The following is a 71,267-nucleotide window of genomic DNA, read 5'->3' as shown; positions in this document are numbered from 1 at the left end:
GTTAAGAGAGACCTAAAGGACTAGAGTATCATCAAAGAATTACATATAGACAAGGGTGCATGAAAATTTGCTATTCATGTGCCAGACCCATGAGTTGGTCGCGAGATCTTATGGGTTTCACCTCTGGCCTATTTCAATTTGTTTGAAATAAAGGCTTTGTTGTTATCGTCGTCATCGTCGTTGTCGTCATAGTCGTGGCCAAGAAGTCAGGAAGTGGCTAGGAGTTTGGCACGCGGTCGTGCATGTACGTTGGTGCCCTTAATGTCATCAGAACTAAACTTTGACGCTAGACCCTTCTGGATGTAGACTATCATACAATGTCGAAGAAAGTCATCTTCTAGTACGGATAAATAAGAAATTGATGCCCTTAATTAATTCCATCTATCTATCTCAAGAATTTCTGCAGCCTACCTCTAGTACGGATCAGTTCGCCGGTATATAATTACACGGCAGGCGGAACGAATTACACTGGAGATCCTTGCTCATTGCCGCGCAGGTTCGGCCGACCGTACCGGAGAGCCGACATTGTGCGATCTGCTGGCTGTTACCGAGCCCCTCGCCGAACTGCGTGCGTGCAGGGGTGCGTCGGCGCCGAAAGCGATGTGATGATGTTATGTACCTAGGGTAGGGTCATGGACCTATCTAGGATACCATACCCAAGGACATCCTTAGACGAAGCTACCTTCCAGTCAACCAAGAGAGACTCCACTCGACCGGCTAGAAGACACTCGACGAACCTAAAGACACTCGACCATGAAGACTCACTCGACCATCAGGAGTTCAGGATCTACTCTGTATCCAAACGGTCTGTAATTAAGTAGTCTTAATGGTCATGATGACACTTTATGTAGGGCGTTACCAGTAATGCCCAGCTTTAATGTACTTTAACCCTCTGCTACGTGGGTTGGCTGGGGTCCTGGCGTCCTCTATATAAGCCACCCCCCTCCACTGGTAGAAGGGTTCGCACCCTTGTAACTCATATACACATAAACCAGTCGACCGCCCCGGGGCTCCGAGACGTAGGGCTTTTACTTCTTCAGAGAAGGGCCTGAACTCGTTAAACACTCGTGTGTACAACTACTCCATAGCTAGGACCTTGCCTCTCCATACCTACCCCTCATTCGACTGTCAGACCTAGTACCACGACAGTTGGCGCCCACCTTGGGGCAGGTGTCTTAGCGACTTTTTTGGAGAAGTTGCAATTTGCCCGATCGCCTTCATCATGGTTTCCGGCGGAGCTCTGGTCGAGGGCCGCGAGATCCGTCTCGGTGCGCTCATTTTCATCGCCGATGACTCCGCTTGGCTCCAGGAGGCACCACTCAACATCGACGCGCTTCCCGTCCGCGGGGCGACGCACTTTCGGGCGTGCGTCCGCGGCGTCTTGCTGCGGCAGCCGTCGACCCCATACCGGTCGACTCCTGCGCCGTCCTCCCTCCCTGTCTCCCGCCAGCGCAAGCGCTCCGATTGGTCGAGGCTCCAGCGATGGGTGAGACACGCAGTGGCTCGCCAATCGGCCACCACCCAAGTCGCGGCAATTCAGCCCGACGAATCTCTCTACGGCCTGTTCGACCTGTCGACTGGCTCCGTAGAGACTGCATCTGAGTGCGATAGCAGTGATCCAGCGGCAGAGGTCCTGATGGTCAACGGGCCTCGTAGTCCTCCCGGTTTCCCCCGCGACGACGGGATGGACGACGGGGGCGACCCCGCTCAAGCCCACAAAGAGTATCAGCCCGAGCCACTCACTTCTCAACAGAGGGAAGAACTTCACCGCTGGAACATGGATGCCCTGCATACTCCCATTGCAGGAGAAACTCCTGAGGCTCGAGCCCTGGAAGAGGCACGTTTAGCCAACCTGGCTGAACGCACTCGACTGGAGAACCTCCAGCGAGCACTCGACGAGCGTGCGCGTCAACGAGTGACCAACTCCAACCGACGTCAGCTCTTTCCGCAACCGACTCAGGTATATCGAACCCCAATTCAGAATTTAGCAGCTGCAGCCCGTATAGCGGAGTCAATTCAGCCATCTCAGTCGGAGGCTGGAAGAGGCTTGATGCAGATCAGAGATTTTCTCCGGGCGGCAGGAGATCAGAATTCAGCTGTGTCACAGTCGCGCAACAGGATTCACAGTCGATCCGTCGCTGCGAATACTGTTCAATTGGCTCACAGTCCAAGGTCGCCTCCGAGGCGCGTGGGACGTGAAGGCCGGCGGGACCACTATGATGATCGATTTGATCGTGATGACAGGCGTCGAGTGCCCACTCCTCCCCCGAGAAGTGGGTCTAACGCCCATCGGCAGCAAGATGACAGACGCCAGCTCAGTGTTGGGCGGAGAGCTCCAGTGGACCCTAGAGAGCCAGGCTTTGACGCGAGATCCATCATCGTGCAAGGTTTGGTCGACCAGAACAGAGCTCATAGAGGTGGCCATGACAGAGATGTGCCCACAAGCAGCCGAGTCCATGTTTCAGGTCCAGAATGTTTTAGCAGAGCCATCAGAGCCGCAGTAATACCCCCCAACTTCAGGTTGGTGACTGGGGTGAGTAAGTTCATCGGAGAGTCTAAGCCTAAAACTTGGCTTGAAGACTACCGAGTGGCTGTTCAGATTGGTGGCGGTAATAATGAGGTGGCCATGAAGCATTTGCCACTTATGCTAGAGGGTTCGACCAGGGCATGGTTGAATCAGTTAGCCCCTAGCAGCATTTACACCTGGGAAGATCTTTCCCGAGTGTTCGTCAGGACGTTCGAGGGAACTTGCAAGCGACCGGCCGGATTGACTGAGCTGCAAGTTTGTGTACAAAAGTCGAGTGAGACACTGAGAGACTACATCCAGAGATGGATCACTCTGCATCATACCATAGAGAATGTGTCAGACCATCAAGCGGTCTGCGCCTTCAAGGATGGTGTCAAGAATAGAGAGTTGAGCTTGAAGTTTGGTCGAACTGGAGATATGACCCTGAGTCGGATGATGGAAATAGCCACCAAGTACGCCAATGGCGAAGAAGAGGACCGACTCCGGAGTGGCAAGTACATGCCGAGTCAGTCGGATAAAGGAAACTCCAGTCGGAAGCAAAAGCGGAAGGCCGAGCCAGCTGCTCCTGGAGAAGCTCTGGCCGTGACTCAGGGCAAATTCAAAGGGAAGCCCAAAGGATCTTGGAACCCATAGAAGGTAAAAGATAAGGAAGGTAATGACGTGATGGATCTACCGTGTCATATCCACACGAAGAAAGACGAAGAGGGTAACTTCATCTACCCAAAGCATACCACTCGCCAGTGCCGGCTCTTAATCCAGCAGTTTCAAGGGAAACAGCCGAAGGACAAAGAGAAGGAGTCAGACAAGGCTGAGGACAAGGAGGACAGTGATGGAGAGTACCCTCATGTCAACTCCACTCTGATGATTTTTGCTGATGTAGAGAGCAAAAGTCGACTGAAAGTGATCAACCGTGAGGTCAATATGGTCGCCCCGGCGACACCAAACTATCTGAGATGGTCGCAAACTCCCATTACTTTCGACCAGTCTGACCATCCTACTCACATTTCCACCCCTGGGAGGCAAGCGCTGGTGGTCGACCCAGTCGTCGAAGGCACTCGACTGACAAAGGTATTGATGGATGGCGGCAGTGGATTGAATATACTATACGCAGAGACGCTCAAGGGAATGGGCATTCCGATGTCCAGGCTTAGTTCCAGCAACATGAGTTTTCATGGAGTCATCCTAGGAAAGAAGGCCGAGTCACTCGGCCAAATAGCTCTCGATGTAGTGTTCGGCGACTCGAAGCATTTCTGCAAAGAGAAGCTGACATTTGAAGTCGTGGATTTCTGAAGCGCCTACCACGCTATTTTAGGAAGACCAGCCTATGCCCGCTTCATGGCTCGACCATGTTATGTGTACCTCAAGTTAAAGATGCCTGGCCCCAAAGGCGTGATCACCATCACTGGCAGCCGGAAGAAGGCGGAAGAGTGTTTCCAGAAAGGCTCAAAGATTGCGGATGGCCAGATAACAGTGGTAGAGCTGGAGGAATACAAGAAGAATGCAGATCCGAGTGATTTACTGCGGGCCAAGAAGCCCGCCATAGAGTCAGCATTTCAGTCGTCCGGTGAGACGAAGCCAATTCATATCCACCCGACTGACCCCAATGCAGCTCCGACCCATATTTCCACAACACCCGACTCTAAATAGGAAGAAGCGCTCATCCAGTTCCTCCGTGAGAACTGGGACATCTTTGCATGGAAGCCAGCTGACATGCCGGGTGTTCCCAGGGGGCTGGCTGAGCATCGCCTTAGAGTCGATTCAAAAGAAAAACATGTTAAAGAACATCTTCGACGGTCCGCCGTTCAGAAGAAAAAAGGCATTGGCAAGGAGGTGGCTCGACTCCTTGCAGCAGAGTTCATTCGAGAGATATAACACTCCGAGTGGCTCGCCAATGTCGTCATGGTCCCCAAGAAGGACAACTCACTTCGCATGTGCATTGATTTCAAACATATCAATCGGGCCTGCCCGAAAGATCATTTTCCTCTCCCTCGCATCGACCAAATTGTCGACTCGACCGCAGGGTGTGAGAGATTGTCTTTTCTAGACGCTTATTCCGGGTATCATCAGATCCGTCTGTATGGACCTGACGAAATCAAAACAGCTTTCATCACTCCATTCGGGTGCTTCTGCTATATCACCATGCCATTCGGCCTCAAGAATGCCGGAGCCACGTTCATGAGAATGATTCAAAAGTGTTTACTCACTCAAATCAGTCGGAATGTGGAAGCGTACATGGATAATATCATGGTCAAGTCGCGAAAGGGTTCCGACCTATTGACTGACCTAGCTGAAACATTTGCCAACCTCAGAAGGTATGATATCAAGCTCAATCCATCGAAGTGCACATTCGGAGTACCTGGCGGAAAGTTACTCGGTTTTCTCGTTTCAGAACGAGGAATCGATGCTAACCCAGAAAAAGTTGGCACCATACTCCGAATGAAACACCCTGTGCGTGTGCACGACGTCCAGAAGCTTACTGGATGCTTGGCCGCTTTAAGTCGAATCATCTCTCGCCTCGGTGAAAAGGCATTGCCCCTTTACCGACTGATGAAGAAGGCAAACAAGTTCGAGTGGACTCCAGAAGCTGATGCAGCGTTTGCCGAGTTAAAAACTCTGCTCTCCACCCAGCCGGTGCTTGCTGCTCCAATCAGCAAAGAGCCTCTGTTGCTTTATATTGCATCCACAGGACAAGTCGTCAGTACAGTACTTACGGTCGAGCGGGAAGAAGAAGGGAAAGCCTTCAAAGTTCAGCGCCCAGTGTATTATCTCTCTGAAGTTTTGACCCCATCGAAGCGAAGATACCCTCATTATCAGAAGCTCGTATATGGGATCTACATGACCATGAAGAAGGTTGCTCATTATTTCTCTGATCACGACATTACAGTCGTCAGCGATGCACCATTGTCAGAGATTCTGCATAACAGAGATGCAACTGGTCGAGTATCTAAATGGGCGATTGAACTCCTTCCCCTTGATGTCAAATTCGAGGCAAAGAAAGCCATTAAGTCCCAGGCTATAGCAGATTTCCTTGCCGAGTGGATTGAGCAACAGCAGCCGACTCAAGTTCACTCGGAGCATTGGACCATGTTCTTTGATGGCTCTAAGATGTTAAATGGTTCCGGTGCTGGGGTTGTTTTGATTTCCCCCCGAGGAGATAAACTCAGATATGTGCTCCAAGTCCACTTTGATTCCTCCAACAATGAAGCAGAATATGAAGCACTCATGTATGGGTTGCACATGGCCATTTCACTCGGCGTCCGTCGCCTTATGGTTTATGGCGACTCAGATTTGGTGGTCAATCAGGTGATGAAGGAGTGGGACGTTAGAAGCCCAGCCATGAACGGATACTGCAATGCAGTGAGGAAGCTCGAAAAGAAGTTCGAAGGGTTAGAGCTCCACCACATACCCCGACTGAAAAATCAAGCAGCTGACGATCTGGCGAAGATAGGATCCAAGAGAGAAGCCATCCCCAGTGATGTGTTCTTGGAGCATATCCACACTCCGTCAGTCGTAGAAGATCCTTTTACCGATGAAGCTCCGCAACCTAAGAGTGTTACGGACCCGACTGAGGTTGAAGTCCCAGCAGTGGTCGACCTGATCATGGAAGTTGTAGTGATCACTCCAGATTGGACAGTGCCATATATCGCGTATATCTTGAGGAAAGAACTCCCGGAGGACGAAGAAGAGGCTCGACAGATCGTCCGCCGATCTAAAGCCTTTACCGTGATAAGAGGACAGTTGTACAGAGAAAGCGCGACTGGAGTTGGTCAGAGATGCATAACACCGGAGGAAGGTCGAATAATCCTTGATGACATCCACTCGGGGACCTATGGCCATCATGCGTCCTCTCGGACCATCATGGCCAAAGCATACCGAGCCGGATTTTATTGGTCAAGAGCGAATGAAATGGCGAAGGAGATAGTCGACAAGTGCGAGGGATGCCATTTTACTCCAATATGTGGCGTAAGCCCGCGTCAACTTTGAAGACTATACCACTCGTCTGGCCCTTTGTGGTGTGGGGTTTGGATATGGTCGGTCCTTTGAGAACAGGCAGAAGCGGTTTTACCCATGTGCTGGTAGCAGTCAACAAGTTCACTAAGTGGATCGAAGCTAAACCCATCAAGAACCTCGATGCCGGTACTGCTGTCAGCTTCATCAGAGAATTGATATTCAGATATGGGGTCCCGCACAGCATCATCACTGACAACGGGTCAAACTTCGACTCCGAAGAGTTTAGAGCTTTCTGCACATCTCAAGGCACACGAGTCGACTATGCTTCAGTCGCTCATCCACAGTCGAATGGACAGGCAGAACGAGCCAACGGTTTGATTCTCAAAGGGTTGAAACCCAGTTTGATGCGTGATCTTAAGCATGCGGCTAGTGCATGGGTCGACGAACTTCCCTTGGTGCTTTGGGGGTTAAGGACCACGCCCAATCGGTCGACTGGAAGAACTCCATTCTTCTTGGTCTACGGAGCTGAAGCAGTCTTGCCAAGCGACCTTCTCCACAATGCTCCCCGGGTCGAGCTCTACACCGAAGCTGAAGCAGAACAAGCACGGCAGGATGTAGTCGACCTTTTAGAGGAAGAAAGGGAGATGGCTCTGATCATATCGACCATTTACCAACAAGACTTGCGTCGCTTCCATGCCAAAAACGTGAAGAGTCGAGCCTTCCAGGAAGGAGATTTAGTTCTCCGAGTGGATCAGCAGAAACCACACAAGCTTGCTCCTTCTTGGGAAGGTCCCTTCATCTTCACCAAGGTTCTTCACAATGGAGCATACCGTCTTTACAATGTCGAGCATCAGATCGACGAGCCCCGAGCTTGGAACACGGAGCTTCTCCGCCCCTTTTACACTTAAGTATTCACTCGGATGAGTTGTAATAAAAGTACTTCTGTAGTTTATTTATCAAAGACAAGAGCTTCATAATTTTCCCAGTAATCGTTATTTCTTTTGTCCACTCAAAACAATCCCCCAGTGGGTGGCTTGGCTGCGAATCCGATTCGCCCAAGTCTGTAAAAAAAATCCTAACCGAGTGGTGAGCCAGTCTCCCACACGAAGGCTTAGCTGCGAAATCCGTTTCGCCTAAGATAAACAAAATCCTACTGAGTGGTAAGCCAGCCTTTCACTCGGAGGCTTAGCTGTAGTCCAAGTACTCGCCTAAGATAAACAAAATCCTGTCGAGTGGTAAGCCAGCCTTCCACACGAAGGCTTAGCTGCGAAATCCGTTTCGCCTAAGATAAACAAAATCCTACCGAGTGGTAAGCCAGCCTTCCACTCGGAGGCTTAGCTGCAGTCCAAGTACTCGCCTAAGATAAACAAAATCCTGTCGAGTGGTAAGCCAGCCTTCCACTCGGAGGCTTAGCTGCAGTCCAAGTACTCGCCTAAGATAAACAAAATCCTACCGAGTGGTAAGCCAGCCTTCCACTCGGAGGCTTAGCTGCAGTCCAAGTACTCGCCTAAGATAAACAAAATCCTATCGAGTGGTAAGCCAGCCTTCCACTCGGAGGCTTAGCTGTAGACCAAGTACTCGCCTAAGATAAACAAAATCCTGTCGAGTGGTAAGCCAGCCTTCCACTCGGAGGCTTAGTTGCAGCATTGCGCTCGCCTAAGTACAAATACAACATGCGCTCTACAAGGAAGACGAGGTGCAGGTCGACTGCTACTCTCTCCTTCCGAGCTACGCCACAAATACAACGTGCGCTCTGCAAGGAAGACGAGGTGCAGGTCGACTGCTACCCTCTCCTTCCGAGCTACGCCACAAATACAATGTGCGCTCTGCAAGGAGGACAAGGTGCAGGTCGACTGCTACCCTCTCCTTCCGAGCTACGCCACCAATACAAAATCCTACCGAGTGGAGAGCTGACCTCCCACTCGGGGGCTTAGCTGCAGCCCAGTGCTCGCCTAAGTATCTGAAATCCTACCGAGTGGAGAGCAGACCTCCCACTCGGGGGCTTAGCTGCAGCCCAGTGCTCGCCTAAGTATCTGAAATCCTACCGAGTGGAGAGCAGACCTCCCACTCGGGGGCTTAGCTGCAGTCTAGCGCTCGCCTAAGTATGTGAAAATCCTACCGAGTGGAGAGCAGACCTCCCACTCGGGGGCTTAGCTGTAGTCTAGCGCTCGCCTAAGTATGTGAGAATCCTACCGAGTGGAGAGCAAGCCTACCACTTGAGGGCTTAGCTGCGGCCCAGTGCTCGCCTAAGTATCTAAAATCCTACCGAGTGGAGAGCAAACCTCTCACTCGGGGGCTTAGCTGCAGCCCAGTGCTCGCCTAAGTGTATTGGGGAACAAGTCGATTGCAATAAGTGCTTTGCTTTAACCTGCAAAAGACACCTCAAACCAAATGCAAACATATTCAACGACGAGTCCAAGTTCGGATAACACCTAACGAAACCGAAAGTGCTCAGGCGCTAGGCCTGTTAAGGTTTGTCGGTTACAAAACTCACTCGGCATACCGAGGCAAATTTAAAGTATCAAGCTCAGAAGTTTTTTACCCCTCCTGTGGAGGGCTGGAAGGTGCAACAAACTCGTCCAGATCAATTCCATCTACAATCCGAGTGGCAGCAGCAATGAAGGTCTCCATGAAAGATCTGAAATCATGCTTCTTGGTGTTAGCCACCCTAAGAGCCACCAGCTTGTCCTCTCGTGCATCCTTGCAGTGAACGCGGACCAGAGACAAAGCAACATCCGCACCGCACCTGGCCGAAGACTTCTTCCACTCCTGCACTCGACTTGGGACCTCGTTCAGTCGAGTCATCAGGGACTCGAGGTCGTTCTGGAGGGTCTCTCTCGGCCAGAGTGTTGTGTCGATGCGAGAAGTTGCGACCTTCAGCCTTGCGAGATAGTCGATGACGGCAGCAACACGAGATTCAAGCCGGAGCACATTCATGGTGACTTCATCTTTCACGGGAGAGTTGATGGGGTCCAGGTTTACTTCCAGTCGACCAGTCTCCTCTTCAAAGTTCTGACAAAATTCTGCAAGCACAACCACCGAGTCAAGACAAACAGTCGGAGGTTACAATTCAAATATTTGTTTGATACAAAGGATTACCTTCAAGCATGAGGAACAACTTCTTGGCGAGTCCACCCAGATAAGCCTCTAGATCGTTCTTCTTTCCCTTCAACTCACTGGCCTTGTCATTCAGGGTGGTCTTGTCACTTTTCAATCGACTGACCTCCTGGTTGGCAGCATCAAGAGCAGCTTTCAGATTGGTGTTTTCTTCTTCAAGCTTGGTCACTGAAGCCAGCTTCTCATCTGCAAGCCTGGTCTTTTCTAAAGCAGTTTTTTGCATCTCAGCCAAGTCAAGCTCTTGCTTCTTCAGGGAATCCCTCACTTTGTCTGCAAAGTTACAGTGAGATTAGATTCGGAAACAAGTAAGAGGCAAAGGCAGTCGTCAAAGGCCTCACCAAGCATACCTTTAGCTTCCTCCTTCGTCTTCGTTAAGTTCTCTTGGGCCAATTTCAGATCGAGCTCGAGCTGAATGTGTTTGTTCTCCAACTCAGTATAACGAGCCGCAAGGTCACAGGATTTCTACGAAGAACCAATCGACAGATGTCAAAGACAATTCACTTCTGAGTGAGTAAGGAAAAATCATAGTGTTTCTAAGACTACGGCCGAATACAAACATTCGACCATAGTCTCGGGGACTACACCCAGTGGGTGCACTCAGTGTGCCCCCACTAGTTTCATCAGTCAGAGTCGACCAGTCGACCAACACAAAAAAAGAGATTTTCTTCAGACTGTAGTCAACTGCCAGCAGTCGACCACAGTCTCGGGGACTACACCCAGTGGGTGCACTCAGCGTGCCCCCACCGGTTTATGAATCTATTCGACCTAGTCGAGTAAGGAAAAAACTAAAAGCCTATGGTCGACTGCCAGCAGTCGACCATAGCCTTGGAGACTACACCCAGTGGGTGCACTCAGCGTGCCCCCACTAATCCGGAATTTCAATCGACACACCCAATGGGTGTAGGGCAAACTCTAAGAATTTCAGAAAGAAGAGTTTCCAGATATCATATCCTAACAGAACAGGCGGTGACCGACTGACCTGAACATTACTCTGAAGAGCCGAACTGGCGTCATAGGCTGCCTGGCTGGCTTCCCGTATTGCCTTCACTTGCTCCATCATGACCCCTGCTTGGCGTATTGCTTCTTTAGCGTCACTAGCTTGGTCTTCTAGAACGGGGTAGGTGGAGAAAAGTGAGGGTTGAGCAGAACTCGACGACGAAGGACGAGCACTCGTCAATGGCACCGCAAAGGTTATGGTAGGCCGAGTGACGTTGTCTCCCTCCACGACCAACGTCTCGGGTGCTGGCACATCCTGAGTCGCCTTGCCAGCAGACGTTTTCTTGCTCCTCCTCTGCCTTGGTGGTTCATCGTCGTCGTTGTCAGGAAGGTCAATAACAATGTTAGATGAAGCTGCAGAAAGAATCAAAATTAGAGACAATAAGTCAGTCGACTGAAAACGGCATCACATGAGTCATACCAGGTTTTGAGGTAGCAGCATCCTCCATCTCGTGGTCTTCAGCCCTGGCCGAAGTATCAGAAGTAGCAGCACTGCAGTTCCAGAAGTCAGTCGATTGACCTATGAGTCGACCAAGAACAAGTTCATGAAACGGGGAAAACTCAAGACTACCATTACCCTGAGATAGTGGGGATCACCATCTTCATCTTCGGCAAGACCTTCGCAGGTTTCGACGGTGCCACTCGAGATTGCTTCAGAGCCTTCTCAGTCGGCGCCGGAGAAGTAGTCCGAGGGCGCTTGGTCGACTTGGTAGCGGTCGCGACCCCCTTACCACGCTCAGTCACGGGATCATGGACAAGCTTCGAGCGTCTTTCCGAGCGGGGAGGTGCAACTTCCTCCTCCTCCTCCTTCTCTTCCTCCTCATCAGAGTCTTCAGCCTCATCATCGTCGTCAGCATCCGAATCCCACTCCTCCGGGCTTTCGCCCCCACTTCCTTCCTCCTCTTTAGTCGGCGTCTGCGCTCCATTGGGCATCGAGTATAACTCCGTGGTGGCCTGTCAGACAACAAGGCAAAACAAAGATCACTCGACCAATTCACAGCGAAGCAGAATGAATAAAGCAAGATTGCGATTGGAAATAAATGGCCATACCGTGTCCGGTGTGTAGGTACAGTCGAGTGGTGGGATCCTCCTGGCCCCTCGAGGGTTGTCCTTGTTACCCGTGATCGCGGCCACCCACCTCTCCAGTGTGGCGTCGTCGACTGCCTCTGGATGGACCCGAGTGGTATCCTCGGTCCCACAATACAGCCACATCGGATGGCCTTGGTACTGAAGTGGTTGGATGCGCCGCCTAAGGAAGACCTCCAGAAGATCCATACCCGTCACTCCTTCTCTAACGAGTTGGACTACGCGCTCCATCAGCATTTTTACCTGAACTTTCTCCTCAGGAAGCACTTTCAGAGAAGAGGGTTTGTCCACTCGGTCCATGGAAAACGGAGGGAGACCAGTCGACTGCCCCGGCGTCGACTCGTCTTGGCAGTAGAACCAAGTCGACTGCCATCCTCTGACCGACTCAGGAAGAGTCATGGTCGGGAAGGTACTCTTATTCCTCATCTGGATCCCAAGACCACCACACATTTGGATAACCTTAGTCCTCTCATCGTCCGGACTCGCCTTTTTCACTGTCTGTGAGCGACAGGTGAATATGTGCTTAAAGAGACCCCAGTGTGGTCGACAACCCAGGAAGTTCTCGCACATGGACACAAAGGCAGCAAGATAGGCGATGGAATTGGGGGTGAAATGGTGGAGTTGCGCCCCAAAGAAATTCAGAAACCCCCGGAAGAAAACACTCGGCGGCAGAGAAAAACCACGGTCTACGTGAGTGGCTAAGAGAACGCACTCACCCTCCTGCGGCTGCGGTTGACACTCGGTCCCCGGAAGCCTCGCTGACCCATGGGGGATCAGTCCCTCATTGGCCAGGTGATTGAGATCTTTCTCAGTGATGGTCGAGCGGATCCAATCCCCTTGGACCCAACCCTTCGGCCGGCGGGACCTTGACGAAGATCTGCCCCGACTGGACGGTCTCCCCTTCGCTTTCCCCGTCGCTGTCGCCTTCTTCGCGTGCTCTAGGGCCGCCATCTTCTCCTTCACCATTGTCGCCGGCAAAGCACGCGAGGAGTGGATAGGCGGAGGCGAGAGCAGGCGCAGTGGGCGGAGGCAAAGAGGGAAGAGAGAAGAATGGGAAGGCACTGTTCAAAAAACCCTCCCCCGGCGCTTTATATAAGGGCACTTCCGAGTGGTTGACGAGTGGGTCCGGGCAATCCTGTCACATCCCGAAACAGTCGCGCATGCACGATACGTGGCGAAAAAGGCGGCACGGAAATCAAGGAGTCCACGCCTTATCCCATCTGATTGCCGCGGTCCGCCCCGCTTCGCGCGCTTCCCAAATTTCGGATCCCGCAAAATCCGCTAATAGCAGATCAATCTGTCAGACGATATCTTTCCTGGGATCCGTCGCTCGGAAGTTCACCAAAGTCCAAAAATTTCACTCGACAGAAGATAAGAATGGATCAAGGCGACTGAAGTAAAAGTTGACGCCAACGCCGAAAGAAAAGTCGCCGATTGTCACGACCGGGTTTTCCGGGTAATAAATTTCCAGAAAAGACCGTCGTGCTCATCAGCCCCAGGATTACTGTTAGCTGATGAGGCTCCAACTCGATACAGAAATTCCAAGCAAAATACAAAATATGTAGTACAAGACCATTCTGGCCTGTGAGTACAACAAATGGTTTCTAGTGGTTGATGGCGGAAGTGGGTTGTGAAACATCAGTGTCTATGGGACTCCATTTCCCACGGGAACAGCTGACCAGGTTAATTCCTATCTTTGCGAGGCTGCTATCTCCATTGAGTGGGTTCCGGGGCTGGCATCGCGTCGCTCCTCTCCGTGCAAGAAAATCTGGCCAAGACAATAGCCAGGGACAAGCCAGTGAGTACTTTGAATGTACTCGCAAACATTATGAATACAGGTATAATATAACAATGATGTGCTAAAAATATTTTATGCTCATGACGTCAGTCACAATAGATAAATAAATCTCGAATGCGTGCAAGCAAGTTATTTATAAAATTGCAATAACATAGTAGTATAAATTTTATGAAATAAATAACAAGTAATGCCACAGTCGGGCGTCTTAGCGACACCACATAAAGGGCTTTAAAAGAAATGCCACAGTCGGGCGTCTGAGCGACACCACATAAAGGGCTTTAAAAGAAATGCCACAGTCGGGCGTCTGAGCGACACCACATAAAGGGCTTTAAAGAAATGCCACAGTCGGGCGTCTGAGCGACACCACATAAAGGGCTTTAAAAGAAATGCCACAGTTGGGCGTCTGAGCGACACCACATAAAGGGCTTTAAAAGAAATGCCACAGTCGGGCGTCTGAGCGACACCACATAAAGGGCTTTAAAAGAAATGCCACAGTCGGGCGTCTGAGCGACACCACATAAAGGGCTTTAAAAGAAATGCCACAGTCGGGCGTCTGAGCGACACCACATAAAGGGCTTTAAAAGAAATAATCATAATGAATATCCCGGAGGTAGAACCATCCCAGAGATATTCGGTAATAACAATAATATCACGGGTTAGTCAACAATAATAATAATCATAGATATCACAAGTCACGAGTAGTAATTCCATTTCTGGTTAACGGTTTCACCTCCGAAGACCGACACTAAGACCGACACCTGACCCATCCCAGACTGTAATCCTTAACCATGGACACGGTTATTCGAATAGGTTTATTCTCTGCAGAGGGTGTACTCTTTACCCACGAGTAACGGATTTCTTTAGTCCAGCAGGACTAATTCCGTCTACGGTCTTTTTGTTGAAAACACACCTAACTTGCACACACCAGCTTATCTCACACGTGTCTGGAATCACCCACGACACCTGTTAAGCAAACTCTAAGTGGGGAGGCTACAACCTCGCGTAGCATGGGATCAAATTTATATCGCGCGCTCTAAGGGGTGGCCTCCCCTCTCGGTTCCAACCGGAAACACCCATGCCCCCGGACCAGGTGGCCTGCCTACCAGCTACAACCGGTATCTTCCACCATGGCCTCTCTGTACGGTGTGTGCTGGAAAGAGGTTGACAACTTACTGAACCGTACTCTACTTGCTGTAGAGACGAGTGGTAGTACGAAGCAAGTATGGGGGTTACTGGAACAAGACTCGATCTACGGTCGACTCAGGAGGTTCAAGTATTCCCTGCATGATTAGCATGACGAATATATTTCATCCAACAGAGTCACCTCTCATATCGCCTTACCATGCCATACCAGACATAACCGTCCCGACGGAGACCGGCGACAAACTCAAGCCTACCCAAGGCAGAGGTTTTCCCGGGTTCCTGCCGGTATGCATGCAAGGCATATGAGGGTGATTATCATCACAAGTGTGTCCATTTCCAACAGCATGGAAATCAACAACATGTACCCATGCATATGATCATATCACATGAAATAACAAGTCCTTCGAAATGCGGTGGTGTTATAAATGTATCAACGATCACACCAAAAATATTATGCCGGGGTTCAGAATGCTTGCCTTCAATGTGTGGAAAGGCAGGGTGCACTCCAAAACTTTTGAAAGTTTCTTCTCTCTCCCCAAAATCCTATTTAAAAATATATTTGAATTAACACACATTTCAAAAACAGAACCAAAAAGTTGTTTGAACAATTTTCAAATAAATCTTAAAATAAACTAGACCAAATTTGAGGAAGGTAGGAAAAAGAATCAACTCATTTGGAGTTATATTTAAAAAGTTATAGCCAGTCAAAGATGTGGTCAAAATCTGTTATTTAAAATAAAACAGAAAAGAAAACGGTTCAGATAGAAATACGCTTTCGGTGCAGAGGAGGCGTACTTGGGGCTTTACGCCTCCACTTAACCACGCGGACGGCGCGGGGTGTCACTGACAGTGGGCCTGCCTGGCCCACTGGTCAGGTTTGACCAGTCGCCGCGCGTCGTCTCCCTCCTTTGCCCGAGCGGAGCGGGGCTCCGGCGATCGTCGCCGGCGTTTGGCTGCCCCTCGCGGGCCCCCGAGGGTGGGGATGGATCCGTAAGGTTGGGACGGTCCTCCCGGTAGTCGTTGGGTCGGCGGGGACGAAGTGAGCGGCCGGCGGCGAGCTCCGCGGCGGAAGAAGGTTTCGGTGGCGAAGTGACTTTGTGGCGGCGTTGGCTCCCGATCAAAATCAAGTAGGGGAAAAGGCTCACGGGAGGATGTGGAAGCTCTTGGTGAAGAGAACGGAGAGAGCGAGGCCCTGGTGGTGCCGAATTGGCCGGGGCAGTGGCGGCGGCTGCAGTTGCCGGAGATGAGGAAGGAGCCCTCCCCCGGGTCGATTTGCTGCCATGGGAGGACTAGGGGAGCATTCTAAGGCTTCCTGTGTGCACGGGGAGGCTCGGGGGGCTCCTTTTATAGCTCGTCGAGGTCGGTTCCGCGGCGGCCGGATAAGCTCTCCGGCGAACCGCCTCTCTGTGGCTAGGGCGACGTGGCGGCGACGAGCGCTAGGGGACAAAGCTGTGGATGAGCACGCACTGCTCACAGGGGCAGGTGGCGAGTGGGAGTGGCTTGGGCGGCACCGACATGGCCAGAGGCTGTCGGGCGGCGGCGGCGGCTAGCGCTTGGCCTGTCGGGCGCGGCGGGGCTGCTTGGCGTGTTGCGGTGAGAAGGGGAGTGCGTGGCGAGGTGCTGCAGAGCGGGCCAAAGCCGTGGGGCCAGTGTGTCAGCTCGGGCGCGGGTCGTGCAATACGCGCGCTCTGCTCGCGCTCCGGGCGTGCACGAGACGTGTTCGACACTATGCCAGAGCACGCTAGAGGTCGCGGTCGAGGCTGGCAATTAACAGACCCAAGTTAGGAGCAACTGGAATCCTAGTGGACATGCTAGTATGATCCGAGGTGCAAGGTCACAATGCAAAGACAAAATCATGTCAAAACTGGCCATGCACACCAGGTGTTTGACAAAATGTCAAGGGCACTTAGGCATTTCTTGGAGTGGCCAAAATCTCCAGATCAGTGTCTCTGTGGATGACAGAGAGAGTGGTGATGTTAGTTGGTCAAAAGCAAAAACTTGTTAGTGCAAGTTTTACAAAACTTCAATTCTGGACAGGAAATAAGTGACATTATTTAATGAACCAAAAATGATCCAAAAGGTGCATGCTCCTGGACTTAAGGGTTTAACATGGGGGACTACAAGTAGAAGAAATAATCAAAGGTCAAAGAGCAAGTAAAAACATGGTTGCTGTACAAACCATCAAGTTGGTCCAGAATGAAGATGAGGTTGATTCACTCAAATTTTTCAAAGAACATAAATAGGTTTTTGCACAAAGTGAAATAATAGGCTCCTACTGACCTCCCCTAATTTTGATGGAAGTTTTAAAGAAATATTTAAATAGGTGGTAGTGCAAAATGCACTCTGGACCAGAGAAGAAAAATTGAGTGTAGGGCTCAAAATATTTCATGAATGAAATATATTTTTGCATAAAGGTGATTTAAAAACATCACAAATTTTTGTGGGAATTTTAAGTGAATTTATCAAATGGTTGTAGTTCAAATAAGGCCATTTAATCTTAAAAAAACCATTTTTCAAAAAAACAATGATCAAGCAACGAAATTAGTTAATTAGTTATATTGGATAAGGGAAAGTTTTACTTGAGAGGTTAATCAAGTCCAATAACACATTTGAAATGTTTTCTCTCTGGGAAAAACTCATAATAACAGGGAAGGAAATGATTTAAAAATCAAAAATGGAGCTCAAAAATTCAAAGTTTTAAATCCTGGCAAAATTTTATTCCATTAAAACAAGGCCAAATTTTTGGGGTGTCACACCGATCCAAGATACGACATAATTAAAGCATAGGAAATAAGTCGGAGAAAATCATCAACTCCTTTCTCACTCGAACCTCGATCCATTCGGGGGCTAATGATGATGTTATGTACCTAGGGTAGGGTCATGGACCTATCTAGGATACCATACCCAAGGACATCCTTAGACGAAGCTACCTTCCAGTCGACCAAAAGAGACTCCACTTGACCGGCTAGAAGACACTCGACGAACCTAAAGACACTCGACCATGAAGACTCACTCGACCATCTGGAGTTCAGGATCTACTCTATATCCAAACGGTCTGTAATTAAGTAGTCTTAATGGTCATGATGACACTTTATGTAGGACGTTACCAATAACGCCCAGCTTTAATGTACTTTAATCCTCTGCTACGTGGGTTGGCTGGGGTCTTGGCGTCCTCTATATAAGCCACCCCCCTCCACTGGTAGAAGGGTTCGCACCCTTGTAACTCATATACACATAAACCAGTCGACCGCCCCCGGACTCCGAGACGTAGGGCTTTTACTTCTTCAGAGAAGGGCTTGAACTCGTTAAACACTCGTGTGTACAACTACTCCATAGCTAGGACCTTGCCTCTCCATACCTACCCCCCATTCTACTGTCAGACTTAGTACCACGACACGACGGAGAGATCAGAGATCGATCTCCTGGTCAGCTTCCACGACCTGGCTCTTTCGTTTTTTCCATTTTCTTTTTTGAGGGATACCTGGCTCTTTCATGGTGGGCTTCCACGGACTATTCATGGGCTTCAATACTTGAGCATTACCGCAAGAGCTAATTATCGCATTACGCGAGACGGTAGAGACCCCTCGCTGAAGCTCTCCAAGGGAGCTCCTATGCGCCGCTCGTTGCGGCAAATTGTCGAGCGGACGCACAGGCGCGTCTCCAGCTGGGCCGGCCCATTCGCGCAACACAGTGAAAACACCCCAAAAAATTCTGCTCGAGAGAGGGATCGAACTAGGGACCTCCAACTTTGCACGCACAAGCATAGCCATCGCGATAGACAAGCTTCCATGGTTTGCTATGGCGTGCGGAGCTAAATGTAATGGAGACCCGAACATTTTTTTCAAATTCCTAACGCAAAAATTATTTTGAAAAGGTGTTTCTTAAAAAGCAAACACTTTCCAAATTTTAGAAGAAAAACTAAAAGGCTTGAATAAATTTTTGATAAACTGAACACTTTTTCAAATCCCGAACATTTTTTGAATTTAGAAAACAAAATTTGAACATGAACATTTTTTAAAGCACAAACATTTTTTTAATCTCGAGAACAAATTTGTAAGTGCGGAAATTTGAGAACAAAATTTGAACATGAACATTTTTAAAGCACGAACACTTTTTAATCTTGAGAACAAAATTTGAAACAGAGAACAAACTTGGAAGCACGGATTTTTTTTCAAAGCATGAACATTTTTTTGACAATTTTTGAAATGTAGAACAAATTTGGAAGCGCGAACAATTTCTTAAAGCACGAACATTTTTTGGATATTGAGAACAAATTTTTAAACAGAGAACAAATTTGAAAAATCCCGAATATATTTGGAAGTGCAAACATTTTCCGAAAACCTGAACAAAAAAGTTGAAGTCCGGTACATTATATTAATTTCGAAAGTTTTGCACTTTTTGTGTACCGAGAACAATTTTTTAATTTTGAGAACAATTTTTAAAAAACTGAACATTTTATGGAAAGGTAAATAAAATTTGAACATTTTGAAAAAAAGAGAAAAGAAAAAGAAAATGAAATAAGAAACCAAAGAAAGAAAACAAACAGAAAAAATCAAAAATAAGAAAAGAAAAAAGGAAACAGAAAGGAATTTGAAAATCTGAAGATCAATAAGGAAATAGAAAGAGAAGAAAAGGAATTGAAAAAATGAAATAAAGAAACAGAAAAACAAAGAAAGAAGAAAAAAAGAGAAATAAAAAAAGAAACGGAAAAAGAAAAAAACCAGTAAAAAAACGGTTCAAGAACCTTCTGGAAGGTTCCCAAAACCGACCAGGAACCTTCCAGAAAGTACCCAAAACCGGATACTGTAGCGCGCGTAGTTGGGCCGGCCCATCTGGATCGCTAGATCGGTCAGCTCTGTGCGTTCGCTCGACAATCTGCCGCAACGAGCGTCCGCTAGGATATTCCGCTCTCCAGTACTTGGGCAAGCCCATCTTCGCGCAGACTAAAAGAAAAATAAATTTTAAAGGGAGGTAAGGGAGGTCAAACCCTGGTCTCCAGGAGTTAGGCGAGGGTGGTAGCCACTCCACCCATTTCTAGTTAGCTTTTTTTTCAGGCAAACCCAGTTCTAGTTAGCTGGTAGTTGTAGGGACGCAACCTACTTGAGGCGACCCGAAACAGTCTTTTCCGATTTTCTTTTTTTTTCCCTTGTTTTTTATTCTTTCTTCTCTGATTTTTTTAATTTTTGCAATACATGGTCAACATTCTTTCTGTACACATTCAACATTTTTTAAATGCTCGGTTAACATTTTTAAATATTTGTTCAACAATTTTTCAAATGATCGATTAACATTTTTATATACATGATCAATAAAATTCATCATTTTTCAATACATGGTCAACATTTTTATATACACATTTAATATTTTTCAAATGCTTGATTATCATTTTTCAAATACATGTTCAACATTTTTTTTAATGGTTGATTAACATTTTTATATATATGGTCAACTTTTTTAAAATACTTGTGCAACATTTTTGAAATACTGGTTCAACATTTTTCCAATACTTGTTCAACAGGTTTCAAATGTTTTTTGTAGACTTTTTTATATACTTGATCAACATTTTTTGAAATAGATACTGGTTCAACATTTTTCAAATACTTCTTGAACTTTTTTTCAAATACTTGTTCTACATTTTTTTATTTTTGAATGCTTGATTAACATTTTTCTATACATGATCAACATTTTTCAAATACTTCTTCAACATTTTTAAAATACTTGTTCAACATGTTTCAAATGTTTCTTGTAGACTTTTCATATTATATATGTATATAATATTTGAAAGTATATATAATATTTGAAAGTATAAAGAAAGTGCAAAAATAAAGCAAAAAAAGAAATCAGAAAACCTAAAAAAGACGAAAATGAGGTTGTGGCCTCTCTCGCGCTTGGGCCGGCACAATCCGCCCTCCCCTTCAGCGAGCTCTCCCCTCGCTCTCGCAGAAAGCGATAAATAGGGGCGCCCGCTAATTAGTTCTAATCGTAAGAAAATTGTGCCACTTATTCCTGCGATACTTGGGTCTCGTGGCAAACGTGGACGTAACCAGAAAAGGATGGAGAACTTGGTTTCAGAGATCTTGAGCTCTTCAACCTTGCATTACTAGCACGACAGCCTTGGCGGTTGTTAATTATGCCTGACTCTCTTTGTGCAAAGTTACTCAAGGCAATTTATTTTCCGGAGGTAAGCATTATGGATGCTGATGTGGGCTCTCACCCTTCACGGGTACGGCGGTCGTTGATTGAAGGGAGGGACGTGCTAGCTCAAGGCCTGATCCGGAGGATAAGAGATGGAAGTTCCACGCAAATATGCAGAGACATGCCAATGAAACCGATTGCCCGCTTGGGGCTGAACCCACCAAGTTTAGTGTCGGAGTTGGTCAACACTACAAATGTAGTGTGGCGATCTGATCTTCTAGAACAATATTTTTTGCCAACTAGGCTATCGAGAATATACCCTTCCACACCATGCCTATGACAGATTGTTGGGCTTGGCAGTTTGAAAAGAAAGGTTCTTTCTCAGTGAAATCAACATATAGACTGCTAGCAGAAACAAAGAAGAGAGGAGAAGATCTGCTTGGAGGGCGGACATCAGTATCAGATGTGCCACAGGAGGAGAAGGGATGTACTACACTCTGGAATACTAAGATCCCTTCAAAAATCAGAACTTTTCTGTGGAGACTTGCTAGGCAGTCCTTGCCGACAGAGGATGTTAGAAAGCACAGACATATGAGTATCAGGCACGCTTTGTATGGGCACTGGTTGATGGGGAGGTAGTGGAAGTGATGACTGATACTAAAGAACCTAGTGCCAAACATTGGTTATTTCATGTCCAGGGATTATTATCGAGGTGGCAGTTACCTTGTGGGCGATTTGGATAGCCAGGCGCAAGGCTATTCACGGGAAAGTCTATCAAAGTCCATTGCCAACGCACAGGTTGGTGCAACACTTCATAGCGGAGGTGGAAACCATTAGCGCGTTGAACCGTACGACGGTGAGGAGGCCACCCGCTCGTTTGACAGTGCAACGGAGGTCGACATGGATACCCCCGCCGAGTGGGCTCATGAAAATCAGTGTAGATGCAGGACCGTCGGACAATGGATGTAGGAGCTGCAGCCCGCCGAGCTCGAGACAGTGCAGGCTTGTACTTGGGATCGTCATCTCTGGTGATTACAGAAGTTTCTGATCCAGCAGTGGTAGAAGCTATAACTTGCCATGAAGCACTTGTACTTGCACTTGCAGAGGATCTCACACTTCAGAAGCTATAGTTTTATTTTTGAAGGTAGAGCATCGAATATTGATGCACACAATCTTGCCAGACATTCATTAGTACCTCCCTGCGCAGCTGAATCCGACGTATAGCAAAATCTAGAGAAAAAATAGCCCTCGAACCGAGTGGAGTAAGTTTCTGTCCTGCCTGGGTAATTGTAAATTCAAAGGCATCCCATTACACAACTTAACATTAACAGTCTACACTCGCCGCAGCTTCGCACGGAACTGGTTCTGATCCGAGACACTGAGCACTGCTCCAAGTACAACATTGTTCTAAGTCAAAGCTCATGTCACCTTCCATGTTCGCCGCAAAATAACCAACATATGAATTCTACAGATTACCATCAGATGGTAGAGGCAAAATTATCTAAAGTACACCATCATCAACGCCGAGCATGTTACTGAAGCCGCGCCCGGTGAATCACATCCGCGTCCTTTGCCTGCTACCCCTGTCCTCGTCTTCTTCCACCTGTTGCGGAAAGGGGAGAAACAAATTATACTCCAGCAGGAAATTGTGCTAGTTCAGACACAACCTACCGGACAATGAAATCGTTTGAAAAGAAAACCTGATATTACGCCCCGAAATGCATGCTACGGGAAAAAGCTTCTCCCATGAAGAGATAATCCATAGAACTCTCGACAATGTAAATAAAGAGGAAGGCATAATACTGATTCCCCACTAGGCCACTACTACTTTATGTGTTGGGCAGCAAATAGTACTCCCTCCGTCCGAAAATACTTGTCATCAAAATGAATAAAAGGGGATGTATCTAGATGTATCTTAGTTATAGATACATCCCTTTTTGTCCATTTTGATGACAAGTATTTTCGGACGGAGGGAGTATGTGACAAGGCAATGAGATGTGCTTGATTTTATCTATGTTTTTAGGTGACACGGTCGTGTATCATCGTATCAAGAATATTCATACTGAAACAATCAATTTACCTCTGTGATAACCTTCGTGGACTTCCGCCCAATCTTTGACCTTGAATCAGAGCCTGGTAACTTGGGCTTCTTTGTTGCTGGCTCATCCAAATCATCATCTTCATCTCCATCATCTGCATTTATTTTATGTTTTTATGGAGGTTAGGTCCACAGTTGGCACTACTATACAGAGTAACCATTTTGTCCAAGAGAATATCTACATAGCAATCGTATTAAACAAATCAGTATGAATTTTCAAGGGCCATAATTCAGGAAAAGTAAAGCTTCTTTACATTATCCAATGAACACAGAAAAAGGAGAAGTATCTTCGCAAGTCAGAGCACTCTATAACAAGCCCAATTAAACTCAGCAGAAACAAGAGAAATGTTTACCATCTTCATCACCAAAGCCTTCAAAATCTTCCATATCGTCCATGTCACCCATCTCGATATCATCGCCTTCAACATACTCTATCTCACCTTCCTGTATTGGCAAGTAAATCCACAATATATAGTAAAGCTTGTGAGCAGCAAGAACATAACCAAGTTAGCTTAATTCTCATTCTCATACTCAGTACTGTGCTTACTTCTTCCTCTTCTATCTCAGGAGCCAACTCATCCTTTTCCATGTCAAGAATAGTATCAAACTGCTTGAAGGGGAAATTATATATTTCACCATAAACACCTTTCCTCAGACGTTCCTTTAGCTCACTTTCAATACTCTGACCGGTAGAAGGAAGATGTTAGAACATGGCAATGTATAATAGTAAAGTGATAGAGATTATCAGAAAAAATAACCTTATCTAGTTGAGCAGCCTTTTCAGCTTTCTCCAATCTTCGGAGATCGCGCTGAGTTTTCTTCCTGGGAACTGTCATTATCTTCTCTCTAAAGAGCAAAAGAATATGTTTAGCAACTTTTTCTGTGTCAAAAATCAACAGTAAAAGTATGGACATCAACAAGTTGAATCACCATGTGCCTTTTTTGCAAAAAGAAAAAGGAATCAGCATGTAACTAAACCTGGTTACATGTTAATGGCACAAATGTCATACCATCAAGCCAAGTCATCACTAGTCAATTTCTTTGTTTTTTCTGTAGTGCCACAAACAGGTTTGCAATCGACATAATATCATTATTAATATTTTAAATGTAGAAAACAACCAATTTGAAGACGTTTGGGCTTTAGTCTTACTAAGCTACGCAGGCCAAGGCACCTGATTGATTTTAGGAAGAAGCTGGAGAGGGGAAAGCATGGAGTGGAGATGGTGCTGTACCAGCAAGACTGATGGGCAGTGCTGGCAATGCTGGTTGCTGACTAGAGGGATGTTGATAGATGCTGCAGCGGTGGAGCGGGAGTAGGGAAAAAACAGACAAAGGAGCAGGACACGGCCCTTCGGCAAAACAACAGGTGGAGAAGAAGGATGAAGAGAGAGAGGATGAGGCTGCTGGAGGAAAAGGGACGAGTGCGATGGAGGGGGTGGGGTGCGAGACTGACATGAGGGGAGATTTGCCAGTATATATGGTCGATGCCTAGTACCTTCCATACAAAAAATCAAGCAATCTGATGGCAGAGCAGAACACAGCCAAATATGACATCAAGACCTCAGAAACTGGAACTGTAAACGTTATAGGCTGCAAGGCAAACAGTGAGGTGATCCTGTTCCCTACACAGGCCAGGCATTTCTCTTTCTTTTCAGTCCTCTTAGTGCATGTTCTGACGTTGTAGGTCACCATTATTCGCAATTAAAGCCGTCACCTCTACCAGGCCCAAAAGCTTGCTCTGTCAAGTGTGTCGAAGAAGGAAAAGAAATCACACAATTGACTGCACGGAACATTTTAGAGTTGGCTACATGAGGTTTGGGGCCAAAGAATTTGACAAGATAAGGTTGGATTACGCCAGATTCACATGATGAAACACTGAAATAATGTGCCGGTGCGGGCCAGTCACCAGAGCTAGAAAAGGTGTCCGCCAACTGAGGTTAAACCGACAAACAAACTTACATTAACTCGCAACCGACGTTTGCCAAAGTGAGCCACACAAAATAATACGCAGGGTAAACCTTAACAAAGAGGATCTACCGGTAAGTTTGTGTGCTCAACATGTAACAACGTTAGCATAACTAATAAGCCTTGTCACATGATCATTGCTGATTACCCTAATTTATGTCCTCTGTGAGGATCTCAAATGTATTTTCTCTATACATTCTATGTCCTCTGGTACAATCTCGAATGTATTTCTTTTTTACATTCAACCATTTTGGCAAACCATATAAGAAAAGCAAATGGAACAGTGTCACCCAGATGAAATTGCACATGAATCAATATATCCACATTTACTACTATCAGGTCACACCCAGAATTCAGGAGCAAATAACCGTCACCAACTATATGTTGTGTGTGTGCGTAAAAACACCATAAGTGCTTACCTCACTTTAAGTTGAAGTCTCCTCATTCTTATCCGATACTGAGTCATTTTTGTCAGACGCTGTTTGATCTTGTGCACAAGTAGCTTGGGCCAAAATTCCTGCACAGTGAAACAAAAGAGGTGCCATAATTGAGGCTAACTAGACTCGCGTTCAGATGGAGTAACAAAGGACAGCAGCTAGAAATGCATACGAGGTGCTTGTCGATGATTTCCATTGCCTTCTCATAGTTCCTGGGTAGTTTGACTCTCTCCCATAACTTTTTTGGCAGATGAGCTCTCTCAGCAGTTTTCATGTATAAGTAGAACACACCTGCATGAGCGATCAAAGTTACAAAGAAGAACAACAGCATCACCAAGAGTTTCTGACAATAAGGATATTTCCCTACAAAGAAGAACCAAGAGCTCAACGACTGAAGCATGCAGGCCACAATATCTAAAGCAGCGGCAAGCTGAAGCATCCAGCAGTAAAGGCGACTCTAGCCTCTGCAGAGCACAATGACTACAGCTTGCAAAACAGCAATATTTTCACATCTCACAGGTGATCATGCGTGGAAGGGATACAAAATTTGCACTGGGAAAACTTGTTTTCTGTGCATCGGTGACTCCTCTAATGTCTCATAGAACTCAAGCTCTGGTTCCACTGTTCTAATTAAAACATTTTTTTGCAGCATTCATTCATATAGCACATGATTCGATCTTACAGCCTACTCCATCAGTTAAGTGACTCGCCGAACAATTAGCTGTCCCCCTAACAGGACATAACTGAATCTACCATGTCACCGTTCACAACAAAGGCAATGGAAAGAACCCTTGCTGGAAAATGAATTGCGGTGGAAAGGGAAAAATGAACATATTGACTGCCCAAATACTATCTATTGTGACTGAACTCTCACTGGGGCCAACTCAATCAGGCAAAACCGGCGGTTAATTAGAAGGAGAAGGAGAAGAGCAATATGCATACCGTCGTGGTCCCGGATGGTGGCGTAGCGGCTGTTGGCGAGCGGGCAGGAGCTCCGGTTGCATATGCCGGTGGCGTTGTAGGGGTTCCGGCAGAATATCCCCGTCTCGATCCTGAGAACAAAAAAAGCAGAAACCTTTTCATCAGAGAGAGCAGCAAAGGGGAACAGGGAGCCTGAGAAGGAGGAGGCTGTCATCGCCGCGGTGGGTGCTTACTTGGCCATGAAGCTGCAGTGGTTGTGGCGGATGCAGTGCCATATCACGTCGTCGCTCATCTCGTCCCCGCGGGCAGGGTGGGGAAGCCAACCAAGAACGGCGGCGGCGAGCCGACGGCGCGGTGAGGGAGGCCGGCGGAGCGGAGGGAGCGACGCGGCGGGGAGGTGGGGTGGTGGAGTGGCGGAGGCGGAGTGGGCGAGGGCGGCGGCGTGAGAGGCGGCGAGAGCGGCGCGGTCGGAGGGGGGAGTTTGATGGGTTTAGGGCGGCGCGGTCGGAGGGGGGGGGGGAGGGGATGAGGGTTCAGTAGAGCGGCGGCGAGGGTTGGAGCAGGCGGAGGACGCGCCCGTGGGCTGTTGGGCTTTATTTTCTCGGTCCTGCTGGGCTTTGTTTTAAGCCGCTGAATTTCAAATCACCCTCGCTGCTCCTCATTTTCTCAAAAAAAAAAAAAACTCGTTGCTAGTCAGAGTCAGACGCAAGTTCAAGGGCTTCCGGGACGCTGTTGATGTACGTGGACAGGCTGCGAAGTGATGTCTCAGCTCTCAAGGACAGGTCCAAATCACGCTGAAATAAAAATTAATGACAGGCCGATTCAGCTGTGCAGGCGCAGAGGAGCTTCTGTGGCGGCAAAGGTCGCGTGTCGAGTGGCTATCGGCAAGGGCGATCGAAACACGCATCTTTCTCCATCTCTGCGCGTCAATTCGCCGACGGAAAAACCTGATCAAGGCGCTGCAGAAACATGACGGGCAGCTCACGGAGGACCTCACCGAGATGCGGCGGCTGGCGCTTGGAGTTTTATAAAACCGTGTACACATCGAAAGGGGTTCGGGGAGTGGACGAAGCGCTTGCTCAAGTTCCTGCCAAATGTTACAGCAGCGATGAATGAAGTTTTGATGGCTCCACATGAGGAGGAAGAGGTAATTAAAAAAGGCGCTTTTTTAGATGTTCCCCACAAAGGCTCCTGGACCTGACGGATTCCCGCACACTTCTTCCAGCATCGTTGGGACATTTGTGGTGCTGCTGTCACCAGGGCAGTACTCGGCATCGTTAGGGGGGGGGGGAACTCGGAGTGCATTAACGACACTATGTTGGTACTAATCCCCAAGGTATCAAATCCCACTTTGTTGTCGCAGTTTAGATCTATTAGCTTGTGCAATGTATAAGATAGCTTCGAAGGTGCTAGCACACAGGCTCAAGGTGATCCTCCCAGATATCATATCTAAGGAACAGTCGGCGCTTGTTCTAGGGAGGCTTATAACTAACATCCTACAAGTGTTTGCATTTTATGAAGAGGAATAGGTCGAAGAATAATACTTTTTGTACTCTCAAGTTGGACATGATGAAAGCTTACGACCGAGTAGAATAGAGGTAGCCAAAAGCAATTATGGAGAGGCTGGATCTCGTGGCACCATGGCTATCAGTAATTATGAACATGGTGAGTTCAGTTCCTTTCTCTATTCTTTCTAGTGGAAGCGGGTTGGAGGAGTTCAAGCCCACACGTGGTATTCGGCAGGGTGATCTAATCTCTTCATATCTTTTCCTATTGGCAGCAGATGGCCTTTCGTGCCTATTAAAGTTTCAAAACCAGTCATCCCAGCTCATCGGCATTAAGGTGGCACCTTCGGCCCCGTCGATGAACCACCTTTTTTATTCGTGGATGATAGCCTGCTATTTTTTAGGGCAAGTGTAAATGGAGCAGAAGAGGTGTCAAACATATTGAATATGTATTGCAGGGCATCTGGTCAAAGAATTAACAAAGATAAGTCATCAATACTTTTCAATAAGGGATGCCACATATTGTGAAGGACGTGGTTAAGGGATACCTGCATGTCCCTAATGAATCTTCGAGTGATAGATATTTGGGAATGCCTACCGACATGGGACATTTAAAGAGAGGGACCTTCAAATATCTGAGCTCCCGTGTCTGGGATAAGGTGAAAGGTTGGAAGGGCAAATCATTATCAGCAGGAGGAAAGGATGTTCTTATCAAATTGGTTGCTCAGGCAATTTCAGTATATTCCATGTTTTGCTTTAAACTTTCTAGGGGTTTATGCAATCATATTAATTCTATCGTTCGCAAGTTCTGGTGGGGTTGCAACCCAACCAAGGACAGCGAAAACCAGCATTATGGGAGGTTATGACAAGACCGAAGTACTTGGGAGGGGGGATTCAACATGGCTTTGCTAGCAAGGCGGGCACGGAGAATCTTACAGGAACCAATACCATCATCCTTGAGTGCCAGAATTCTCAAGGCCGCATATTTCCCCGATGGTAATATCCTTGATGCTGAACTTGGAAGCCGGCCATCGCAAGTGTGGCGCGTAGTTTTAGAAGGAAGAGACATTATGAAGCAAGGAATTATCCGCAGAACAGGTAGTGGCCAAGATACTGATATTTGGGTAGACAATTGGATACCAAAGAGTTCATCACTTCCACCGATTATATCTCTTGTCCCTGACCCGCCAACAAAAGTATCTGAATTGCTGGATCCATTGATGGCTACTTTTTTTTTGAACATCAGTACAAACACAAGCGCTCATATACACGTGCATACACTCACCCCTATGAACGCACACACGCACACCCTACCCCTATGAGCGCCTCCGAAAGACTGAGCCGGCATATCATCTTGAGATTTACGAAGTCACCATAGGCGCCTCGTCGTCGACGGGAACGTCTCCTCCCACTGAATGCACATCGCCGGAAATCCTGAAATAAATCCAGAAATAAATGCGAGCACCAGGATTTGAACCCTGGTGGGCTGGGAATACCACAGTCCCTCTAACCATCCAACCACGGGTTGATTCGCCACTGATGGCTACTTGGAACATGGACTTGGTTCGTTCGGTCTTCATTCCTTTTGACGCAGATGAGGTTTTAAAGATTCTGGCGTGACAAGAAAAACAACTGATTTCTGGGCTTGACATCCGGATAAAAAAGATTCTGGTGTGCACAAGAAAGACAGCTGATTTCTGAGCTTGACATCCGGATAAAAAAGGTTGCTTTACTGTTATTTTCGCATATAAGTTTATGATCAAAACAAAAATTCATAGAGAAAACTGGTTAGAAGGGAGGAGTGGATCATCCAAAAATGCAAAAGGAAGAGAAATCCTGGACTTCACTTTGGAGTTTATTAGTGCCATAAAAAATCAGAGTCTTCCTGTGAAGGCTTGCTCACCACTCCCTACCGACTATGGATGTGTTGCACAGGAGAAACATGGTTCATGGCAGTGACTAGCACTTTTGTCACGCACCATGGTAAAATGTACGTGGGCACTTTCTGAACCTGAACTAGTGTCACGTATGGCAGTGACTAGCAAACCTTGTGCAAAAAACTGGTTTTTTGAACTTCATGATGCCCTCAGCCATGGAAGTTTCACAAGGATAACAGTGACCCTATGGTCGATTGGTGCCCGCATTTTTTTAGATTTGTTTCAGGACATTTGACGATGCGCATTCAGTGGGGGAGACCTTTCCGTCAACTAGGAAGACGCCTGTGGCGACTTCGTTAATCCCAGAAAGAAGATGATGTATCGTCTCAATCACTCGGAGATGCTCATATATATAGGGTATACGTGCGTGCGTTGAGTATATGTGTATGTATGAGTGTGTGCGTTAAAAAAGTCGAGGGCAAAAAGTTGCAGCTTGTGCAAGTTTCAATGCAATTGAATGGAGGGCACGTGCAGAGCCATGGATGTAATTTTCAACATTTATTTCGATGCTAGTAGTTTCGTAGTACCAGTAGTATAAGATTCAAACTAATAATCGATAAGAACCGTAGAAGTGAGGCTTTGCTGCAGCATTAGATAGCTCGATCGAGCTTCATTCGAAACAAGAAAAGGAAAAAGTACTGTAGCTCGTTCGAGCCATGGCCATGGCCGAGCTCATTGAGCCAGTAGTATTTCCTCCTCTCTACGTGCTCCTTCCTCTGCTCGCGATCGTCTCCTTGCTCTACCTGGTCCGCTCGTCGTCGCCTCAGAACGGAGGAACCCGACGGCGGCTGCCGCCGTCGCCGTGGGCGCTCCCGGTCATCGGCCACCTCCACCACCTCGCCTGCGCGCTCCCGCACCGCGCGATGCGGGACCTGTCGCGCCGCCACGGCCCGCTCATGCTGCTCCGGCTCTGCGAGCTGCGCGTCGTCGTCGCCTCCTCCGCGGGCGCCGCGCGGGAGATGCTGAGGACCCACGACCTCGCCTTCGCCGGCCGCCCCATGACGCCCACGGGGAGGGTCCTCCTCGGGGACAGCCTCGGCGTCATCGCCGCGCCCTACGGCCGCGCGTGGCGGCAGCTCCGCGGGATCTGCACCCTCGAGCTCCTCACCGCCCGCCGCGTCCGCTCCTTCGGCCCCGTGCGCGCGGCGGAGGTCGGCCGGCTGCTCCGCTCCCTGGCGCCGGAGCCGGGCTCGGCTCCGGCGGCGGTGAACCTGATCGAGCGGATCGCTGCGTGCGTGGCGGACTCGGCGGTGCGCGCCGTCATTGGCAGCCGGTTCGCGGACCGTGGCGCGTTCCTGCGGCTGCTGGAGCGGAGGATGAAGCTCGTGCCGGCCAAGTGCCTGCCGGACCTCTTCCCGTCGTCACGGCTGGCGATGCTCGTCAGCTCGATGCCGCGCCGGATTAGGAGGGAGCGCCGCGAGATGATGGAGTTCGTCGACGCCATCGTCCGCGAGCACCAGCAGAACAGGGTCGCCGCCGGCGGCGACGAGGACCTGCTCGATGTCCTCCTCAGGATCCAAAGCGAGGGCGAGCTCGATCCTCCCCTCACCGACGACGACATCAAGACCGTTATCATCGTGAGCTCATCTACTGTACTGACTTTCTCTCTGTCAGTGAGTGAAGCTTTGTCTGTTTTCTGACAGGACATGTTCATGGCGGGGAGCGAGACGTCGGCGACGTTGCTGCAGTGGGCGATGGCGGAGCTCGTGAAGAACCCGCGAGCGATGCGCAAGGCGCAGGAGGAGGTCCGGCGGGAGGTGTCCGGGCGCGTCACGGAGGACGCCCTGGGGAGCCTCCGCTACCTGGGCCTGGTCATCAAGGAGACGCTCCGGTTGCACCCTCCGGCGACGCTGATCCTGCGCGAGTGCCGGGCCGCGTGCCGGGTGCTGGGGTTCGACGTGCCGGCGGGGGCGATGGTGCTGGTCAACGCGTGGGCCATCGGCCGGGACGCGGCCAGCTGGGGCGCCGACGCCGAGGAGTTCCGGCCGGAGCGGTTCGACGGCAGCGGCGTGGACTTCAAGGGCACGGACTTCGAGTACATCCCGTTCGGCGCCGGGCGGCGGATGTGCCCGGGGGTGGCGTTCGGGCTGGCCAACGTGGAGCTGGCCCTCGCCAGCCTCCTGTACCACTTCGACTGGGAGCTGCCGGAGCCCGGGGAGGAGCTGGACATGGCCGAGGCCATGGGGCTCACCACGCGGCGGCGCTCCGATCTCTTCCTCGTTCCCAAGCTCCGCGTGCCTCTGCATTGTTGAGTTGTTAATTAACAGAGGAGACTAAAGCAAAGCAGCATATCGCTACAAAACGATTTCAATACATTTTTGCTCAACTAGTAAAAAATGCTAATAAGCAATTACTTTGGCTGGAGCTGCACTTGATGAGCAGTAGCAGGTAGAGTAAATTTCGAGATTTACCATGGTTACCGCATATTTCCATCCCCCTAGGTAAATGAGCATTTCAAGAAAAAAATACTCATTGTACAGTGAAGTACGGCAGCATCTCAATTATTTCAACATAGTTAGTTCTGGTGTGGTGATAGCAACCTATTTGCACCGTCAAAAGTAGCTGGTTCGAGTTCTCCTTCATTGAATTATAAATTTTGTTTGAAATTTGCTTGAAATTTCGTGGTAACCGTGGTAACTACGTTTACCAGTCCTCTCGGTAAAAATGCCTCATTTGGTAACCAAAACAGTGAGCAGGAGTACTATCAAGCAGGATGTGTACATGCCCAGGAATGGCGGTTTTGCATGTCCTGGACTCAATTTTTAAATACACCACATTCTAATTCAGGCAACAAACAACACTGCCGGAGGCCTTGGCCTTCTATTGTCTTCCAATACATAGTCCAGTGCTCCTTCCTTGATCCATTATTTTGTTTCCTTGATGCAAGCAAAATGGTGTTACATTCTTGATTATTTCTATGATCCTGCATCATCTTTCATAAACTAAATATGTTATGCCCGACTTGCACCAGCTGGGAGATATGTAACTTCCCATGTGTAAAATGTAGTTGGCCTGCCATTACACAGTTACACTGTTTAATATTTTGTACATAGTAGGAATCTTGCTATAGATACACACTGAAAGTCTAAAAGCATGCTATGCTAGCAGACAAATGTGTTTTATCAGATATCTATCTATTTTAAAACTTAGCATTACTACTTGCTCTGGAACAATTATTTATAGAAATTTTAAACTTTACAAAGTGAATTCACTAGAACTTGAAGTCTTGTGTATGGAAGAGAATTTACATATTCTGCTTGCTCTGTACTAATCAAAACATACGTGCACATACTCTGCTCATTGTGGTTCATAATGCTACTTAATTATAAGCGCTTCTTTTATGAGCTTCTAACGTATTCAAATAATGTAATTATTTAGAAGCAGCGGCGTGGGCTTCAGGGGCATGGACTTCGAGTAAATCCCCTTCGGTGCCGGGCGGCGGATGTGCCCGGGGGTGGCGTTCGGGCTGGCCAACGTGGAGCTCGCGCTCGCCAGTCTCCTGTGCCACTTGGACTGGGAGCTGCCGGAGCCCGGCGAGGAGCTGGACATGGCCGAGGCCATGGGACTCACCACGCGGCGGCACTCCGATGTCCTCCTTGTTCCCAAGCTCCGTGTGCCTCTGCCTTGTTAAGTTGTTAGCGAGGAGACTAAAGCAAAGCAGCATATACTGTATATGGCTACAAAACGATCTAAATAAAAAATGCATGGTAATATGTGTCTTATTAATAAAACAAAGATTTAGTTACAAGCTCGTAAACATCAACATTATAAGACTAAAAAGATAGGATAATTCTACATAAAAATCAGCATCCGTTCCTCTCCACCAAGGTGAAGGAGACTGATCACTTCTTCACCTGAGGCCGAGTTCGTCACGTAAATAAAATTTTGCTCAACTAGTAAATGATTCTTAAGGAGTACTATCAAACAGGATGTGTACATGTCTAAGCATTTTCAGAAGAAAGTTGTTTTCAAGAACTTTGTTTTCCTCCAACACAGTCAAATCCTTAAGAACCGTCCCTTGGTGTATAAGTATTTGTTGATCAGCTGGGTACACATTCTGCCCTGGCCAACCATGAGACGGTTGCACATATGGTGAAGTAGCAGACGTCATCATATATATTTTTCGATTACTTTTAGTTAAGCCAAATATTTCCTCATTATTTTGCTTCACTATTGATATGTAAAACATTGATATTTGAAAAGTTGCATATGCTTACACACCAACAATCATTTTGATATCTGCGAACCAACATGTGGCTGGATGGTTAGAGGGACTGTGGTATCTCCAATCCACTAGGGTTCAAGTCCTGGTGCTCACATTTTTCCCGGATTTCAAGATGATATGGCGGCTCATAGGGGTAGGGTGTGCGTGTGTGTCTTCATAGGGATGAGTATATGCGCATGTATATGAGCGCTTGTGTCTGTACTGTGTTAAAAAAACAATCATTTTGATATCCTAAAAAAATCATTTTGATCAACCAAAAGCATGCATTGTTGGCTCACAACATTTTCTGGATTTGAAAATAGTATGGGAACAAAGCATGTAATTGAGTTCCTTCAGTGAAATATATATATTTGTTAGTGTTGAAAGGGAGAGAGAGGTTTGGTGGAATGGTTGTTGTATTGCTTGAGCCTCGTGGGCATATATATAGGAGTGCAATGATCTACTTGGAGTACAAGACAAGCCAGAATAAATCCTAGTATATCTCGTCTTTCCTAATAAACATTATACTCAACATCCCCCCGCAGTCACAACGGTAGCGATGCAGACAGTGAGACTGGAGAAGAATCCGAAGGCAAGCCGACGGACACCCCCCCACAGTCGTAACGGTCGACGCATTGCGGAGTCGTGGCTGGAGTGGCAACCGACGAGGTTGCTCAAGCAAGGCGATAGCCCTTTGTGCCGTTTTGTCGAGGTAGCTGAGAGCGTGGGTGGTGGAGCCGTGGTCGAGGTAGCCGTGCAAAGAATGCCGTGGTCGATGTCGAGTCGGGGTAGCCGGTGTCGAGAAAGTCGCCGTGGAGCTGCGGGCGCAAGGAGTCGCCGAGTTAGTCGTGGGCGCAGTGGTGCGCCAGGAAGTAGATGATGTTGACGACGCGTCGCGCCAAGGTTGCCAACGCCAGGGACACATCGTAGACGAAGGCACGCGTCGGTGTTGCTAGCACCGGGCATGCGTAGACGGACAAAGACGAAGTTGACGAAGCGCCGCACCAGGCTTGCCGGGCCCGGGGACACGTCGTGGACGAAGGCACGTGGCGGTGTTGCCAGCACCGTGCATGCGTAGACAGGGACCTGCACGAGCTGTACGCCATGTCGAAGAAGTCGGAGAGGCCAGCAGAGAAGGAATCGACAACGGTTGCGGCGCCAATCGGCACGGGGCCAATGTCGCCCGCGGTTGTCGAAGTAGATGAAGCGGTTGGGGTAGAAGACGACAACGCTGGCGACGGGCTGGTGCTGGACGAAGACGAAGGAGGTGGACGGGCGGCTGCGGCGGCTACAGGGGTAGCGGCGGCGGCTACAAAAGAAGAGCGGCGGCGGCGGCCTGATGGCGGCGGCGGCGGCTAGGTTAGGAGCGCGGCGGCGGTGCTCGAGGTAGGCGAAGAACCCGACAGCGTGACGAAGACCGGCGCGGACGATGGCGTTCCCGCGCCAAAGGATGTGGTGCGGCGCATGCCACAAGAAGTCGACACGCGGGGACGGCGGTGGACCGCTGGCCGCGGTGCTACGGCCCGAAGGGGCGACGCAGCGGCGGCGGGCAGGTCGGGGCGACGACGGAAGACCTCGGGACGGTCGCAGGGACCGCGGGCCGCGGTGCTACAGCCCAAAGGGGTGGCACAACGGCAGAGCGCGGGGTGGTGCAACCGCGTGGACGGCCTCGAGACGGCAGCGTGGACCGCGTGCCATGCTCGCTACGGCCCGACGGGGCGACGCAGCAGCGGCGCGAGGGTCGGTGCAGCCACGGGGACGGCCTGGAGTGGACGGCCTCGGGGCGGTGGTAGACTGCGGGCCGCGGCACTACGGCCCGAAGGGGCGACGCAACGGTGACGCGGGTCGGTGCAGCCAGGAGAAGAACCACGAGGCGGCGGCGCTGCGGCCCGACGGGGCGTCGCAGCGGCAGCCCGTTGCTCGATCGGCGGAGGGGCGCGCTGAACTTGGAGACGATCTTCATGGGACCTGCGGAGGCGCGCGTGACTGACGGGCCAGGTCGGTCGCGTGGCGTAGATGAGGCGGATCGCGGCGGCGAGCGAGTGATCAAGCAGATCCCGCGTGAGGTCGGGGACGCCGCTCAATGGAGGCGTGGTGGCGGCGGAGTCCGAGATGAAGCCGGCGGTGGCGGGCGGCAGGGCGGCTATGATTGGCCGCCGCATGGCGCGAGGCCGCCGGGTCGGGGTGATGCAGGAGTCCCGGTCGGAGCAGGGTGGTGACGGACGAAGGCCTTGAGGGCTGCCTGTCACGCGAGGCCGCCGGGTCAGTGAAGTAGCCGACCGGTTGCGCCGATGTCGGAGTAGAGGCGCGAGGTGTCGATGGCGGCGGTGGGCGACGCAAACCGATCAAGAAAAGATCGGAAAACCAAAAAGTAGACGCCGATCAAAGTGACCGACGAAAGAGAGAAAAACCCGGATCAAAGGATCGGGAAAATGACTCTCTAGGGCAGCCGGCCAACACGGCCGGCGGACGAACCCTAGGTACGGGCGGCGCGGCCCCCGGCGGCGGTCATGGAGGCCGACCACCCCAGGGGCGGCGCGCGGGTGCGGAAGCGGCGGCGGCTAGGGTTTAGAACCCGGAAACTGATACCATGTTGAAAGAGAGAGAGGTTTGGTGGAATGGTTGTTGTATTGCTTGAGCCTCGTGGGCATATATATAGGAGTGCAATGATCTACTTGGAGTACAGACAAGCCAGAACAAATCCTAGTATATCCCGTCTTTCCTAATAAACATTATACTCAACAGTTAGCCTAGGTTTAGTTATCAGAAGATGGTTTGCATGTCCTGTGTATTCATATCCTGAATGTGTCTGGCCTTTTTATGCATACAATTAGTGGAAGCTTTTACATGTCCAGGAATGGTGCTTTTGCATGTCCTGAACTCAATTTTACACCCTGTTCTAATCAGGCAACAAACAACTGCCAAGTCGTCCTTGAAACAGAGGCCTTGGCATGCTTGCAGTAGAATCATTTATGAAGAGCATAGTGTGGCCTTCTATTGTCTTCCAAAGCATAGTCCAGTGCTCCTTTTTCCTTGATGCAAGCAAAATGGTGTCACATTCTTGATTATCTCTATGATCCTGCATCATCTTTCCTAAATCTAAATGTGTTATGCCCGACTTGCACCAGCTGGGAGATATGTAACTTCCCATGTGTAAAATGTAGTTGACCTGCCATTACACTGTTTAATATTTTGTACACAGTAGGAATCTTGCTATAGATACACACTGAAAGTCTAAAAGCATGCTAGTAGACAAATGTGTTTTGTCAGCTATATCTATCTATTTTAAAACTTAGTATTACTACTTGCTTTGCAACAATTATTTGTAGAAAATTTAAACTTCATGAATTGAATTACTAGAACTTGAAGTCTTTTGTATGGAAGAGAATTTACATATTCTGCCTTCTCTGTACTAAGCAAAATATATATGTAGATACTCTGCTCATTGTGGTTCGTGATGCTACTTAATTATAAGCGCTTCTTTTATGAGCTTCTATCATATTCAAATAATGTACGTATTATTTAGCGACCTGCTTTCATGGCTTCGGATCTCGCTTGAAAAACCAATAAGTGGAAGTGTTTTGATACAGCGGTGCAAGCTCGGCAGCGGCCGCTACGACCCCAATCTCCGGATTACTATAAGCAGAGGTTGGTCGTGCAGGTGGTCAAGTTGCTCGCCCACAAGGCCAAATCTGACGCGGTCGACGCCACCATACAGGAGTTTGCTCGATATCGGCTTCGGATTACTGTCATGCAACAAATAAGAGAAACCTTGTTGGATCCGTTTGAACTTGTAAAAATAGGGTTTATTTTAGAGTCATTTTAAAGTGCATCCGGAGGCCGTCCGTCGGAGCGAATTCGACGGTCCAGATCCGATGCAATACGCTGATGTCACGTGTATTATATCAGACCCCGAGGGGCATTTTTGGGAGAAAAAATATTTCGAACTAATCTGATTTTCCCTCCCAAATATTTCGAGGGTATTCTCGGTACGAATTTCAGGGCTTTTTTCGGTTCGATTTTTATCCCGTTCGCTATGGTTTATTCCTCGCCGCCGCTAGGGTTTTAATCCTCGCCGACAGGATCTAGCCGCTCGTCGTGGCCCCTCCCTGCCTCGTCGCCGGCAGGATCTAGCCGCGCGTCGTGGCCCCTCCCTCCCTCGTCGCCGGCAGGATCTAGCCGCGCGTCGCGGCCCCTCCCTTCCCCCACCCTAATTCCCTCGCGATCTGGCACCACCTTTTCAACGAACACTAGAGAAGGCCCACTGCCCTCCCCGCGGCGGCCGCCGGCGAAGAGTCGGCGCCATCCCACCTCCCAGTCCTCCATGTGGGTGCCTATAGCCACAAGGTTATAGGCAACCTCTTTCCCACACCCCAATTGGTTGTTTGCGTCCTCTACATATCATGTCTCAGCCATGGCTACAGCTTTGATCTGGCCATGTATCTCGTCCGATGGCAAGGTGGTTGGGTATGGATCATGTTCTCCTGGACTAGATGAAGCCGGCCGCCGGCCTCGACGGCCAGCCCCATTCGTCCAGCCCCGACTGCATGATCTATGAACGTTCAATCGTTGCATTCAACATGTATTCTTTCAATTTGGCTGATAGGTGAGATTTGAAGATCAATAGTGATGATAAGCTATTAATTTTAGAATGTACTATAAACAATTCATAGCTTATGTTGCTAAATATTTATGATGCTCGCTTCTTCTTGTGCAATTGCTAGACTGGGATCAACAAACTTGGCATGTGCTTTATATGAAAAATGAGATTCACATGGGATATCCACCTTTTCAAGATTGCTGTTAATTCTTATTATGATGTTTTAGCCTTATTAAAGAGAGAGTAATGATCCTCGCAAAAAGCAGAGAGAAAGGAATGAGCATTTGATTCTTCCATATGTTGCATTTCATTCTTCCGTGTTTAGTTATGTCCAACATTTGTTACATGCACACACTTGACAAAGTTAGTACAAGTAGTAATTTTTCCTCTGTTTTGCAGGGCTATGACAGAACATGCTATGTGATTTCCTGAGGCAGGATGGATGTACCATGGCCACACCACTGTGCTCCTGAAGGTGATCGCTTCAATTCAGCGTTGCAGCACCTGCAGAGGCCCCCTATGGTACAGGCTTTACCCTTGTTATCCTATGCTCTATTTTTTTGGCTTTGCGGCCTGCCTACGAGACATAGCTGGGATTGCGTGTTGAATCAGGCAGTATTTTTGACTTCTGTTGTGAGGCTATGCTCATGCTCGTACCTTTTTCTCTCGTATGATAATAGACATATCATAATCCATTATTTTTCTAGGGTTGCCCCAGGCACCATTACTGTCACATGGTAGTAAAAAGCAAATATAGATTTTTACGAGATCCCCTACAGACCAAATTTATTTCAAGCAAAATATAGTAACCAACATTATTGAAGTTTTACAACTTGACTCATGTGCAATGGACTAAGAACACGGCTAGGAAACCTTCTTCGGGACTAAAAGCCAACCACACCCTACTCTATCGCTTTATGGCCAAGTGAACACTCCACACTGCTGGACTAACTGCTTGCATCTTCGTCGTCTTCAATCGCAGCTGCATCCGATAGCCTAGCATGGTACTGCTTGAACCTATTCCTGTATTTCATTTTATTGTAGGGTGAATCGACTAGCATAACAGGTAGCTCTTTTCTGAATTTCTCGATGTAGGCCTGCATGCAAGGATATGTTAGTATCGTTCCTTTACCTTCAGAAAATGACATAATTTTAGGTGTTACTCTACGTACTTTGTCATATTTCTTACTCAGTTTTAGTCCCGTAAATAATTCGATGTTCTTCAGCATGTACAGTGCACAACAAGAACTGCAACATTTTATGTTGTTAGATCAGCATTTCAGATATTAACAATCTAAAACAAAAACAAAAGCTAATATTTTTGACTGACGTTTCATCGGATTTTGGCACATTAATGTTCCATAATGGCCATTGCGTCATGTTAATGTCTTCCCATGCATTGCTTTCTATCCCATTGATTCGCCTCGCTGCTCTCAGATGTGCTTCCATCCCACGTACCTGCAAGCCCAATGGGATGAGAAGTTGCCTATGACTAATACTTACATACAATGTCAAATCCTTTGTTATAATTAAATATGTTGAAATTCTCACCACGTTATGTACTTCTTTGGGTACCATACAGTGGAAAAGTGAATTAAGAACCTGAATCTCCTTCCTTCTGGGGTTTACGACCACAAGTAACCAGTGGACGTTTTGGCTGTTCATAGGTAGGAAAACCTGGATTGCACAGATAATTAGATCAATGTGTATAGTAATAAAAAAATATGTTCAAAGTCAGGTTAAAATACCATATCATGTTTCAGGTAGCTGGTGCCTTGTGTTGTTCCAGGAATGCCTGCCAAAGCGTCCTCGTAGCACTCCTCTATCCTACCATCTCTTTCGAGCTTAGCGACGCCGGCCATCCTCTCAATGTAAACCAGTTGGCCGTCCCTTGTGTCAATTGGGTCATCATGACGCATGAGCTGGATCGCAGCACCAACCACCTACAACAATAATCAAGTTAATTGTATTGTACAAAAATGAAACTTCATAAACTAATTTATGAAATATCTTACTTCGTCACCCAACCATACGGCTTCTTCAGATCCATCTTTTTGGGTGAGGCATTGTAAATGCTTCGAAAGCACGACAATGTCATCAACTAAGACCATTTGTTTTTCATGATTTGTACTGTTGATCAGTGACGCCACGAAATCCTGTCGAACCACATCTAGCTGGTCCCTCTGGGTTTCAGTAACTTCTGACCTCTTTTTTAAGTTGCTAGAGTCGATTTTCCTCTTTTTATTGTTCGTGTCCTCGGTATCATTTGTAGACTCTGATGGAGTCTTGTTTTTCCTTTTTTTTCTCAGTATCGTACGAAGCATATTTGTCATTCTTAAATAATTGCAATACCACATTTTTCTTTTTGCCCCCATGATTTGGTGGCGTCGATTCAACCACACTTACTTCTTGCTGCTTTCAAAAGGATTCATCATGGCTGTCATCATCTGCGAAAGCACGGGGCTCTTCGGGCTCTTGTGATCCCGTAGCCTTCACAGAGTGCTGCTTACTCCATCTGTTGAACGGAATCTGTCATACGAAATAAACCGCATGTTAGCCTTTAGCAGATTCTTGCTCAATTATAGGTAAAATGTGAATCACCTGGAATTCTTCAAGGCTTGTGGTGGCTTTGGAATGCATTTGCTTATCCAAACTAGGAGCACACCCTGGATATCATCCACCTCTTTCAAAAGCTTGTGAATACCACTGAGACCCTATTTGAGTTTTCTTTCAGCTCTTTCTAATGCTTCATCCTGTACGTGGAAGATCACATGTTATTTCTGAAACGACAATGATTGTTTCATAATTAAGTTAACATGCGTACGTCAAACTTTTCATCAAGGTTCTTCATTGGGGGCTCCATGTCATCATTTTTTATTCCCTGCTTACACTGGTGCTTAGCAGCGACCTCCGTGACATCATTTTGTTTCCCCTGGTCAGAAGCCTGCTCAACATTCTCAACAGAGGCCTCCATTGGGTGTGAAGGTGCCCCGAGGTCAGAAAGATGTATGTCCTCCAGTCCTAGAAATATTCCGTCGCGTTTTTTCTTTAAAAATACATGTTAGTCTGGGGTGTTTTCATAGTAAACTAATTTAGAAAAAACCTTGTACACGTAAATTTCCAATTATATATACTAATCTCATAATTCTAGGCTTACGGTCAATTCTTTGATGAGGTCCTCTGTGAGCTTGCCATTTGTATGGGTACGCCTAAGGCACTCATCCATTTTCTTTTCAAGGGTGCACATCCTATCAACTTGTTGTGCACCAACCTCCCGCACGAGGAAGGCACCTTCTTGCAAATCAGTCAATACACGTCCGACGAGTACCTTAATCTGAGACTTTGAAACAGTTAGAATCATATAACTTCATACTAGTTGCAATGTTACAATATATATTGGATGCCTGATGTAACTCATTTACCTGAGCATCAGTCTTCGGTTTGGCCAGCATACCATCTCGTGCTGGAATGAAAGGCCTCATCAGGTCCTCAACATACTGCAGTTTAGTGTCGTTAGTATGATTTAGAAAATATACATGTTACATAATCCAGGCAATGTGCTAACATTTTACCTCTCCAACTCCCAGATAATTATTCTGGATTATATTGTCAACCTTTTTTGCCTTCTCCTCGCTCCAGTTCTGGATCAGCGGCCTTAACCTTGATTCATACGAGATGCTAGAGTCCAATTGGTGCACTCTGAACTTCTCGTAGTACCATATCTGCATGACAACAAAAGCAGTTTACAAATATTTTCGTACATTATGTAATGTATGTTAGGTAAGTGATAATTGTACTACTACGAGTTACTTGCAGCAGTGGTAGATTCCCCTCCAGAATTGCCTCACCATTTACAAAATTCTTCACGCTATCCATAAGATAGTCAAGCATTAGCTGTCCAAGATTTGTGCCCTTTATCATCTCAATGTTTCTAACAATCCCAATATATTTGTTATCCACATACTTCTCTTTTGTTTGGCATACATATTTTCCTATGGTGTACAAGACAAATGGCCTGCCAAAATTTGGTGTGCTGTCGCCTTTCATCTTGGCTAGCAATCCTTTGAAAGTTATTTTGGTGTCATTACGGTCTTTCAGTTTCTTTCACAACTCCATATTATCATCAAGATTTGAAGGGACATGCTTCTTCCCATCGCAGGGCATGCCTGTTATATGCGCTACATCTTCTAGTGTGATCCTACATGGTCTCCCGTTGATGATAAAGGCATCCTGCTCTGCATCATATGAATTAGCGATGGCCATGCACAGTACACGTCTGATTTTGATGCTAGGTGTCTTGAGAAGTCCATCCAGTCCTATCAACTGGATGTATATCCTTTGCTGCGTGTTTAATCCCTTTATGAACTCCTCATATGGCGGCAAAGAAGCATCCTGGGTTCAATGGATGTGCAAGTGTGATTAGATTCAGCATGGTATACAATTTAAACACTCATACAGACGAATACAACTTATATATACCAACATAAAAATTGTGCTCTACGCTACTTCATAAGGTAATTTGTTTACAAGCAAGCTGAGTTCCATGAATGTGCAAATACTAGCATTAGATTCAGCTTGGTTACGTTTGAACGGTCATATAAGGTAATCTTCATTGCAAGGCGCTGATCTGAAATAAAATCAAGATTCGAAAATAAAAAACTATCCAACCGTGGTCTCCTCAACTCTAGGCGCTAATCATGGTCAGTAGTATGGAATTAAAACATGGGCCATCGATGCCTTCCATAACTCGTGCGGAAGGAAAAAAGAAGGCACGTGCTCGCTGCCCTAATTGGCATCGACAAGACCAGAACCTAAGATTTAGCCTGGAATTAATCAATGAACTGCCAATCTGATAGGAAACAAATCATAGCGCCCTCCCCTAATGCCCCCAACTTAATTTGTTTAAAAACATGCTGAGTTACATGGATATGCAAACAATGAGTGGGGTTGCAGAAAGAGATCATGTGATTAAGATCGTGGCACGAAAAGTATATTCACAGGAGCATACACATGTTTTGGTTTGTTGGGATAGTTTGAAGACTGTGTATATGTATTTGCTGATACTTAGTTATTAAAAACTAAAAAGGCGAGCACAGAAGCAGTCCATGAGGAAATTTGTAATGATGGAATGAGGATCAGTTATAGTTACATGTATTACTCGATGATGGTATGATGATTAGTGTATATTTTGAAGGATTTGTCAAGTATAGACTGCTCTTGATTGGTGCATGTTTTGGATGATATGTGCACACATGTAAAATTTTTGGTTGGTGCATATTTTTGTTGATTGTTGTTACTGCTTACTTGAGTTATGTCAGCCTATCTTCAAGATATGGTATGGGCTTGTTGGGTCAATGAAAATTTGTTGTGAGCTAGTAGTTCACATTGCAACAAATTCCTCACTGTTGGATTTTCTGCCATTATACTTCATAATCATGATTTTACTTGTTGGTATGGGTAGTAATGAGTAAATAAATACAAAGTATACAAAAGGGTGACTATTGGTCAGCATACCTTGCTCGTTCTCATAGCCTTCACTATGCTGTCATCTTGCTTGAGAGATTCTATCATGTCCGTATTCTCACTGGAAATTGGAAAATTAACCTCGACGGCTACCTCTAAAAATGGTATGTACAGCAGCAAATGCATTATTCGTTTTGTTGGGACAATTTAAATACTTTATATTTATTACCTGATGGTACCACACAACAACCCATCAGGAAATTTGCAGTGATCAAAGGCAGATCTGTTATAGTTTCACGTATTGCTCGATGAGAGCAGTCAATCATGGTTCATTTTTACATGGCTACTAATTGGTTGGTTACCAAGTTTTCTTGTCCAGCTCACAAAATTGTAACCTTGAAATATCCTAATTGGTTACGTCTGCCCAATGATTATGAGTCTAACCACTAGTCTTGACTAGTCGTGCGAATAGTTGTCGACTAGCTTTTTCGTGTAGATGTTTATACATGAACTACGTACTTAGCGAGAAGTATGCGAAAAGATTATTCACATTGTATATGGTGCTAACAAGTCCTAATGGAAGACTGATTTCATATATCAATAACTAACATTTGTTCATTGCAATGCATGCAACATGTTTGAATGGCAAGGGAAACCATCCTCATCAGCAGTGAAGAGAGTGATCACCGGACCACCTCAGATGATGCTTCAGATGGCACTTCACGTGGGAGTGACGGCTATAGCGCTGATGACGACACCTCTAGCGACTATGACACTGATGATAGTTCTGATGGAGATGGAGATGTGGACCACGATCCTATCTTGGCACTACGGGTTAAAGTTCTATATGGCTGGTCAGATATTAAATGAACCGTGAAATATCAGAAGTTGATGTTTGAGTGACACTTGATTACCACACATTACTCTATTTGGGTTCTAGATGACCTTCCAAATCAACATTGACTGAACTAGAGCTTACATAGAAGAGTGTTTAGTTGTTAGTTTAAATAAATCAAATATTCAATTTGCCCATGTTTCTACGAGATATTGCTGGGTGGATGTGATTGGGTTATCTATGTCCTTCATTTCTTAATCATTGGAGTAGGCATTGATCATTAACCCAGTGCTGATGTTCTAGATCTTACGTATGAAATTATTTACTACTATGTTAATTTTTTTTGATACAGGTCCGGGATACATTGTGAGAAAAGGAACTTTTGAGGATCGCATCTTCTACGGCAACCATGTATTGCTAAACGAGGATCGGTGGGACTGTCTCAAATCCATAGTAAAGCAATGCCAACCTCCCATACCATACTATGTCAGCACCGTCACTCGCTCGACAGTCATCAGAGGGAAGAGCAAGATGGTAAACACTTGGACTTTTCTTTTTGCAAATCATACTTCACTAGTGACAATGCCATCATGTAGAGACAGAGAGGAGGATGGGCGTGGTTGTGCAAATCATACTTATTTTTTTGTGTGCAAATCACACTTAATTTTTTATGTAACATTATTTATTTCCCTATGCAATCAGATCTTCTCAAAGGATTACAGTCAGGCCTACCTCAAAGATTATCTGCGAAAGCCCATGGTTGTGCGTGTCACCAACGAACATTTTGAAGGTAATAAAAAGGTCTTGTTCAAGATGGGCCAGAAGGACGGGCGTGTGATCATGACGAAGAACTGGAGAGAAGTCGTTGAGGGAGCCAGAATGAAAGAAGATCAAATGACTATCTTCAGGTTCATGGAAAGGAGTGGAGATGGGCTTAGGGTGAACATGGTTAGTGGCATGAGGATTCGTTGACCCATGGCAGTAGCTTGATGCTAGTTTTATAATCTGTATGTAGTAGCGAGTAACTGCAAGTTGGTAGTATCAGCTTTTGGGTCCAGTAAGTGCAACTTAGTAGTAATTGGTACTTGGTAGTAACTGGTACTTTGGTGGTATAACTTTTGGGTCCGACTGGGTATGAAGATCGTCCAGTAAGTGGAACTTGGCAGTAACTTGGTGGTACCCTATGTGGTGTAATGTACTTGCTATGCAATTCTATATATATAACGCACCCTAGTACCCTCCTTGATATAATTACCTTTATGGACTGCAATTATATTTCCTTTTTTTTGCCACAGTGATGCTAGTATTTTTAGAATCAAATCTAACCGGGTTTCAAATGGATTGGACACTACTTTCATTTTTGAACGAGGTTTTTGTGTTGGCTAGTACGCGTTATTTTGAAAATGCGGTTTGTATGTGTGTCGCACAAAAAAATGCAATGCAAAACAAAAACTTGCGGGTCAAAATGCAATGCAAAAAATGATGTTTATGTTACTTTCGAAATGGCATGGCATGCTCTTTTCAAAAACAGAGCGAACCAGCATGTTTTTTTATTTGAAAAACAGTATACTAAAAAACATGCTATCTTTTAAAAAGCGTAATTAAAAAAAATGTTGTTTTCAAAATCAGCAGGCTGCTTTCAAAACAACATATTTCAAAAAGCATGTAATTTTTGAAATCAGCATGCTATTTTAAAAACATCATTATATTTTTAAAAACAACGTTATATTTTTAGAATGAGGCTGTTATTTTGAAATCAGCATGCTATTTTTAAAAACAACGTTATATTTTTAGAATGAGGCTGTTATTTTGAAATCAGCATGCTATTTTTAAAAATACCAAATTCAAAAGAACATGATTTTTTTTAAATCAGCATGCTATTTTTGAAATCAGCATGCTATTTTAAAAGTAGCATATTGAAAAGAGCATGCTATTTTTAAAATAATCATGCTATTTGTAAAATAAGCATGCTATTTTTAAAATTAGCATGATATTTTTGAAAACAACATGCTATTTTAAAAGTTGCATATTGAAAAGAGCATTATATTTTTAAAAGTAGCATGCTATTTTTAAAATTAGCATGATATTTTTGAAATCAGCATGTTATTTTGAAAGTAGCATATTGAAAAGAGCATTATAATTTTAAAAGTAGCATGCTATTTTTGAAATCATATTTTTAAAATCAGCATGCTATTTTTAAAATCAGCATGCTATTTTTAAAATTAGCATGATATTTTAAAAATAGTATATTCAAAGCAGCATGCTATTTTTAAATTTGCATATTCATTCTATTTTTATTTTCAATTGAACAAGCTTTTTTCAAATGAGCATGCTATTTTTAAAATATTAGTATGCTTATTTTCTATTTCAAAATAAACGATTTTCAAGGTTATTTGACAACGAGGTTTCTATTAACGTTCTATTTTCTTATATATATAAATTTTCGGTTTCTATTTTATATTTCAAGTATGAAATTTGACTACACTTGAACAAATTTCAGCAATATATTATGTAAAAGAATGAAAAAATACAGAAAACCAACTTCACTAAAAAATGCATTGTTTCATCGATGTTGATAAATCATAACTAGCCTACCATGCCGTCCCGTCCATAATAAAATGAGGGTGTACCAAGCAAACGAGGAATTCAGAAAAAAAGTGGCAGTCCATCAAATAGGTCTAATACATCAGAAATAAGGTGGATCACAACATAGAAAACTGTCTACTTTAGTTTGTTCTCAATTTTTTGACCCCAGAAATCCTTTTGTTTTCTCTGCTTGACCCTGTGCATCTAAACATCCTGTCTCTACTTCACTATAGCTTTCCTGCATGAAACAACGTTTGTTAATAGGATAGCAAAGAAGATTTGAGCATGTACAGTACACTATAACAGAAAAGACACTAACTTCATTGATTTTCTCGTCATAGCTAGAGAAGCTAACTTGACAGCTCTTATTCGCTCAGCCTATGGTACATTCCTAGCAGGCCTTTTTGTCTCCATCACCCCTTTGGCCTATTCTTTACCGCCCTTTCTAGAGTCTTTCCTGAAAAAGTTAAAAACGTCAACACAGTACTAGCAAATACCCGACTCCTAGAGCGGACATGTAAGTACAGACACTAACTTCACTGGTTTTCCTCACGCACCCTTGTCATCATTCTTTTTCTTCCTCCCAGCATTGACATTTGGAGCGGCCTTGCGTTTCCTGCAAAAAATGAAATAGATGAATCTACATCCAGCATTCAAAAACATGTTTAAGTACGCACAATTGTGCTGATGCCCACTTGTTTGGTTTTGCGTAATCCTTTTCTGCAACCTCCAATGGTCTCTTCCTAGCCCTCCTCAGCCCACCATCTTCTGCATCTGAATCTTCCTCTTCTTCCGCATCTGAATTTCCCTCTTCTTCTGCATCTGAATCTCCCTCTTCTTCTGCATCTGAATCTTCCTCTTCTTCTGTATCTGCCTTTGTCTCTTCTTCTGTATCTGCCTCTGTCTCTTCTTCTTTATCTGACTCTGTCTCTTCTTTTTGCTTCTTCCTCCTTGTGCTATTTGATTTCCCCGATTTTTTCCTGCGTAAATTGAAGAAAAACATGTGAACACTCTCCGGGAGAACATAATAACACTGTAAGCATGTATGGAAATGAACAATGAGATTAACATGTGCACTAACTTCGTTGCTTTTTTTGAATCTTCCTCTTCTTCTGTATCTGAATCTGTGTCTTCTTCTGTCTCCGAGTCTTTCTCTTTTTGCTTCTTCCTCCTCGTGACCTTTGATTTCCCTGATTTGTTCCTGAGTAAATTGAAGAAAAAGAGAGAACATATTAACATTGTAAGCATGTATGGAAATGAACAATGAGATAAACATGTGCACTAACTTCGTTGCTTTTTTTTCCTCTCATCCGCTCACGCCTGGATTTAATCCTCTTGTTCGATTATTCGGTAGTTGGACTCCCTTTTGGAACTATTTTGATTGGATTTTCCACGTCATCAGTGCAGCATTGGTGAGCAACAGAGAAGTATGCCGGCAAAGGAACAAACGATTTATGGCCTTCATCCAAATCAGTTTTTTCTCCATCAACCAATATACCCTGAAGGAGCTCCATCACCTGTTCTGACTGTGAATCGCTAGCTGCGGCTGTGAATAAAGGGTCACTAGCCATGTTGCATAGTTGATGATACTCATTCATGTGATCAGACCATACATGAGTATTCGCAGTCCTCGAAGAAGGGAACCCTGGCTTGGCATGCATTGTCCATCTTTTCTTGACAATTTTTTTTGGAAATGTGCATACACCAAGATGATCCAGAACGCAGAATATATGTGCGCATGGGTAATCCTGACTTTCCAACTTTTTACATTTAGAAGCTGCATCATCCAGTCTTGCTCCTGTAAACAGACAAGTCATGTGATATATAAAATCCATAGGCTTAGCATCCACGCCTTGTGCATCCAACTTTTTTGCATCCAACTCCTCACTGTCCTTACCTTCCAAGTCATTGGGATCCTTAGCATCCAGGTTTTTGGCATGCAAGTCCACACCATCCTTGCCTTCCAAGTCATTGGGATCCTCAGCATCCAAGTTTTTTGCATGCAAGTCCTCAGCATCCTTACCTTCCAACTCATTGGGATCCTCAGCATCCAAGTTTTTTGCATGCAAGTCCTCAGCATCCTTACCTTCCAAGTCATTGGGATCCTCAGCATCCAATTTTTTTGTATGCAAGTCCTCATCATCCTTACCTTCCTTACCTTGCAATTCTGTAGCATCCCTGCCATATGGGACTTTATCATATGGGGCTTTGTGCAAAACTCCAAACATGACCAAACCATCACATGCTACCCGGTCCGTGACCTGCCAATTTGTCCCTTCGACAATCTGACGCTTTACCTTTGGAAACATCACAGTTGTATAAATATAAGATGCAACAATCTCCAGAGGGTGTGCATTCAGCTTAGTGAAGGGTATCGTATGTATTGCTACTGCATCTAATGCTGCTTCATTCTTACGCATTATGGATACACAGTGCTCAACATGCTGCAACAAATCAACAAGCTGCATCTTCCTGTTCAGGTGCACATGAAGCCTTGAGTTGAGAGACTCACTCCTCTGATTACTCATCATGCCTAGGAAATATCTACCCTTTGTGTACGCAGCAGCCCATTTGTGTCGCAGCTCGTACATCCTGTTAACCCATGATGACCTCTTTCCCATTGGTTTTATTTTGAACCGAACCTTATAAGCCTCCCATCTTTTCTCAAACTCATCAACATCCCAACGACGGTAAATGAATTCCCTAAATTCCTCAAGCTTTTTCTTGCGGAGGTGCATCACCATATTCTCCTCGATATGCCACATGCACAAACGATGATTTGTTCCAGTCCAGACAATAGCTATTGCTTTAGCCATTGAACCGTCCCCATCGGTGATTGCTGAAATGGGTGCCCTCTGGGACATTGCCTCTGAAAATACATGAAGTAGCCACTGGTATGATGCAACTGTCTCGTCTGACACTAGACCGACCCCAAACAAAACTGTGTTGCGGTGATGGTTTAGACCAACAAATGGAACAAACGGAAGCCTATACTTGTTAGACCGGTATGTACTGTCGAACACCACGACACCACCAAAGGCAACATAGTCAATCTGGTATTGTGAATCAGCCCAGAATATGTTCCTCAACTGGCCTTCTTTGTCTTTTGTGTATTTGAAAAAGAATTTCGGGTCTGCTTTTTTCTGTGCAATCATATAGGTGAGCAAATATCTAGCGTCACTGCCTTCTATCTTGCACTTCTTCTGGAGTGAAACATGGTTGTATAGGTCTCGATCTATAAATCCAAGCTTGTCGGGACCTTTGGCATTCTTCTCCATTACATTCATAATCTGATCTGTTCGAAGTCCACCAACAGCATACTCGATGACATCGATCTTTTGTGCGTCAGTCATTCTACGATGAGCCGATAAGTAGGGAGTCAGGTCAGCAGGGACAAACAGATGGTTATGCTTGTCCACAAAATTCTTGACGAACCAGAGGCCACTACTATCTTGTAGCTCAACCTGAAAAAGAGCGGGACACCCACACCGAGAGAGACCCCTCGGTGTTCTTTTTCTATCAGCTCTGTTAAAGTGCTTAAGGGCCCGCCATCCTTGTTTGCAGCACTTGTATGTCCTTCTGTATGCATTTTGTTTCGGACCCGGACCCTTGTACTTCAGATCATCCTTTCTAACACCAAACCCTTTTTCTCTCGCATAGCCTACGTAGAACATGTAGGCTTCTTCCTCAGTCCTGAAAGTCTTCTTCACAATCTCTATGTATTCCATACACTCATTCAGATCTGAACCAGCCATGCCTTTAATATCAATTCCTTTACCTTTCATGTGTACATCATCCAGGTCTATGCCATCCTTGCCTGCATCCTCATTATCGTTATCATCCGTGCGCATACCATCCATTCCTTTGCCTTCATTTCGTCTATCACCCATGTCCTTGTCATCCCTGCCTGTATTCCCCAAGTTTTTGCCATCGTTGCCTTTATCATCCATGTCGTTATGCTGCCAACGAAAACAGATAGTCAATGTTACGGATGGATAGCATACATAACAATTATGCAATACTCTGCTTAAATAATTGATTTAATTTTTCATATCGGATTCATGTACCAAACTCAGTCCTTCAAAAGCTATAAGCAAGTATAAAATATTCCCTGACTAAATCCAAAAATATTTAATTGATTGTACTTGTTGTAACTGATGATCTCCTAACTAAATCCAAAGTGCATGAATCTTTCAAGTCCCCTGATAGATCCACCCTGCTAGATCAATTATCTGTAAACTCCATTCAAAATTGTGTCCTAACTGAATCCAAAATTATCACCTAAGTAAATCCAAATTATCTCGTCGCTAAGTCGAAAATATCTCCAAACTCCATACAAAAATAATTATCTCCTAACTAAATCCAAAACATCTGGAAACTCAATTCAAAAGCATCTCCTAACTAAATCCAAAATAACTTTCTTTGAATCCAAATCTGCTGACAAATTCTCATGGCACACAACCCTAACTAAGTGCTTTAATATGTCCTAGCTAAATCCGACTTACACTTTCTTTGAATCAAAATCTTGTCACAATTTTCTGAAACCATAAACCCTAACTAACTACATCAACATGTCCTAGCTAAATCCAACTTACACTCCCTTTCAATAGAAATCTCGTCACAACTTTCTGAAACCATAAACCCTAAACCTCACATGACATATCCTAAACCCTAATCAAATTTGACCCCTATTGGTACTATAAGCATAAGGGACCAGCAAAGATTTGAGATGGCTAGGCACTTACAGCGAAGATCCGGCGTGAAAAAGTTGATGCACGTCGATGAGGATGATGTGGCATCTCGGGTCGGGGAAGGTGGCGTCCGCTCGGGGAAGGAGGGGAGGCTCGTCGGAAGATCTGGCGCCGCGACCCGAGTGGGGTGACTTCCGATGGAGGGGGGAGGGGGGAGTAGGAGAGCAGGAGGAAGGAGTGACACGGCGATGCGATCGGCGGCGATCGAGGGAGCCGGGGGCGATTGGCGGCGATCGAGGGCGCCGAGGTTAGGGCTCGAGAGGAGGAGAGAGGACAAACCGCTCGAACCAAATTTCAAAAGAGTACGCACGATGATTGGACCTCTATAATGAAGTGTTTTATTAATGCAATTAATTTAATCGAAAAATTTCGGACGAGAATACCCCTGGATTTAATTGGGCCGATTAAAGGTATAAAAAAATTTTAGGTCGAAAATACCCTTGGGCTAAAAAAGACCCAGTTATTCTAATCCGTTAGATCGCCCATATAATACACGTGATTTGGTGTGTTATGATGCACCGTAAAATTTCCCTTATTTTAGTTATGCTGATTTTTTTGTTGCTTGCTGTCCCGATGATAGCTTTTTTAGATGTACGAGTTTTTAGCATGTACTCCCTCCGTAGGTAAGAGAAATATAAGAAACACTCTTATATTTCTTTACAGATGGAGCACTACACTGTTGCTTATTTGTTTCAGCCGGGTAAGATTTCATGTTTACATTTCTTGGTTGATTCATTTTCCGTTGATTGATCCGCTGTAACCGAACATGGCATAATGATGTGGTGTAAGTTTAATTAATCCACGCTCTTGGTTTGGTTCAGATAATACCAACTGGGATACAATATTCAGGGCCTGTTCGGCCCTCCTCCGCTCCACACTCTCGCTCCGGGAGTTGGCGGAGCGCAAGTTAAAAATCATGGAGCGGGGGAATAGGTGCTCTGCAGGTCCTCAAATTTGGCGGAGCTAGTGGATCACCGAACAGCTCATCAGTACTTCTTGGTAAAGCTGAGAAAGATGGGATGAAGACCTTGGCGAGAAAGTAACTGAAAGCATCACATATGGAAGAACTCCAGTGAGCAGTGGACATTAGACAGGGCAGGGAAACCAGCCCTACTCGCCAGCCTTGCACCAATTTAAACACTTCATTTGCTATCAGTTCGAACATTCTTATCCCCCACCTCACAGATTCTTGACTTTCCTGTTTTTTTCCTGCAAAATCATCCAAATCACTACGCCATCCAACGATCCTATTGTCAGGAACACAAGGACCATTTATCCTTTTGTTATCAAACACAACACTATTTCCCGGTCTCCAAATAGTCCAGAAAACGGCTAAAATCCTAACCATCATCACAATGTTTGTTATCTGGCACATCAATCAAATTAAAAGCACATTTCGGAATATTCCGTGACATTCTGGAAATAGTGCATTGCATGAACATGTGATTAATTCCTTCTTCCCTGCCCAAAATGGACGATGTTTTTTTTACCAATTCATCTCCTTTTCGCCAAATTATCCTTTGTTAATACTACGCTATAATTGTCTAAAATTGCAAGCAGATTTGTTGACTCTCAATGAGACATGGAGGAAGGAGCATATATACACGTGACGAACTCAAACTAATCTTTTCTACTATCTCTATCTCTACTACCTAAAAGAAATTGGAGTGTTAACAAGCCAATGGCTGTCGCTGATTTCTTTCGTAGAAGGTTAGACGATGATTTAACAAGCCAATGGCTGTCGCTGCGAAGCTGTGTACATAGGTTGAATCTGTCTGGTGACAGAGACTCTGTGTACTGGTGCTTGAAGAAGTCAGGTAGGTTCACTACTAAGTCCATGTACAAGTGGCTAGAGAGACCACTTAGTGGGTGTACCTATAAGTGGATTTGGAAGGCTAAACTACCCCTTAAAATCCAGATCTTCCTTTGGCAGCTTGCTCAAGATGCGGTCCTTACCAGGCAAGTGATGCGTCAACGAAAATGGCAAGGGAATCCTGTGTGTTCCTTTTACCACCAGGTTGAAACTTCCCAACACTTATTCTTTGGTTGCTCTGCGGCCAAAGTTGTCTGGCGTTCGATTGGGGTCACGCTTGGTACAGATTTGTGTCCTAGTAATTACTGGCAGTTTTTTGTTTGGTGTTACTCCTTACCAGGATGTGAATCTTTTTATACTGTGGCACTTGGGGCTGTCACTTGGGCCATCTGGCTGGCTCGTAACAAAGCACACCTTTGAGAAAAAATTGATCAAATCTTCTTTTGAGATTGTCTTTACGGCAGTGTCTTTTCTCTTGTATTAGGCAGGTTTGCAAGCGGGAGAAGACATCAAGCAACTCCGAGCGGGTGCTGAGATGATTCGCAACGGGACCATGCTGCTGATGAGGGCCTGTGACATGTCCAAAGGCGGAAAGTGAAGTGCAGCACTTGCTCTGGCATTCTCTCCTCTGGGACAACTACGCTGGAGATCTTGGTGGTGGTAGCTTTGATGCTAAGACTGTTTTAGACTTACTTTGTGATACTCTGTGGGGGTCATGCCATATTGCGCTTGTAATAGGGCTAGTTTCTTTTTGGTGCTGTTTAGGTTTTTGCCCCATAGCACTCGTTTCGACGTCGGGCGAGTGCGGTGGGTTTCCTAGCAGTGCGTTGGACTCGCTCTCCCCTTCTCTCTGTTCTTGGACTGCTTGCTGGACTTTGTATTTCCGTTCTAAGTAATGGAAAGGGGGATAGCCCGGTTCAAAAAAAAAAGAAAAAAAAGAAACGGAGTGTTCCGTTTCCCCTCTTACGTTGCCCGCTCTTCGTCCAACCTCTCGTACGACCCCCTCTCCCTTGTAGGGATTTTCTTTCCCCCCTCCACCGGTTTTCTCCCTATCGGTTCTGCCGGTTTTATCCTCATCACGTAAGGTAAGCAGGCGCAATCAATCCAAACGCAATCAATCCATACGCAATCAATTCATGCATGGCAATCAATTCATTCATGACGGTCATCAAACTCCTTCCTTCTTTCAATCAAACGGTGTCCTTCCTTCTTTCAATGAAACGGTGATTAGTCTCCTTCCTTCTTTCAATCAATTTTCTCCCCTCTCCCGTAGATCGCAGCGCATGGATGGAAGTACGAGAGAGGGAGGGCCATTAGCACACGTGAATTTATAGCGTAGTATTACCAAAGAAGAAACTGATTACCGAAGGTATTACCAAAGATTGGGTTTGTGCGGCCAGATAATTTTTTTTGTAATGGAAAACCAAGAGGGGAGAAAATTGGTGGAAGGGTACTGCCAACTCTTGTGGATCAAATTGTGAATGGTCGGTGCCTCTTCCGCCTAGAGGTCTCCCGTGGCTGGCAGTCTGAGGCCGTGACGCGGCGAAACCTTTGTGATGTTTACTAGGATCTCACGCGGGGACAGCCAAGGAAATCGTGCAGCTCCTGCATGCAGTAAAAATCTTCTCCCTGACTCCTCCCGATCTCCCTCCTAACGCTGGGACACTACGGAACGTGTCGTCCATTGTGCCACCATCAATAGAAAATGGATCACTATGCTTCATATTTTCTGCAGCAGGAACGTGCCATGACTCTGCACCACAACTAGCGCATTAGTTCAGTGAAGAATCCTATGTTGTTTCATGCAATTGCATGGAACTCCTCCCGGATGGCAATCAGCAGGAAACAAGGATTCACCTCCGGCAACAAGATAAGTTTTTGTGTTTTAATTGATAAGCATATGCATGTATGATTCATGTGTATTAGACAGAGAAATTTCACTCTTCCATGCATGATTAAATCCAGACTTAGACATTTCTTTACAAAATCTCATTCTAATTAGTGCAAGCATTTGAAGAAGCTAAGCATGATCTCTACGTAATTATGTTTATGAAATAGGGACAGAGGGGTTACCTTTGCATCATCGACAGCGAGCCCAAAATTGGAGGAGCTTGGCCGGCACGAGAGCTTTGTGACCAGCGGGAACTTTTCAGTGTACTTGTAAATATGCAAGAAATGTTTAGTTCAAAATTTCCTTGTACTATAAGATGAGTTTGCATTTATTTGCTTCATGAAAATAATTTTAACAAGCTTTGTTCAATTATTTGGTAAAAAAAATTCATTTTTAAATTGCATAATATTGTATTTTGATAAAGTGTACTACAAAGAATTTGACAATTAAATGAAGCTGAAGCAATGACACAACATTGTATTTGAATATTTTAAGCGCCTGTGGGGTAGATCTTAGCTAATAAGGGTCAAAGGTCCTTGTCATCGATGCTCACTACGTTGAATACATTTATTCTAAAAAAGGAAGGACGATTTAATTATTCTTAATTGATTATAGTAAATGTATAATGAAAAATAAATGGCTCAGAAGCTATACTACTAGAACTCGGTTTGTCATGTGACTATGATTGATCGATTTCCATGACATTATTTTCCTCTATTGTGGTGGCAAATATAATGCACCTATAGTCTTGTGGTAATACGGCGACATGAATTGGTTGGATGCCCAATAATAGAAGCCAAATATGATGCATTGGCATCCTTAGAAAATTAAAGTGTAGATTTGAGTAGGGGTGGACGCATGGATTATGAGTGAGATGCATCATTGACTAAGGTGGCGAGCTTGGATTGAGTAGGCCGAGAAATGAAGATAGTGGGTGAAGAAAAGAAAAAGAAGAAGACAAGATTGATCTTGGTATTCAACTATTAGAATAGATATGCCCCGTTGCAACGCACGGGCAATTAACTAGTAACACATAGGAAAGTTATTGATCTAAGCCTACTATACTAAACTACTCTAGCTAACCGGTGATGATCTAGACAGCTCTGACAAAAACCAGCAAGTATTATTGTGAAAGATGATCCATTTTGGAACGGAGCTAGCAAGCATCTCTGCTAGCTGCTCCAAATGGCATCCACCACCTACCATTTTGGGAGCAGCTACTTGCTCGGTTGCTCTTGCTCCTACATAAACTAGGTTTGGTTGGCCCAGGCCATGGCACCCACCGAGAACCATCGCCGCCTCCTCTTGCCGCCGCCATCCTACTGCTCCCTCTTCTCCTCCTCCTCGTCAAGCTCAGCTCAGGCCACGTCGCAATCGCAAGCACGTTGGCATGCCTCTGAACCCGCCTCCGGGTCCATGGCAGCTGCCGGTGATCGGCAGCCTGCACCACCTCGTCGGCGCGCTCCCGCACCACGCCATGCGCGACCTCGCCCTCCGGCACGGCCCGCTCATGCTGCTCCGCATGGGCGAGCTCCCCGTCGTGGTGGCCTCGTCGGCGGCCGCGGCCAAGGAGGTGATGAAGACCCACGACGCCGCCTTCGCCACGCGACCGCGAACGGACACCACCGCCAGCCTCACCGCCGACGGCCTCGGTATCGCCCTCGCGCCGCATGGCGAGCACTGGCGCGCCGTCCGCAAGCTCTGCGCCACGGAGCTGCTCGGCGCGCCACGGGTGCGGACGTTCCGGGGGACTCGCGAGGCCGAGGCCGCCGTCCTCGTCGCGTCCGTGGCCGCGGAGGCGGCGTCCGGAGCCGCTGTGAACGTCAGCTCCCTCGTCGCCACGTACGTCGCCGACGCCGCGGTGCGCGCCGTGGTCGGAGACCGGATCGCGGACCGCGACGCCTTCCTGGCGTGCCTGGACGAGGCTGTCAGGGTGGCCGCCGGGTTCAGCCTTGCCGACCTGTTCCCGTCGTCGCGCCTCGCGCGTGCGCTCAGCGGGACGGCGCGCCGGGTGGAGGCGGTGTTCGGAGAGATGTCCCGGCTCATGGACGCCGTCATCAAGGAGAAACGCGCGAGGAAGGCGGCGGGCGTCGGCGGCGAGGAAGAAGAGGACATCCTTGACGTGCTTCTGGACGGCGGCGGCGGCGCGCCTCTGGACATCCCGACCATCCGTGCCGTGATAAGGGATCTCATAGGGGCCGGCAGCGAGACCTCCGCGTCGACGCTGCAGTGGGCCATGGCGGAGCTGTTGCGGAACCCGGCGGCGCTCCGGAGGGCGCAGGCGGAGGTGCGCGGCGCGCTCGCCGGGCAGAGCCGTGTCGGGGAGGAGTCCATGCAGGAGCTGCCGTACTTGCGGAGGGTGATCAAGGAGACGCTCCGGCTGCACGCGGTGGCGCCGCTGCTCCTCCCGCGGGAGTGCCGCGAGCCCCGCCGTGTCCTCGGGTACGACGTGCCGCAGGGCGCCATGGTGCTGGTCAACGTGTGGGCCATCGGCCGGGACGAGGCGAGCTGGGGTCCGGACGCCGAGGAGTTCCGGCCGGAGAGGTTCGAGGAGGGGGCCGCGGCGGCGGTGGACTTCCGGGGTGCGGACTTCGAGCTCGTGCCGTTCGGGGCGGGGCGGAGGATTTGCCCCGGGATCACGTTCGGGCTCGCCGTCATGGAGCTCGCGCTGGCGAGCCTCCTCTTCCATTTCGACTGGGAGCTCCCCGGCGGCACGGAGGAGCTTTTGGAAATGACCTGTGGTTGCATGCCACCGTCATCGGCGTTCGGGATCACGGCGAAGAGGAAGAGCGACCTGTGGTTGCATGCCACCGTCATCGTGCCACCTAAATAAGGGCCACTTCTTTTGAGCTATCCGGTGGAAATAAGCTCCAGATAAACTTTTGTAAAAATGAGCTTTTGGAAATGAGCTTTTGTCAAAATAAGCTCCAAATAATTAGCTAGTCAATTCTTTTCGGTGCCTATTTTTTTTATCTTATCTGTGGTATGATTAATGAAAAGTCTGTAATACCCTTGTATTATATTGTTGTTCTGAATAAACGATATCGCGTTATTTTTTAAGCATTTTGCTGCCCATAAGAACATAAATTCGACTTCAAAACACCACAATATGTTATAACTATGATGTGTAAGAATGTATTAAGTATGTAAGAATCTATTAGAGTATTCAATCTATTTAGTATTATAGATTTGGGTACTGTTTTGTACAGAGGTTTTTATCCGTAGAGAAGCACATCGATTTAGGCCAAAAAAATCCATGTCCAAATTAGCACACTCAACTATCAAATCCATGTCCAAACTGAACCCTGATCGTGTTTTAGGCCAAAAAACGATTACATGGCAGTAATCAACATGGGTTGACCTGACTTGTGGGCCAGCTAGTGCTTTTGTTGACTGGTGTGGTTGTGTTAAAAGGATTGGGGGGAGTGGGGAATCTTGGAGATGAGAAGCTAGGGTTAGCGGTGTTAAAAGGGAGAGAGGGATTTGGTGGAATTGTTCGTTGTATTGCTTGAGCCTCATGGGTATATATATAGAAGTACAATGACCAACTTGGAGTACAAGACAAGGCAGGACAAATCCTAGTCTATCTTATGTTTCCTAAAGAATCAATATACTCAACATCCCCCCGCAGTCACAACGGTAGCGACGCAGACAGTGAGACTGTAGAAGAATCCGAAGGCAAGCCGACGGACACCCCCTCACAGTCATAACGGTCGATGCATCGCGGAGTCGTGGCTGGAGTGAAAAACCGACGAGGTTGCTCAAGCAGGCGGTAGCCCTTTGTGCCATTTGTCAATGTAGCCGAGAGCGCGGGTGGTGGATCCGTGGTCGAGGTAGCCGTGCGAAGAATGCTGTGGTCGATGTCGAGTTGGGGGAGCCGGTGTCGAGGAAGTCGCCGTGGAGCCGCGGGCGCAAGAAGGCGCCGAGTTAGTCATGGGCGCAATGGTGTCGAAGTAGTGGTGCGCCAGGAAGTAGATGGTGTTGACGACATGTCCCGGCGGGTTTACCAAACCCGGGGACACATCGTGGACGAAGGCACGCACCGGTGTTGCCAGCCCCGGGCATGCGTAGACGGACGAAGACGAAGTTGATGAAGCGCCGACCAGGTTTGCCAGGCCCAGGGACACGTCGTGGATGAAGGCACGCACCGGTGTTGCCAGCACCGGGCATGCGTAGACGAGGGACCTGCATGAGCTGTACGCCATGTCGAAGAAGTCGGAGGGGCCAGCAGAGAAGAACTCGACGACGATTGCGGCGCCCATCTGCGCGGGGCCGATGTCACCAACGGTGGTCGGAGTAGACGAAGTGGTCGGGGTAGATGACGGCGACGTTGGCGACGGGCTGGTGCTTGGACGAAGACCGAAGGGGGTGGACGGGCGGCGCGGCGGCTACGAAGGTAGCGGCGGCGGCGGCCAAAGAAGAGCGGCGGCGGCGGCTAGGTTAGGAGTGTGGTGGCGGTGCTCGAAGTAGGCGAAGAACCCTGACAGCGTGACGAAGACCGGCGCGGACGGTGGCGTTCCCGCACCAAGGGAGACGGCGCGATCCATACCACGGGAGATCGACGCGCGGTGACGGCGAAGTGGATCACGGGCCGCGGCGCTACGGCCTGACGGGGCGACGCAACGGCGACAAGCGGGTCGGTGTGGACGGCGGGAAGACCTCGGGGCGGCGGCGGGGACCGCAAGCCGCGACGTTGCGGCCCTAAGGGGCGATACAACGGCGGTTCACGAGTCGGTGCAACCGCGGGGACGGCCTCGGGGCGGCGGCGGGGACCGCGTATCGCGACACTACAGCCCGAGGGGGTGACGCAGCGGCGACGCACGAGTCGATCCAGCCGCGAGCGGCGGCGCTGCGGCCCGACGGGGCGACGCAGCGGCAAGCCGATGCTCGATCGGTGGAGAGCCGCGCTGAACTCGGGGACGATCTTCACGGGACCTGCGGAGGCGCGCGTAACCGACGGGCCAGGTCGGTCACGCGGCGTAGATGATGCGGATCGCGGCGGCGAGCGGGTGATCAAGTCGATCGCGCGCGAGGTCGGGGACGCCGCTCGGTGGATATGGGGTGGTGGCGGAGTTCGAGATGAAGCCGGCGATGGCGGGCGACAGGGCGGCTATGATTGGCCGCCGCATGGCGCGAGGCCGCCGGGTCAGGTGATGCAGGAGTCCCGGTCGGAGCAGGGCGGTGACGGCCGGCGCAAGGCGACTGGCGGGCCGGCGCGCGGACGACGGCCTTGAGGGCTTCCTGTCACGCGAGGCCGCCGGGTCGGTGAAGTAGCCAGCCGGTCGCGCCGGTGTCGGAGTAGAGGCGCGGGGTGTCGACGGCGGCGGTGGGCGACGCAAACCGATCAAGATTAGATCGGAAAACCCAAAAAACGCCGATCAAAACGACCGGTGAGAGAGCGAAAAAAATCCGGAGCAAGGGCTCGGGAAAAAGACTCTCTAGGGCAGCCGGCCAACACGGCCGACGGACGAACCCTAGGTACGGGCGGCGAGGCCCCCGGCGGCGGTCATGGAGGCCGACCACCCCGGAGGCGGCGCGCAGATGCGGAAGCGGCGGCGGTTAGGGTTTAGAACTCGGAAACTGATACCATGTTAAAAAGAGAGAGAGGGATTTGGTGGAATCGTTCGTTGTATTGCTTGAGCCTCATGGGCATATATATAGGAGTACAATGACCAACTTGGAGTACAAGACAAGGCAGGACAAATCCTAGTCTATCTTATGTTTCCTAAAGAATCAATATACTCAACAAGCGGCCGCATGGACGTCAGGGCGCAGAGCGCAGCGGCTGTGGCGGTGCGATGTCGTGGTCTTCGGCCTCTTCCGCCGCGCTAGTGGAAGGAGGGACATGAATTCGAGGTCTCTTGTTGCTTACATGCATAGCCCAATGGCGTACGGGCCGCCGAACATGTGCCACTGCGATCCGCCGCGGAAGGCGCCGTGATGGATCTCCTGGAACCATCAAAACCCCGGCCGGAGGTACTACTCCTGTGTGGATGCAATGGTGAGCCCCATTTCTTGTGATCATATTATTTTCTTCTGGCCAATTTTGATCATACTCTTTGATTGATTTCTTGCCACATTTGTGTTGAATAGCATGGTGGATGTGGCTTTCTGGAATGGCATGATGGTCATTTGCCTAAGTTTTTAAGTGACTTGATTGGAGATTTGAGAGACAAGGTGTGGAGGCTGAAGGGTCAAGGATCTCTGGCTCATACATAAGATCAATATCCAAATGTGTCTATCTCTGGAAATGAAGCAGCTTTAGAGAATGGGGTTATGTCTCTGCAGGTTCAATTAAGGGAGAAGAATGCAAAACTGGAAGCAATGAAGGGCAAGTATATGGATTTGGTGATGGTTTTCATTGTCTTTGTGCTAGGTGTAGTCTTAGGAAAAATGCTAGTGTACTGAAGTTCATTTACTTGTGTCAGTTTGTAATGTGCTAGGTGTAGTCCTATGGTTTGTAATGGATCATTAAAGTTATGTGGATCTGCGTTTGTAATGTGCTAGGTGCAGTTCCAGGGGAATTTGCGATATCTATTTTGTATGAATTCTATGGTAACGAGCTATGCTGTGAAACCATTTGTGAGAATTCTTAAGATCTGCTAGCATTTGCATAGCAAATTACAGTAGTAGATTTGCTGGCATTTGTGAGAATTGTTAAACCATTTGAACCATAGTACACACACAACAATTTGAAAACTTATTGCTCATCACATCATTTGAACCTGAGTACAGACATCGCTTAATATAGATGTTCAATCATGTTCACCAGGAACAGGATATATCATAGGTTCATATGATGCCAGGTACATAGGTTTTTTGAAGAATTTGGAAACATATTCCTATGGAAACCTTTTTCCTTATTAATTGCTGATATAGCATGGTTGTAGGGTATGCCAGACATGTCCCACTTTCTGCAATCACATGTATACTGTTCTGGGTTAACTGGATGAGTTTGCTGCCCACTGGTCACTTTCCATATATTAACACCAGCTTGAATTGGTTTGCAAAATCTGGCTCTTTCCTTTTCCACCTCCAGCTTTTCAGCATAATGAGGTGTGATCTCCCACATAGCTACTTTTTCTCTCTCTATTCCTATGCCACCTCACCATCTGCTTGTCCTTAATACCATCAACCATAGTCCTAATAGGTCTTTGCCCCTTTGATAACTGTAGAAACTATGCAGAACTGGCACTTCTCATCTTTGCAACATGCAATTATCCTTTTGTCCGAGTTTCTGTGGTACCTGAAATTTCTTGCCTGTGTAATGTGCAAGCTCAACAATGCTTCTCTGAATTGCTGTTGATTCATACAACACATGTGTAGACACAACTGCTGATGTGGTTGCTCAAGTTTGTCATTGTACCATATCACTAGTAGATAAAGGGGCTTTTGTCCTGGTTGGTAAGGCCCTTTAGTCCCGGTTTTTGAACCGGGACTAAAGGGTCATTACTAATGCCTTTCCCCTTTAGTCCCGGTTCTTAAACGAACCGGGACTAAAGGCCGCGGCCACGTGGAGCTCCACCTTTAGTCCCGGTTGGTAACACCAACCGGGACTAAAGGAAATTTTACATTTTTTTTTGAAATAATTTTTATTTTCAAATTTCTGAATTATTTTAACCTCTAATCTCTAATCACCACCCCTCATCACTGCTCAATTTATCCTCTAATCTTTAATCACCCCTCATCATTCCAAATCATCTAACTTCCCGAACGGTCACCCATCCTCCCACTCCCCCAGCCTGAGCACGCTTAACTTTCAGGTTCTATTCTCCCTCGTTTCCAAGTATGCACTTGTTGTTTTCCTGACAATAGTAAGATGTCAATCCTATTAACCTTCAGGAATTTTGCTTGAGCATGAAGTGACACATTTCACTGTTTGAGTTTGAAACTACTGTTTTAAAAAATAATAATTATTTAGTAACACTAATATTTCTTGAATAATTAGTTTGACCATTGTTTGACCACAGTTTGACCACAGTTTGACCAGATTTGACCAAAATTCAAAATGACTGAAATAATTATTTAGTAACACTAATATTGTAGAATAATTAGTTTGACCATTGTTTGATCATAGTTTGAATTTTTTTCGATTTTTTCTACTCTAGATCTAAAGAGGCCCGTAACTTTTTTTCTGTTAGGTTTTTGAGGATTTTGAAAATGTTTAACGGGGTTCCCCTAGTTAAATTTGGATGTAACTTTTCGAGTAGATGATTTTTCATATAAAAAACTTTTTCATCCGAGTTCGTATGCAAAAGTTATGGCCATTTTACTAAATTCTAGAGAGATTTTGCAAATTAAGTCAAAATTCATATTTGTAAATTTTTCCAACAACTAGACCATATATCACATGGGAAACTTATTTTTTTTTTTATTTTTTTTGACATTTTCATCATTTTCTTTTGTTTTTTTTTAAAACTGAAAATGGGACCTTTAGTACCAGTTCGTGCCATGAACCGGTACTAATGCCTCAAACCCCATTAGTACCGGTTCGTGGCACGAACCGGGACTAAAGGTCTAACCCTTTAGTCCCGGTTGGTGCCACGAACCGGGACTAATGGGCATCACACCCTTTAGTCCCGGTTCGTGGCACCAACCGGGACTAAAAGGTCCAGACGAACCGGGACAAATGGCCCACGTGGCCCCTGGGCGCACGAACCGGGACTAATGCCCCCATTAGTCCCGGTTCTAGATTGAACCGGGACTAATGGGCTAACCCGGGGTGGACCAAAGCTCTCTTTTCTACTAGTGTATCCTAGGTTTTCTTTTTCTTGGCCCAACTCTTCTTGCATTTTTGTAGGACAAATGTTGGTGCCTCATGTCCATCATCCTCACTGTCAAACAGCAGCCAATGATCTTCTTCATCTGATGAAGGAATGAAATCAGGTTTCACCTCCTCTAAAACACTAGAATGTGACCTAGTGGTGGGACCTCTCCTAACTTGTAGCTTCTGTCTCTTCCTTGCAGGTTGTTGCATGGGTGGTTCTTCTGCTGCAACAACATTCACCTCCTCCTCCTCACCCTCCTCCTCAAACAAATCCTCAACCTCAGTGTCACCCTCATAATGTAAGTGTTCCTCTTCTGATTCTTCATCTGAAGCTTCATCTTCATCTTCATCTTCATCTCCTGCATCAGGAATGATGTACTTCTCCATGCTAAAAGGGTTGTTATCACTATCATATGCAATCTCCTCATCACTACTCTTATATCCATCCTGCTCCTCTTCCTCCAACACAGCTTTCAGCTTCCCCTTACTAACATTTCTACTCTCTTGTGTGCACATAGTAGTATGTTGAGTAGGTTGCATAGCACTGCTGCTGCACTGACTGTGAAAAACTACACCATGATCATCAACAACAAGAACACCAGGATCACCGAGATCATACACAACAGGTGGTTCATATAAGACTGCAGCTAATTCATTACTCCGTGATTGATGTTGCCCTCACTAACAAATTCATAACTAATGAGTCCTCATACTGCTTCTTTAGTTCTTGCAAATTGATGTTTGTGTCAATTTGTTCGAGTCCATGCTCTCTCTCAACTCCTGCAGCTATATTCTTCATGTGATACAGTTCATCAGAGAATGTAAATCCTATTGTTTTCATCAGTGCATATATATTTAGAAATGTGACATCTGAGCTGCAAATCTTCCTATCCAAATTGTGCCCAGCATCAAAGTGAATCCTAACATCCCATATAGCATCAGCTAACCTGCAAGCCACGGCAAAATTAAATTTTTTTCAGTGATTTTAGAACACTGACCCTAGCCCTCTGTTTTGAACAGACATAAGCAAAAATGGAGGGACTTACAACACTCCACCCGCTCCACTGGTCGAGTGATGGCTTGTGGTTGGGTTGGCCAACCACATCTCAACGAGCCGGACTCGTTGCTCCATGGACAGGGGCACCTCCTCCTCCTCCTCTTCCTCGTCGCCGGTGGAGTTGGACGAACTGGAGCCGTCCAGACCCATGTGGTCATCGCTCCCGAGGCCAGGAAGGTCGCCGTACCCGCCCACGACACCGCTGTCGCCATAGCCATCGTCTGAGATCCGCGGGGAGAGAGGAGAGGGAAAGGGGAGAATGAAAGCTAGGGTTTGTGTCGGAGGGTCCGGCTCGGTTCGACTGAGCCCGCCAAGACCGACCGCGCCGACCTCGTCCTAGTCAGTGCACCGGCATGCGCCGATTGGCCAGCGTGTTGCCTGACAGGTAGGGCGCGCGGTCAGATGCATGGTCAATACGGGGTTATACGGTTGTCAGTCTTTTTTGTAACGATTAGGCCGAATAGTGGTACTGAATTGCGACATGCACGAAGTGTGGTACTGACTTGTTAGTCCCGTGGCAGCTGCCGGTGATCGGCAGCATGCACCACCTCGTGGGCGCCCTCCCTCACCGCGCCATGCGCGACCTCGCCCTTCAACATGGCCCACTAATGCTGCTCCGCATGAGCGAGCTCCCCGTCGTCGTGGCCTCGTCGGCGGCCACGGCCCCGGAGGCGGGTTCAGCATCACGCCACCATACTGCTTGCTGCGTCGCCTTAGCTTGACGACGGGGAGAACAGTGAGAAGCAGGATGGCACCGGCCAAAAGCAGGTCATGGTTCCTCGCCAATCGCCATGGCTATGGCTTGGAAGTTGGAACCAATCGGTCGTAGTTTATATAGGAGCTAGTACTAGTAGCCGTTTGAGCAGCTAACAGATTCTTGCTAGCGCCGTTCCAAAACAGATGCCATGTTTTCGTTATAGCCGTCTAAATCACCATCACTTAGAGTAGTTCAGCATGCATGCATCATCAGTTCAATCATTGTCTTATTTGTTAGTTCGAGTTTAATCATCACTTGTTGCATCTCTTTGTCTCATCAAGAGTCAACCAGATACGAGTTCACGCACGCTCCTCAATGCTACCGATACGAATTCGGACAGATCGCACCACACATATATATTGTGTCAACATAACTACCCAAAGATGTTTTCTTGTATTCATGATTTCTTCAACAATCACAGCTTCAGGTTCTCACATTCGAATCCAGCAGGGTGCAATAGAGGCCTAGAAGACGTCGGGGTTGCGGTGCCCAGATATGCCACTCCGATGATCCGACTGCGCGAGATGCAACGACAGCACATAGTTCCTATCCTGCAACCAAATGCAACGCAAAGTGCTGATGAGCAAAGCAAAGCCTGTAGTGGAGATGATACGCGGAATAAAGCGATACGTTTTCGACGAGTTTCGCATACCTCCAGCGCCTTGATCTGCTGCTGGTACTTGCCGACGATCTCCTTGAACTGGGACCGCTCCTGCACCATGTCCTGGTAGTCCTTGAGCCGGTTGTGCTGGATAAGAAAGGCCCTCTTCAGGACGCCGTTCTGGTGAAGCAGGCCTCCCAGCATCTGCTTCAGTATCTTGTGCTCCTGAATGGATCGAGGACAGGTGAGCACATTGGTATTTCCAGAACAACATCCCAGAAGTAACATTTGATTTATAGAACTATCATGCATCAATTGGTGTCTTTATGGTTGTGATTTACTGTCAATGTCTGAACTTGGACTAGCAAAATACTAGTATGTCATAATTATTAACAGGCTGTGTATCAATCAACAGTAGATGATCAGTTACCTCACACATTTTCTGCTTTTCATCAGGAGTATTGCAGTCTGCGGCAGATTTGTCAAACAATTCAAGTATCCTGAAGGCTCGATTCTTGGCGTCGATCAAATCTGAAGCAGCCGACATCTCCTTGACTATTAGCTCTGCCCAGTCAGTACCGTCTGTTGGAGTATTCATCTTCGCCACATCAGATGCCACTGCGATTAACAATCATCGACATATGAACAACTTGAGTTAGACAAGATGGACATTGTAACATTAGTACTCGTCTATATCACCTGACATAATCATCATCAGGCAACATGAGGAAGAAACGGCCAGGTTCAATTTCGGGCAATATTCGTTCAGCCATACCTCCAGATGAGGCCGCATCAGCATTGGTCGGTGATGAACCCGATGCCAAATAATCCTTGAAGCCTCTGATTGCAGCATCCAAGACATTTCCTGATGCTTCAAAATAGCCCCGAAGAAGCTAAAAAAAATACCCAAAAATAACCCATTAGATGCCTACAGAGCAATACAGTATGAACCAGGATTCTCAAGTCCCTCAATGTGACTTGAACCAACGTTCTGTCATGATTCAAGAAAACCTTGGCCAAGATGATGCCCACCAAACAACTTTGATATGCATGCTACTGTTTCTTAGTTCAGCCAATTCTTTTTCATGAATCTTTATTTCAGTCATCATCTCTGAAACTCCAAAGTAGCGGGCAATCTGGTGAGGTGAAAGCGTGTAGGGTCAAATGATCCCACAAAACAGAGGAATAATCCTCATGGGTGATTCATGTCCTTCCGCGAGAGAATTTGCTGTGGATGATTCTTCCAAGTTACATCGCCTATAGCCGACTGCAGAAACGCGACGCCGTCGAGGAGATCTCAGCTGAATTTCTCACAAGGGCACATCGGCTGCTGCTGCCCCCACCTCCCGATCCTGATTAGGCTTGCATTTTCAATTTTTTTTCTTCAGCTTGATGTTAAGCTGATTGCCCCCGCACGTACTCCCTTTGTTTTTTTTGTGTGTATGTGTTTTCGGTTAGACTTTCAGCCTGTATGTTCGGACTCGATGTTGTTGAGTTGTGCTTTATTAAGAGGCCAAGGCAGGTACCTGCGGATCGGCTCCGGGGAAGATGCCACTGGAATCATCATTGAAAATATTTTCACAGTAGCATTTACAGTACCAAATCGATGCCACTGGAATCATCATCGAATATATTTTCACATCATATATACTTTTTAATGTAAATGCTCATATAGTTTTCTATAAATTTGGTTAAGTAAATAAAACAGAGAAAGTATGATTTATCTACTTCCTCAACGGGGGATATATTGATAAAAAGGGCAGGTGCCTGCCTTCCCTTTCTATAGATTTAAAATGATGGTTTTACTAATTCTCAGGTACCGAATCGCGTCAGTCAATTTTTCGTGTTAGCTCCGGGGTCAAAGACGGCGGCTCCAGGGCGAGAGTAGCCCGGTTTGGCTCTGGATGGGAACGATCCGTGGCAGGAGCCACGGCGTGGAGGCGAGTCGAAGGTTGTTGTGGTCATGCTTTTTCGTTTGGTTCGCGAGGCGATTTTGTGATCAGTTTTCTCGGCGTTGTGGTTGAATCCGATGGGTAGGTGCTACGGTTGTACTGCAAGATCTACAAAGAATCAACAGAAGTAAAAGCAAGAGAAGAGAGATAGGGCACGGCGGCCAAGGCAGGTACCTGCGGATCGGCGCCGGGGAAGATGAGCTGGAGCGCGTCGACGGGGTCGAAGTCCATGCTGACCCCGAGTTCGGCCACGTCGGCGGCGGCGGACGGCGAGCATCGCCCCCTCTTCGTGTTCAACGGCGGGAGCGCCGCGAAGGGGTCCTCCATGAAGGCCTCCGCCCCGCGCTTCCGGCAGCCGGCCACTTTCGCCGTCATGCTTGCTGGCTTCCGCCGGCGAGGTCTGGAAGAGTAGAGATGCAGGGAGGAGTGGCGAACTGTGTGGTGGATCGATGCGTGCGGGGCGGGCTGGGCGGGGTCGTGTTTATTGGGGGCAGGAGGGAGGGAGGGAGAAGCCTTGGAGGACACGGCCGTGGTGCCGTGCGATCGGACGCCGGCCCGATAGCGACCGTCCGATTACGTGCCCAGGGGATTTTGCTCAGAAAAATGTGTAAATCTCACATAAAAAATACTCCCTCCGTTCCTAAATATTTGTCTTTTCAGACATTTCTAATGAACTACCACATACGGATATATGTAAACATATATTAGAGTGTAGATTCACTCATTTTACTTTGTATTTGTATGTAGTCACTTCTTGAAATATCTAGAAAGACAAATATTTAGGAACGAAGGGAGTATCAAGCTAAACATGGTCCCATGCACTTACTCACGTGAGCAGAAAATCCGAAAAAGAAATACTAGGATAATTTATTTCTGAAATTTTGGGTTCGAACTTGGTCAACCATTCTAATCACGCGTGAAGTTTCATAAATTATTCGCACCCGTTGTATTTATAGTGAAAAAAGTACAATCGAGACCTTACAATCGATTTCGCCATTTTGTTCTCGGATTATTACAAAACATCATTTCTTCGTGAAATTCATGCGCGAGTATACCAGTCCACTATGTATGTTAAACAAAAGTTTTTGGTTTTATTTTTGCTAATACAATTTTTTTTCTCAATTTTCATTTCAATCGGTGTGCGTGCAACCATGTTCCAAGAATTCTTGTCCAGATCTCAAATCTGAACTTCGTTTTTAGATTTGAGCACTTTAAGTTTCATGCATAAAATAATTTCATTAAAAGACATTTTTTTTTTGCATAAACCGTAATTCCTACCATTTTTGTGACACTTGACCATAATTCCTATAGACCCCGATAGTTCGTTCGGTAGGAGAAGCTCCCCAGCCCGAACAACCCTCGTATAACTCTCTGTAAAGGCCTTTTGCTGTGACTAAAAAAACTAAACAAATAAGGCCCAGTTTGACCTAGTTGATAATGTGACTAAAAAACTTAGATTCGGCGGTGACTAAATAAAGCTCAGATTTTGTCATGGTGATAAAAATGAAAAAAATACCATGATGAAAAACGTTAGTGATAAAATTACCATGATAAAAAAAAATTTAAAAACCAAATTTCCATGGAAAAACATTTGAAAAAAATTGTTGCTGTAGATCAAAAATTGTTGTTCATCAATTTAGTTATTTTTTTGCCATGGCAGACGTATATAAAAAATTTCCACGATATTTTAATTAAAATTATCATGCTTCGTATAAGAAATTTGGCATTTATGTGAAAAACAGTAATTATGACCCAAGTTACTATGGCAGATGTACATTAAATTTTGCCATGGTATTTTAATGAAAAATTTCCATGTTTTTATATAAGATATCTGCCATTATGTGAAAATTAACACAAAGAATTGATGAAAAAATGCCATGGCAATGCATATTCAAATTTGCCACGCTAATTTTATCAAATTTGCCATGCTTTTATAAAAACATTCCATGGATGTGAAATAATACAGAACAATTGATCAAACATTGCCATGGCAAAATGCATGTTCAATTTGAATAGCAGTTTTTTTTACCAAAATTGCCATCTTTTGCATAATAAAATTATCGTGTGTGAAAACCACAAAAATGTTCAAAAAATTGCCATGGCAAAACGCATATTCTAAAATATGGCGTGGCATTTTTTATCAAATTTTCCATACTTTTAAGAAAAGAAATTTGGCATGAATGTGAATTAATACAAAAATTAGTAAACAAAATTGCCATGGCAATTGCATGTTCAATTTTTCCCATGGAATTTTTACCAAAATTCCCATCTTTTGCATAATAAAATTTGTTGTGTATGTGCAAAAATAAAAAACAACAAATGTTTCAAAATTGCCATGGCAAGTGCATAGTCAAAACATGTTTTGCTATTTTTA

At 46.6% G+C, this 71,267-nt stretch overlaps 4 protein-coding genes across 4 annotated transcripts; 2 read left to right on the top strand and 2 right to left on the bottom strand.

The window, feature by feature from the left end:
• Window positions 1-22,011: 22,011 nt before the first annotated feature.
• Window positions 22,012-26,682, bottom strand: LOC123161200 (protein MAK16 homolog). The gene is made up of 9 exons (XM_044579049.1): window positions 26,408-26,682; window positions 26,196-26,305; window positions 25,426-25,544; window positions 25,236-25,333; window positions 23,610-23,697; window positions 23,399-23,533; window positions 23,205-23,295; window positions 22,834-22,946; window positions 22,012-22,356 (listed from the first exon to the last, which is right to left on the bottom strand). The coding sequence occupies exons 1-9, from the start codon at window positions 26,464-26,466 to the stop codon at window positions 22,309-22,311; spliced, it is 861 nt and encodes a 286-aa protein (XP_044434984.1). The 5' UTR covers window positions 26,467-26,682; the 3' UTR covers window positions 22,012-22,308.
• A 3,519-nt stretch (window positions 26,683-30,201) lies between these two features.
• LOC123159698 (desmethyl-deoxy-podophyllotoxin synthase-like) lies at window positions 30,202-32,174 on the top strand. Its single transcript, XM_044577516.1, has 2 exons — window positions 30,202-31,193; window positions 31,260-32,174. The coding sequence occupies exons 1-2, from the start codon at window positions 30,273-30,275 to the stop codon at window positions 31,866-31,868; spliced, it is 1,530 nt and encodes a 509-aa protein (XP_044433451.1). The 5' UTR covers window positions 30,202-30,272; the 3' UTR covers window positions 31,869-32,174.
• A 24,674-nt stretch (window positions 32,175-56,848) lies between these two features.
• LOC123161385 (desmethyl-deoxy-podophyllotoxin synthase-like) lies at window positions 56,849-58,699 on the top strand. The gene has a single exon (XM_044579225.1). The coding sequence runs from the start codon at window positions 57,150-57,152 to the stop codon at window positions 58,590-58,592; it is 1,443 nt and encodes a 480-aa protein (XP_044435160.1). The 5' UTR covers window positions 56,849-57,149; the 3' UTR covers window positions 58,593-58,699.
• Window positions 58,700-66,549: 7,850 nt separating this feature from the next.
• Window positions 66,550-69,890, bottom strand: LOC123158588 (uncharacterized). Its single transcript, XM_044576504.1, has 6 exons — window positions 69,876-69,890; window positions 69,068-69,406; window positions 67,717-67,834; window positions 67,372-67,559; window positions 66,993-67,166; window positions 66,550-66,891 (listed from the first exon to the last, which is right to left on the bottom strand). The coding sequence occupies exons 1-6, from the start codon at window positions 69,888-69,890 to the stop codon at window positions 66,805-66,807; spliced, it is 921 nt and encodes a 306-aa protein (XP_044432439.1). The 3' UTR covers window positions 66,550-66,804.
• Between the last annotated feature and the right edge of the window lie 1,377 nt (window positions 69,891-71,267).

Source organism: Triticum aestivum, chromosome 7B (genome assembly GCF_018294505.1).
Source record: "Triticum aestivum cultivar Chinese Spring chromosome 7B, IWGSC CS RefSeq v2.1, whole genome shotgun sequence".
Classification (NCBI taxonomy): Eukaryota; Viridiplantae; Streptophyta; class Magnoliopsida; order Poales; family Poaceae; genus Triticum; species Triticum aestivum.
The sequence above is the reverse complement of the archived record's forward strand: the minus strand, read 5'-3'. Positions and strand labels throughout refer to the sequence as shown.

Excerpts from the sequence above, each read along its gene's own strand:
- LOC123161200 (XM_044579049.1), bottom strand. The coding sequence starts at position 26,466 with ATGAGCGACGACGTGATATGGCACTGCATCCGCCACAACCACTGCAGC. Across the intron at positions 26,306-26,407 it reads CACTGCAGCTTCATGGCCAA|GATCGAGACGGGGATATTCT; the intron begins GTAAGCACCCAC and ends TTTTGTTCTCAG. Across the intron at positions 25,334-25,425 it reads AAATCATCGACAAGCACCTC|GAATTTTGGCCCAAGCTACT; the intron begins GTATGCATTTCT and ends TTCACTGTGCAG.
- LOC123158588 (XM_044576504.1), bottom strand. Across the intron at positions 67,835-69,067 it reads TCCCCGGCGCCGATCCGCAG|CTTCTTCGGGGCTATTTTGA; the intron begins GTACCTGCCTTG and ends TATTTTTTTTAG. Across the intron at positions 67,167-67,371 it reads AAAAGCAGAAAATGTGTGAG|GAGCACAAGATACTGAAGCA; the intron begins GTAACTGATCAT and ends CGATCCATTCAG.
- LOC123161385 (XM_044579225.1), top strand. The coding sequence starts at position 57,150 with ATGCCTCTGAACCCGCCTCCGGGTCCATGGCAGCTGCCGGTGATCGGC.
- LOC123159698 (XM_044577516.1), top strand. The coding sequence starts at position 30,273 with ATGGCCATGGCCGAGCTCATTGAGCCAGTAGTATTTCCTCCTCTCTAC. Across the intron at positions 31,194-31,259 it reads ACATCAAGACCGTTATCATC|GACATGTTCATGGCGGGGAG; the intron begins GTGAGCTCATCT and ends GTTTTCTGACAG.